Source organism: Oncorhynchus clarkii, chromosome 18 (genome assembly GCF_045791955.1).
Source record: "Oncorhynchus clarkii lewisi isolate Uvic-CL-2024 chromosome 18, UVic_Ocla_1.0, whole genome shotgun sequence".
In the NCBI taxonomy this organism is placed as follows: Eukaryota; Metazoa; Chordata; class Actinopteri; order Salmoniformes; family Salmonidae; genus Oncorhynchus; species Oncorhynchus clarkii.
Window position 1 is genome coordinate 12,301,040 of NC_092164.1, and position 72,089 is coordinate 12,373,128.

General features: G+C 43.4%; 1 protein-coding gene across 22 annotated transcripts; it reads left to right on the plus strand.

Annotated features, from left to right (window-relative positions):
- The first annotated feature begins 1,151 nt into the window (after positions 1–1,151).
- Positions 1,152–31,240, plus strand: LOC139373002 (target of Nesh-SH3-like). 22 transcript variants are annotated; one of them, XM_071112926.1, is made up of 25 exons: positions 1,153–1,481; positions 10,200–10,379; positions 12,283–12,351; positions 12,449–12,584; positions 13,528–13,718; positions 14,399–14,451; positions 15,364–15,403; positions 15,799–15,876; positions 16,076–16,150; positions 17,276–17,482; positions 17,835–17,912; positions 18,768–18,983; positions 20,638–20,829; positions 21,507–21,572; positions 22,384–22,470; positions 24,331–24,393; positions 24,689–24,811; positions 24,948–25,037; positions 25,160–25,369; positions 26,627–26,732; positions 27,538–27,617; positions 28,516–28,545; positions 28,974–29,132; positions 29,238–29,360; positions 29,519–31,240. In XM_071112926.1, the coding sequence occupies exons 1-25, from the start codon at positions 1,406–1,408 to the stop codon at positions 29,632–29,634; spliced, it is 2,844 nt and encodes a 947-aa protein (XP_070969027.1). In that variant the 5' UTR covers positions 1,153–1,405; the 3' UTR covers positions 29,635–31,240. The 22 variants fall into 22 exon arrangements, with proteins under 22 accessions (XP_070969048.1, XP_070969027.1, XP_070969029.1 ...); XM_071112928.1 differs by lacking the exon at positions 22,384–22,470; XM_071112930.1 differs by lacking the exon at positions 18,768–18,983.
- The last annotated feature ends 40,849 nt before the right edge of the window (positions 31,241–72,089 follow it).

Below are 72,089 nucleotides of genomic sequence, written 5' to 3' on the forward strand. Positions count from 1 at the left end.
CAAACCTTTTTTGCACAAAATGATCACAATCTGGCTAATAATGGTGGCCTCAAGGAAGAAATGGTCTGGTGTGGGGGCCACAAGGAAGAAAATGAGAAGTGTATTAGAAATGCCAGGGCTGATTTCCGGTCCCTGTCCGCCCCTCAGCTTGGGTGTTGACTTTGGTTACCTGCGTGTCAATGCTTGTTGGTCACTGTGTCTCTGGCAGGAACGGTCCAATGAGTATGAGGGGTTAACGTCTTTCCCAAGTTTCAACATTGCGTTTTTCCCTTAACAACCTTTCTTTTTTTTTAAAGTCAGAATATGTGTGCTTTGGTTTCTGTTATTCATACTTCTGGCGGTCAGTCAGTCACCCGTTAATTTGTCCATTGTGTAAAATCTGGATTTCGTGATTAAGTGGAGGGCAGCATGAATCATGAATACGCCTTTATTCAGTTCCTGTGGGATGGAGCAGAGGCAAGCGCTCTGTCTGGAACAACTGTCTCCACCAGTCGGTATCCTGTCGCATGTGATGGCACGTGTTGGTTGGATGGGGCTCCTAACATAATCAGCTTGAAGGAAGTGTGTGGATACCCCTCATTCCCTCCATCCCCTCCTCCTTCTCTCCTCTGTACTACCGCCCCTCATACCTCCTCTATGTCAGGGGCTGGACTTCTTGGCGGGAGAGCATGGTCACTGCCTCCCAAAGAGCTCCAGTGGAGGTTGGATTTGGATACCCGTTGGCGCTGCTCCACCCGTGTCATTTGTGCTCAGAGAGAATGTACTGTGATGTTGTGTAGTGCATTCCAAAAGAAAAGGGCTTAAAACATGGTACTGGTTAGTCTGCACAGTGTGCACATGTTGGGCAGAAGTGGGGATGGTAGTGTGCCATACAAACTACACTGCATGAGTTTAACTTTACCCCCAAGGCCATAGGTTAGGATGGAGCGAGGGTGCCACTCCTGTGCTCCTCCTGTGCCACCACCCTGTTTTGCCCACCACATTGGCACCTCCTGGAATCTACATTGCAATAGCACTTGAGTTGAACAAAGGATAAATAAATAATAAATAAAAAAAAAAATAACTCATAAGAGGAGGACGGCTGGAGGAGGAGGAAGGGGAGGGGAACACCGGGTGGGTGATACAAAAAAGGAGGGAGGGAAAAAAAATAGAGGGAAACATTTCAGTGAGATTCCACACATTTAGCCACCCACCTAGGAATAGGGTGTGTGGGGTTGGGTTGTGACATCACCAGTCCCCTCCCACCCCCACCCCTCTCCTATCCTGCTAGTATAGATGCTTCGTGGTCCGGTGGTCCTCTCTACTCCACAGTGTTTCCACGGAGCGCTGCACAAGTCCTAAATTGAGTTGCTACCTTAGTGAAGTTGTCCAGCATCCCTGACCAGAGAGCTCTATAGCAGGCACCATGCTCCTCAGAGTCTCTCTCCTGCTCCTCTCCGGATCCATTCTCCTCAACTGCATCCCTGCACAGAGGATTAGAGGCAAGTGCACAGATTGGCCGTTCTGTAAAGTCAGGTGTTTTGTGTTTCTGGATAGTATGGTTTTGTGTTACATGTTTTATGTATAGTTTTGAGCATGCATATTATGTTTTTGCCAATGCATGTGTGATGGAAAGTGTTTTGGTGTTGTTGATGCTTATCATTGTGCATTGTGGACAATGCAATGTTTTGCTGACTTTGCATGTATTCTCCTTATGCCATTCACGTTGTATAGAAAGAAATAGCTTGCCAAAACCAAATTGCAATGTGTACATGACTAGAGGTTTCATGGTCCAGTTGGTAAAGTCCCATGAAGTTATCGCAAAAGTATTGACCAAAATGTTTAGGACATTGCATAACGTCTAGAGTTGTGCAGACTTGACTGCAGCGAAACCACAGTGTGAATGGCAGACGCTTTCATCCAAGCGATTTACTGACCATAAATGCAAAGCATTTCGATTCAGGTGCAAAACCATTGTATATCTGTCTTGCAACCTGTAGCTGTGACTGTGCAAGATAAGAATGAGTTTGACACAAAAACGGAATTAAAAGCAGAAGTTTGGTTGTTACCGGTACGTAGATTATGTTTCCTTGAGTTTTGTTCTGATGCTTTTTGGTCTCACTGTAGAATTGTAATGTTTGTTTGGAGCTTGGATTGCCTCTTGTTAGAGATCATGTTCAGATGATTTGAGCTACAGGACGTTCAGCAGCGTACTGATTGTCCCATTAAACATACAGTAGTTATGCAATATGATGAATTTACTCTCCTAGAAATGAAAAGGGAAATGTCAGGCTATAACCAATGGATGATCGATACACTGTATTAGCTCACATGCAAACACTCGCCAATATCAAACATTTTTTTTAGCGGCAGTGTGTATGTGAATAGTAAAACAACAAAAAGTCATAGAAGTGAGGACGTTTAGCCTGTTCTCACTTGTAAAAAGACTATTTTAGGCTTAGGGGTTAGTTTTATTGTTAGAATTATGGTTAGACTTAGGGTTAGGTTTAGGGTTTAAGGTTAGGGTAAGGGTTTGGTTTAGGGTTAGGTAAAATAGGATTTTTAATGGGAATGAATTGTTGATGCCAAAAAAGTCCTCACAAGTATAGTAGGACATCGCTGTGTGTGTGTGTGTGTGTGTGTGTGTGTGTGTGTGTGTGTGTGTGTGTGTGTGTGTGTGTGTGTGTGTGTGTGTGTGTGTGTGTGTGTGTGTATATCTCTGCCTGTTGGTTGTCTTGGGGTGTTTCTTGGACAGGTTCCCATGATTAAAAAAGGTGAATCTATGTGAGCGCCACTGTTTGTTGACTAGAAATCTTATCCTAATGATAATTTTGCTGCTGTCCAGTGGACTTCCCAGAGGATGTAGCCTTGTGATTGCGGTGTCTATCAATGATACTCTAACACAGCTGGGAGGGGTTTGATTAGGTTTGGGATTGGGTTTGGGATTGGGCCAACATCTCCCCTCTGCACACTCCACAATCTCAGGCAGAGAAGCTTCTTGTTAAAAAATACATGTTGTTGAATTTTCAAGTGCCTGCTTTGCTTTCCGTGCGGCGGGTGTACATTGTAAACAGGTAACATGTGTGTACCTGAGTATCTGAGCTCGGAGTATGTTGAAGCTGTGGTTGTGCAGGCAGCTGGAGACGTGTTTGTGCCCCCAGCTCTTTACGCATGGTCAAACTTCATTAGAGGAGATGAAAGAGAGACGGCTCAGTCTCACACCAAGCCACTCATCAGTTGTGCTACAGTGCTCGGTGTAAATATACCCTGCCTTCACGTTAACTACCGTCTCTTTGGTGAGGATGAGGGCGGAGAGGCGGGGGCTGTTGTGCCCCACTACTGTAGCTGAATGAGGACTGATGCTCTACGAATGAAAGGGAGAAGTTGGACTCATGCCAGATGGACACAGTCAAAGAGAATACAGTAGGAGTGAACGTGTGTGTTTTTCAACATGTGTCCATGCATGTGCTGCCAGTGAAAGCCCCTGGAGTTATGGAATGAATCAACAGCTGTAGAGCGTTGAGATCAAGTCCACCTAAATGTGACTGGACAATATATGCTATATGAGCCCAGAGAAGCTATGAGGGACGATTATTATTATTTTTTGTTTACCTTTATTTAACTAGGCAAGTCAGTTAAGAACAAATTCTTATTTTCAATGACAGCCTAGGAACAGTGGGTTAACTGCCTGTTCAGGGGTAGAATGACAGATTTGTACCTTGTCAGCTCTGGGATTTGAACTTGCAACCTTTCGGTTACTAGTCCAACGCTTCAACGCTCTAACCAAAAGTAGTATCTGGAGATTTAGGGGACTTTTGTTACAGATGTGTCATTTTAATTAGAAGGTACAGGTATGCTCAATTTGGGAGAAATGAAAAGACCATGTTCCACAACAGAATGTACTGTAAGTGTTTCAAGGTTTGGTTTGAGTGAAGTTTGTTAGTTCCTTATTCAATATACAAAACAAACAAACAGAACGATTTGGGATATTGCTGGAAGATAAGTTGTTTCTGACTAACATATCTCAAAGTCTGCCAAAGGATTAGATGCTAGCTAGACTTTTTCCCTCAGCGCAATACCCTGAAGGCTGGCTGTTATTCACTTTAAGGGTCATGTAACCAAACCAACTGTTTTCACTTGTGATCAGCCTCACACTGAGTTCTGCTCTTGGGTCAATCAGCTGCAGTTGGAATGCCTTCAACTGTGAAACACCACATCCGTGCCAAGAAACCACCATGCATGATTACACATGTCTTAAGTGTCAAACTTCCATGCTTTCCCACCATTTGAGAAGGCAACAGGATGCCAATGCCAATCTGTAGAACAAACAACCCAAAGATCGCTTAAGAGACTGAAGACGGACACTGATGATCGCACACAATCTGTCTCCTGAAGACTCACAGTTGGCCAAATCAAACATGCCTGCTGCTAATGCTTAAAAATTATTGTTTTTTCTAGAGGACTTTGTTACTGGGAATTCTTAATCTTACGTCGACCCGACACGCAAGCGTCCCATCTAGACACCTGGAAATGCAAATGCGCTACGCTAAATGCTAAATGTACTCGTTAAAACTCAAACGTTCATTAAAACACACATGCAGGGTATTGAATTAAAGCTACACTCGTTGTGAATCTAGCCAACAAGTCATATTTTTAAAATGCTTTTCGGCGAAAGCATGAGAAGCTATTATCTGATAGCATGCAACACCCCGAAATACCTGAAGGCGACGTAAACAAAATAATTAGCGTAGCCGGCGCTACACAAATAGCAGAAATAAAATATAAAACATTCATTACCTTTGACGAGCTTCTTTGTTGGCACTCCTATATGCCCCATAAACATCACTATTGGGTATTTTTTTCGATTAAATCGGTCCATATATACCCAAAATATCCATCTATGGAAACTGTGTGATTCAGAAAAAAACACCGTTTCAAAACGCAGCGTCATTTTTTAAAATTAAAAAAGTCGACGATAAACTTTCACAAAACACTTCGAAATACTTTTGTAATCCAACTTTAGGTATTAGTAAACGTTAATAATCTATCAAATTGATCACGGGGCGATGTGTATTCAATAGCTCCACGTCTTCAAATCATGTTCGGGAAATCTCTCTTCCAAAACTTCCTGTCAGAGACCGGATGGAATGGGGTCTCCTTTGTTTGACCAAGAAATAACTCCCAGGAAATTGACAAGACTGGCGACATCGTGTGGAAGCTGTAGGAATTGCAATCTCAGCACCACTTAATTTGGTGTCCCTTAAACAATACATGCAAGTGGCGCATGGATATTTTTTCCAGTTTTCAGTGACCAGTTTTTCTTGCGCTTTTCGATGAAACACACGCTCTGTTATAGTCACAGCCGTGATTTAACCAGTTTTAGAAACGTGAGAGTGTTTTCTATCCACACATACTAATCATATACATATACTATATTCCTGGCATGAGTAGCAGGACGCTGAAATGTTGCGTGATTTTTAACAGAATGTTCGAAAAAGTAGGGGGTCGACTTAAGAGGTTTTAATATCAACGATGCCTCTCTATCATACGAACTCAATGCATTTTATGCACACTTGGACAACAACAACATCGTGCCGGGCGTGAGGGCCATCACCGTCTCAGAGGACTGGGGGATCTCGCTCTCTGAGGCCGACGTAAGAAAGGTCTTTAATCATATCAATACCCGTAAGGCCGCGGGCCCGACAGTATTACAGGGCGCGTTCTCAGAGCATGCGAAGAACAGGTCGCTGGCATATTCACTGTGATTTTCAACCTCTCCTTGTCCCTGGATGCTGGACTTCCTGACGGGCCGACCCCAGGTGGTGAGGGTAGGCAACATCACCTCCATCCTGCTGACCCTCAACACGAGCGCCCCACATGGGTGTGTGCTTAGTCCCCTCCTTTACTCCCTGTTCATCCACGACTGCGTGGCCACACACAACTCCAACACCATCATCAAGTTTGCAGCACCTCTTCCCCCTCAGGAGGTTAAAAAAGTTTGGCATAGGCACTCAAATGCTCAAAAGGTTCTACATCTGTACCGTTGAGAGCATCTTGACTGGCTGCATCACTGCCTGGTATGGCAGTAGCACCGCCCTCGATCGCATAGCTCTACAGAGGGTGGTGCGGGCAGCCCAGTACCTCACTGGGACCAAGCTCTCTGCCATACAGGACATCTATATCAGGTAGGCTAGAAAGGTAGGCCCGGAAAATCATTATAGACTCCAACCACCCCAGACATAGACTATCCTCTCTGCTTCCGCACGGCAAGCGGTACCAGTGCATTAAGTCTGACACCAACAGGATCTTGAACAGCTTCTATCCCCAAGCAATAAGACTGATAAATAGCCAACCAAATAGCTACAAGGACTAGTGACCTTTTATCTCTATGCATACTCACACACCCATTCACTCCATAATCTGTTCATTCATGCATAATATGCACATACATTTATACTGACTACACACACGCACAAGCTGTTGCTACTCTGTTTATTATATATCCTAATGCTTAGTCACCATACCCCTGTACATATCTACCTCCATCACACCAGTATCCCTGCACATTGTAAATACAGTACGGTACTGGAACTGACCCTGTATGTAAGTATGCTTACTTACTTATTGTGTTCTTCATATTTATTGTGTGCTTTTTCTAGTATTACATTGTTATTGATTATTGCATTTTTGTTTGCAAGCAAGGCATTTCACTGCTCTTGTGCATGTGACATTTAAAACGTAAAACTTGAAACATTCGTCAAGAGCAGGATAACTTCATTGACAACAGAACACAACATAGGTAACAAGCTTTCCAGCATGAGGAGGCTATTTTTTTATGCAGGAAGGCATTTATTGGTATGACTCATGTAATGGAGGCAGCTCTGCAGTGTGGTCACTACACTCACACTCTTAGAAAAAAAGGAGAACCCTTTTTGGTTCCAGATATATCCCTTTTGGGTATGTAGAACCCTCTGTAGAAAGGGTTCTACATAGAACCCAAAAGGGTCCTATCTGGAAGCAAAAATGGTTATTCAAAGGGTTCTCCTGTGGGTACAGCCGAAGAACCCTTAAGGTTCTAGATAGAAAAAAGGTGCTAAGAGTGTAGCTGGCATACTCACAAAGTCATAAAATCTGATTTGAAATCTTACTCTAACATGAACATGAACCCTAACCTTAACCACACTGCTACAGTGGTTGCTCAAGTAAAAGTTTTGAGATTATGCTGCGGGACATAGAGGTAATTTGTGGTTTAGTACGGTACCCTTACGCCTAACCCTAACCTTAAACTAAGACCCCCCAAAATAATCACATTTTTCCCCATTAATTTTTTACAATATAGCCAAAAAAAAGGTGCTATCTAGAACCCAAAAGGGTTCTTCGACTGTCACCATAGTAGAACCCTTGGAAGAGCCATTTTTTGGTTCCATGTAGAACCCTTTTGGTTCCATGTAGAACCATTTCCACAGAGGGTTCTACATGGAACCCAAAAGAGCTACATAGAACCAAAAAGGAATCTCCTATGGGGACAACCAAATAATCCTTTTGGAGCCATTTTTTCTAAGGGTGTGGCGGAAATCTCTCAGTTCTGCCTCCAGGGAAAGATGGATGACAATACACATCAACCTGCATTTTTGATGAGTAAGCCTTTCCATAAGCTTTAGTATTCATTTTTTGGTATTATGTAACATAATAATGTCTTCCTGTATAACATTCTCCTACTGTAGCAAGTATCATTCTTCATCTTCATCATTCTCCATTGTGTCTCCACAAGGGGTGAAGTAGTCATCTGGTCCTCTATAAACACAGGAAAACACATTACACTTCTTGTAAGTCTAGGGTCTCTTTAATAAAACCTTATGGATTTGCAGCTATAAAGCCAGAGACTGATAACATCCTTCTTGTTAAATTAAAGGGAGTCAGCAATAACATGACAAGAGTCTTGAGGTAAGCAGAGGTTATGTCATGTTGCCGGGGGAGATACGCTTATTAATGACAGTTAGAATCAAAGGCGCCACTAGAAATATGATCTTCGAAAGCAGAAACATGACAAGCAAAACATCCTTTCCCCCCTCCAATTATATTCCAAACAATTCAAGATTACTCTTTGGGGTTAAGGGAGAAGATAAATGATTTCAAGATTACTCTTTGGTGTTAAGCGGAGAAGAGAAATGAATTAAAGATTACTCTTTGGAGTTAAGCAGAGAAGAGAAATGAATTCAAGATTGCTCTTTGGAGTTAAGCAGAGAAGAGAAATTAATTCAAGATTACTTTTTGGGGTTAAGTGGAGAAGAGAAATGGACACAAGTATCCATGTAAACAGTTAATTCACCCACCACACAAATATGGTTGTTTGTTTGTTTTACACCTCCTCATGAGGTTCTACAGCTGCACCATCAAGAGCATCCTGACCGGTTGCATCACCGCCTGGTATGGCAACTGCTCGGCATCTGACCGCAAGGTGCTACAGAGGGTAGTGCGAACGGCCCAGTACATCACAGGGGCCAAGCTTCCTGCCATCCAGGACCTATATAATAGGTGGTGTCAGAGGAAAGCCCATGAAATTGTCAGAGACTCCAATCACCCATGTTATAGACTGTTTTCTCTGCTACTGCACGGCAAGCTGTACCAGAGCGCCAAGTCTAGGACCAAAAGGCTCCTCAACAGCTTCTACCCCCATGCCATAAGACTGCTGAACAATTCATAAAATCTCTACCAGACAATTTACATTGACACCCCCCCCCCCCCCCCCCCTTTTGTACACTGCTTCTACTCGCTCTTTATTACCTATGCATAGTCACTTCGCCCCCACTTACATGTGCAGATTACCTTAACTAGCCTCTACCCCTGCACACTGACTTGGTACCAGTGCCACCTGTTATTGTTATTCTTATTGTGTTACTTTTTATTATTACTTTTTATTTTAGTCTATCCCTGTAAATATGTTCTTCTTCTTGAACTACACTGTTGGTTAAGGGTTTGTAAGTCAGCATTTCACGGTAAAGTCTACACTGTTGGTTAAGGGTTTGTAAGTCAGCATTTCACGGTAAAGTCTACACTGTTGGTTAAGGGCTTGTAAGTCAGCATTTCACGGTAAAGTCTACACTGTTGGTTAAGGGCTTGTAAGTAAGCATTTCACGGTAAAGTCTACACTTGTTCTATTCGACGCATGTGACAAATAAAGTTTGATTTGATTGAAGAGGTTCATGGGTCATCGATAATGAAGGCTCCAATATTATATCCAAGGTTCGTCCCAAGTTTGCTCTGCGAATGGGAGTGATTAGGCTATCGTTAAAACCTAATTAATTCTCTGAGTGATGATTGGGGTTAGCTGGAGTGCCAGAACGCTCGCCTTGCCTGTTGCCTGCATGGGCATTAAAAGGGCTGGCTGTTTTCTGATGTGTGTGACGACAAAAAACTGCCACAACATCCTTTTCCGAACACCATCTTGATCCCCTTTATGTGGCATTTTAAGCCTGCTTTTCATTAGCATTTAACAGCCTCTTTAACCCAGCAGCTGAATCAGTCCAGTTCCTGCATGGTGGGAAATGGGAACATGGTGGACAACGGAAAGCCTTTTCCAAAGCTAAAGAGCCGTATTACCAGGTTCAAATGAGCTCCATTACTAATGTTTAGGACATTTCCCAGACAGCTATTTAGCCTCTGTTCTTTAATAATGACTTTTCTGAACTCTTTGGAGCTCAATCTTCAAGAGTTACATCCTCCATTGCATTTCACCTTCTAATTTGACATCTCCTGTGCTTACGCACTCCCTCAAGCCTGACGATATCAGTGGGTTTAAAGTCCTTTGGGTTTATCCTAATAGTCCAATGTTATGACTGATGGGGGAATCAAGTATCCCATCTCCTGTATGCGTTCAGGGTAATATTGGCTGCAGTTGAAGAGTACTGCAGTCTGTTTCCTGAAAACCACAAACACAATCCAGTTTGATTAATCCCTTGGGTACCTGGGGAGAGGCAGCTGTTTATCTTGCAATTACCCCTAAATTAATCTGTGTCCAGAAGTTTCTTAAATGCAGCACTTATCAATGCAATTCACAAATGCTCTGCACAGTATTTGCAATCTGCTCATGTTCATGTGAGGTGCTGAAGGTTAGCTGTGATGGAATGCACTAGCATCTTTAGGTGCAATGCACCACAGTTCAACTAATCATATCCACAATGCAATTCAACTGTATTATTCTACTTGTTGGCCTTTAACAGTGAGAAGACAGAACATGAAGGTTCGCATCAACGCTACGGGCGACACCATCGTGATGAAGTTTGTCCGGCCCAACCCTGACACCAAGCTGGAGGGCTACATCCTGGGCTACGGCAGCAGCATGTTCTCTAAACAGTTCATCCAGCTGCCTGAGAATGGAGAGCCCTACGAGACTGAGATAGGTAAGACCAGTCTATGCTAAGACCATGCACACACACACACACTAACCTATTGACTCTCAGGGATTCATCAGATAGTCATAACATAACAGTGTATATTGTATCTCCAACATACGTCAGTATGGGTGAGAAACCGTTCCTCTGAGAAACCTAGCAACCTGTCTTTGTAGAGCACAGAGATTCTCCAAACAGGGTGAAAAGGGCAGGAGTTACACTAAGCATTCCACAGTGTTTACTTTCCTCTTTAAAGTCCTTTCCTGCAGCTCAATGGGTTCCATTCATCATCAACCACAGCCTCTCATGAGATACATCCCAGCATCCCAGCCCACTACGGCACCTTAGCAGGGCAGCACAGGGCCAGTGGAAGATTACTTTACAGCTTGTGTAGATCATCTATTGAGCGTGAAACCACATGCTTATGTTAGAATTCGAATGATACGCTGTTGCTTATTTTTCTTGATACACCCACTCACTAAAATCACTTGAGTTAAAGTAAACATCGGAGTGTTTTCATAATTAAATCAAACAAATATGGTTCCTTTATTGCTGTTTTGTGTTGATGTGTTCGGATTTATGATAGGCACGAAATGAGAGCAGGTCAGGAACAGGTTTCCTCTTGTTGTATGAAAAGTTCTCAATGGCCATTGGCTATGAAGTGTGAGAGTAGAAAGGAACCAGAGACTAAAGAGAATGGAACAACTCCCTTGGCTGGCTCCCCAATCAGTGAAAGGAGCGCTCTTTGTTCAATGCAGAACAGCTTTTTAGTCACTTTTCCTTGAGCCCTTTCACCTGTGTGAGAGGCAACAGAAGTGATCAAACATAATTTCTCACTGGTACAAGCTGTGACCTTCCACGTACAAAAACAAAGACGACAAAGAGCCGAGTTAAATTGGTCTCAGGTGCCCCTCCAGAATTCCTGATGGAAGTACCTCATCACAAGAGAGCCCAGGGGGATCCAACGAGAGAGCAGAGGGTAGACAGAACCTTCTCAGCAATAATGACACACGTAGTAGTCCAATAGGATATGGTTGTGTTACTGTGACTCTCTGGGATCCTCTTCTGTGCTGACTCTTAACTTATTTAAAGTGTTTCCCCACACCCAACAGTTTGCTTTATTTTAAGCAACCAAGTGACTATTATTTGTCCAATGCCCCACCCATAACATTGTGCCAGCTTCGATCCATGCCAGCCTGCTCCTGCTCCTGGCATGCCAGCTCAGGTGCTCTGGCTTTATGTTAATCCATTGAACACCAGGACCTAGACAGGCCCTTAGTGCTCCACCCTTCACATCCTGTCTATTTTGTTCTGTATAGTTATTCATTAATGAGCTCGCCATTCTCATGCAATAGAAAACCAATATTTTTGGATCACTGTTTTTATAGCACATTGAATCCAAGCGGCCAGATGTGTCTTAACTGTGTTCCAGATCCATACCCATATTTCACCCCTCCTAGCTAGCCTCAGACAATGTTTGCATTTGGGCAAGTATTATAACAATAGACAACTGTTAGATTGTGGGTGGATAATATAAACCCCTTAGAGAATTGACTGTATGTATTAAAGTCTCTGCAGGTTGGACAACGTTCCATTGTTCCGAGGAGTTCAAGCAACTCTGCATTTCAATTTACCATCTGAACGACTGTTTGTTTTCATCTGTTGTGCTTAAAGTCAAGCTCTTTCATCTGTGTATCTGCTCTGTTTCTGTTTACAGCGGATTTGAATAGTTTCAGCCCATCTCCTTAACACCAGAGACCTGGCTGGGTAGTGACTCACCAGGCGTCAGCAGGACTCTTTCTTCCCAAACCCTTCTTTCACTGCCCAGGACAATATTTCCCCCCTTCTGGTATATTCCTTTTTCCATGACAGAGAAATCAATGTGACAGCGTTTAATTTTTTAACCTTTCAGACGCTGAACCCAAGTATCTTGTAGCTGTCCAGCCAATCCCGAGCAACGACGTAAAGAAACAATGCACAGGTACCTGCAGCAGTCTGTCTACGCATCTAAAAGGTTAAATCAGGTCATCAAATCTGTTGCAAATATAGTGTATGACCCTTGACCTTTGTCCTCACAGGAAAGGTCAACCTGGAGAAGCCACTCCACCTGGTTATTGGCTCCGTCACCCCAACCTCTGTGCTGCTGTCCTGGGGAACCTTCCTGAAGACGCCCTACGAAGCAGGCAACATCATGAACGACTGTTTGGAAGACGGGTGAGTTATACCCTACCGCACCGCCAGCCAGGCATCTGGTTCCAGTTCCATGTTGCATTTCTCAGGCCAAAGCTTCCACAGAAACAGCCTCACTCAGCTCAAAATGGATGACAGGTGAATGCAGTTACACACTGTTAAGGCATTCAGACTATCTGCTTTTCACAAAAGAGAAGTATCTAGTTGAAATCAGGTGCACACACTGAGATCTGAATACCAGGCTGTTATTGCTAGCTATGTATAAAGATGACATACTGTATGGAGGCTTGACTAGATTTAAACGCATACCGTGCATTCAATGTACTGTGCCGTCGAACCTTGGAGGATTTATGACGCATAACAGTTCTGTAGAGAAACGTTGAGGAAGTGTGCCATTTATTTTCTATGGAAAATGGAGCATGGGAATGGGCCGAGGTCTTTTCCAACACAGGTGTGTGCAGGAGTTGACTGAGAATACATGGACTGTACTGCTGGGACACAAACACACTTTTCCATCACTCGATTTATGCTCCACCTTAAATACATTCTACAATTCCCCCACTCCGTAAGTTGGAGGAGTCGTTGGAAATCTCGACCTAAATATCAGTTCCTTCTGTTTACTGCTTGGCTACTGCCGGCAGCGCTACCCAGAAAGACAATCCCTGAGGGCATGAAAAGGGATCGGTTGACACTGACGAGATGACCTGAGATATCGGAGCCAGAATTAACAATAGCTAACGGAGGAAGCTTGTTTAACATAGTAGTCACTATGGTTCATCAGACCACAGCCGTAGAGCTGGAATAGCCACCCATACTGTATGATGTGGAGCACGCCTGCTGTGCTTTGCTGGTCGATGAGAAAAGAAGGCAGAATTTTCCAAAGGTTCGAGTTTGCCATAAAGATGCAAAGCCACTGTACAAGAATCAGCATGTTGTTTACTGTGCCTTGTTTGTCCCTCCCATGCAGACACTACACCGTCCGCTACAGGGAGAGGAACAGGAAGTGGATCTACCAGACCTGCCCCACCAGCGACACTGTGGTTGACAACCTGAAGCCCGACACCCCATATGAGTTTGGGGTCCGCTCCAACAAAGACGAACGCAGCGGAATCTGGAGCAAGCCTGTCATTCACAAAACCAACATGGGCGCAGGGTTGGGTAGGTTACTTTCTACATGTAATAGTTACTAGTTACCTGTCCAAAATTGTAATCAGTAATGATTACTTTTGAATTACCCAAACTCAGTAACGTAATCTGATTACTTTCAGTTACTTTTGGATTACTTTCCCCTTAAGAGGCATTAGAAGAAGACAAAAAGGATCCATCAAACACATTTGTTGTGTCATCAAAGTGGTCTCAAGTGGAACAAACGTAAACTTACCGGCTTCTTTTCAATGATGAATTGAATGCCATTGAGAAAACAGAAAGGTGTCATAATGTATTTATTTTTTGAGCAAACATAATTTCCGAATTTAAAAGTAATCCAAAAAGTAGTCATCTAGTTTTTAAAACGTATCTGTAATCTGATTACAATATTTCAGATGGAAATGTAACTGATTACATTGACAGTTTTTTGTGGGGGTAATCAGATGACATTACAGATTACAGTAATCAGTTACTTAGGAAAATGAAAATCAGAGAGTTCAGGCAGTACCTCCTTGTTTTATTTTTGAAGAAGTCTGTAAGAAATATTTGTGGCTCAAGAACAAAGAATAAAACCATTTTTAAAGCCATTTTGTGTTTTATTGTTCCTACTTGCCAGACTTTCAAAAGATGACCTACCGACACTCTCTTCTCAGAATAGCACTTGTTTACATCTTCTTCTCCATGTTTTGCAGACAAAAGCGTCCAGAAACCCTACAAGCACCGGACCCCTATTGTGAAGCCAATGGTACAGTATGTGCTGTGTTTGTTGGCCATACAGCATAAGAACCTATGACCTACGGGACTCTCAGTCTCTGTATTAAATCGCTTCCACAGGCATACGTATTCTCACACTACAACTTTACCCTACCACTCATTTTTATTTCTTCAAGAAAATATTTTTCTATTTCCTGCTGTCACTGTGGAGGGAGAATATACAAAGGGGGTGAGAGGGTGAGAAGCAGAGCTGAGATGAGCTGTATTAGACCAGAGTAGAGTCGATAAACTGCTGTCTGCTTCCCCTGTCTGACCCCAGCACCCGGCCTGAGAGACTCTTTAAGTGGGTTTAAGAGGGTCACCCTCACAGACCTGCATCGCAAATCAACACATGACACACTCGCGCTGACGTAGTCTTTCTGCCTACTCACAATCAATCAATCAGATGTATTTATTTATAAAGCCCTTTTTACATCAGCAGATGTCACAAAGAGCTATATAGAAACCCAGCCTAATCCTTTTTCCAATCTCTTTCATGGTGGCTATTTTGATTTTGCAGCTTATATGCAAGTGTGACTGTCATATGGCCCTTGTGCGTGCGTGCGTGTGTCAGTTAGGCTAAGTCAGGTACCAGTAAGTGAAGTGTAGACAGCAGACCATAAATGTTTTCTGGTGAAATGTCTTTTCCAGGCAGAAGTCAGGAGTGATGTATGTGCCGTTAAGGGAGGCTGAAGGGCACGTTAGGTACGCTAGATGTCTCAAGGGAGACTCCCAGTGATGTAGCACTCAAGGGGAGACAGCACAAAGCACAACGCTATCCTCACCATGAAACGAAAACATGACTTTAGCACGGGTAGCGTATTAGCGTTGACATATGAACTGTGGCTGTGGATCTGGTGGCAATAAAACCGTCCACCAACTGTAGATTGTTTTTGTTTCCCAGAAACCACCCATGTCCCGTGCACTTTTCCCACCTCGTCCAGGTAAGCCATTTCAGTGTAATCACTTGAAACCAGAACTTTTATATTGCATCCAAATGAAACAGAGAGGAACACTACATGTCCATATGCATGTCCAGGCATCACCGTTACCTAAGCTTTATTCCAATGTATAGGAATGTAGAGTATGTCATGATATTGTTCCAGGTGTATAAGTCCAGACAGCTAAATGCTACTTACCCTTGTTACACCTGTTTTCTGAGGATATAGATGCATATTACACTGTTTTAATATGGTAATGCATTTACACTGTTTTAGGAATTTAATATGCCTATGTAATGTAAAGTGTTGGTTTACAGCATCACTACTTTAGACATAGGGAGTATGTTGTAGCTACTTGAAATCCTGCCTATCTCCTCTTGATTCCCTTTCTCTCCCAGCTATTCACAATAAGACTCAGCCTAGACTCCCTCTGACCAAAAACCAAGGTTTCCCAGGAGCTCCCAAGACATCTTTTGGTGATTACTCTCTCTCTCATTCTAAAGCACTTCACTTTTCACATTGTTTTTTAATGTATTATTGTTGCCAAAAACACTACTATTTCCACTGTCTTTAAAGACCTTCTGTGGTCAAACACATTTCCTGCCCAACACCTTCGGCTACCTTTGCACTTCGTTCCTATTCACACTTTATGAAAAGTGATATTATTTTCTACAGCACCACCAGAGAGACACCTGGAATCTAGACCTGACCCCCGCTCCAATGAGCCTCAATGGCCACAGTTCCCACTGGGTAAACAGAGACTGACATTTTGAATCATATCAAGCTTTATTCGCAGTCAGTCATCGCTTGGCTATGTCCACTACGCTGCTGCGAGGGGAGGGGTGGGCTGGGGTGGGGGGTGAGAACCGCAGCTGTTCGTTGTGATTGGCTGCATGCTGGCATGCCTTGAGTCCACTGAGAGGTAGAAAGTCCCTGGATCGTGGAGATGGTGGTGGCACAGGACGGTGCCGCCACAGAGTTGGAAGTATGCGCGTAAGTTCCTGCCAGAGCAAATGCGAAGGGCACGCATGACGGTGATTTTGTTTTGCTTAGACCTCAGGCGCTGTGAGAGGATTGGCTGCTTGTTTTGCTCAGTTTCCCTCCATACTGTATCAGTCCAAATCTGCACTTTACCTTTACCCCTCTCTATTTTCCACTCTTTTTTTTCTCTCTCTCTCTCTCTCTCTCTCTCTCTCTCTCTCATCCATTGATCTATTCATCCATTCTTTTTCAATTGTTCTGCTGTTTGTTCTTCCCATGTCTATCCCCACAACCTCTGTGACTCTCTCTCTCTACAGCAGTGTCCATCAAAATCCATAATTTTATATGTTTGTGTCCACACACCATGACGTCTTTCTTGACATCAGTCATCTCAATCGTCTCTCTCCATGTTTCATCCCTGTCATCTCATTGGTTTACAGAGTTGTTGCACTTAAAGCCAGTGGCAATGCTGGGTTTAAACAGTCTGCATGACAACACTGCATGCAAAAAACGTGCTTGAATTTCCCATTAGGGAAAGGCAGCACAAAGTTGCCCTGTACCCCTTCTGTCCCTCTAAATACTCCTTCCAATTATATTTTCAAGACTTTCTGTGTGTATTTCAATGAGGTACAACTACATTATGTGACAAAGTTAAATCAACCTGCATCCACTATTTAAAAAAGATAAATAACTACAATCTTATACAGACAATGAAAGGCATTCAGAGACATTCATCTCAGAGCCAAAGAGATGGATTTGAATGCCTGTCTATGAACTGTTGATATTGACTTCAAATATTGGGCATCAAAATGTTCCATAAAGTACGTCCTTATGTGACTCCATAGATTCCAGTCCCCATAATCAAAGTTGACCTCCCTCTTCTCTCTCACCCAGACGGAGGAAACAGTATTAGAAATGCTTCCTCTCATCTCGTGGACCTCCCTCCTGCCCCCCCCCAACTCCTGCCCACCAAAACCCCCAGTACCTCCTCTGCCACCCATGTCCTTAACAACCCCTCTCCACACGGTGAAAAGCAACAGGGAAAGACCCAACCCAGGGGACCTACTAGCGCCACAGTGAAGCCACATAACCCTTCCTCTGGTAATTTCCACCTTTCAACTCTCTTTTACCTTCCCATTCTTTTACAGTCTGTAATGTCATGTTAAGGGCATCAGAGTATACTCTGGTACATCTAAAATGCCTAACTCTCTTCGGAGAAAACGCCTAGATGTTTACTGAAACCGAAAGATGTACTGGTATCTAAAGCTATTAGGGACATTTTAACTTTTTATGAAGTGAGGCAGGAATCCTTTGCTTTCCTTTACTCAATGGGTAGTCTTTGAGAGTGCTGCCCGAGTAACAGATAGGCAAGGAAGCTCTAACTTGAATTTCTCTACAAACCACTGTAACCCAACCCTTCAGAAACAGATAAAACCATTTTTTCCCCACACAGCTCTCAGCGAAACACAGAAAGGAGCATCACTGCTAACCCCCGCCCTGGGCAGTGAGAAAGCCAATAATAACAACTTGGGTAACGATGACCTCATCGTATGAATGCCCTCACTGTCTTTTGCCTCAGCTGGTCTACGTACACTCCGCTGTCTGTCTGCTGTCCACTGTGTCACCATCATCTCAGACCACAGCTTCTGTGTTGTTGTCCAGCTTTAATGTACACTCATTGGTCCACAGCTTCAGTGTTGTTGTCCAGCTTTAATGCATACTCATTGGTCCACAGCTTCAGTGTTGTTGTTCATCTTTAATGCACACTCATTGGTCCACAGCTTCAGTGTTGTTGTTCATCTTTAATACACACTCATTGGTCCACAGCTTCAGTGTTGTTGTCCAGCTTTAATGCACACTCATTGGTCCACAGGTCATGATCAGGAGTTGGACTGAATGCCCATTATTGCACCATCCACCACATTATCAACCACATTACTGCATTATCCATATCTGCATGGCATACACAATCTGACAGTCATGGTTACGCTGCACTGCTTAGCCCCAGCAGCATCTATGACTCTATTCCTCAAGATTGTGGAAGTTTTAGGATGAAAAATGCTTGGAAAATCCTATAGTAAATATTGTTTGCGTCACTAAATGAATTAAAAGTACACACAAAAAAACATGCAACACTTATAACAACAAGGCTAACATGAGTTAAGAGCTCATGTTAGGGAACTACAGTAGATATCTTCAATCAAACTACACTATTGAATGCTGCAGATCATTTGAGAGATCATTGATTGAATCATCCTCACTAACCCCACTGTTCCACTCCTAAGGGCCGTGGCTCCCAGCACACCTGAATGGCACAACAGCATTGTCTTTAACATTGAGACTACACATTGTAACAGGTTCTACAATTGTTTTTGTGGTTTTCTAGGTCAAGGCAGCCAGAGAAATTTGAAACCCCATGGCCCGGCCATCACACTGATAGCCAGGACCATGAAGTCTCCTGCTGCCACAAACCCTCTCTTTCCCTTCACTGATGGCTCAAGACAACATACCCCATCCTCCTCCTCCTCTTCTTCCTCATCCTCCTCCTCATCCCTTCTTCACAGGTCTAATAACTCATCACAGACCTCCGGAACACCAAGGGGTAATGGAATCTCTCTCCCTCCCCTTTTCCTTCCGTCCTCTCCTCATCCTCTTCTTCTTCCTGCTCCTCCTCTTCTTCCTCCTACTATGTAATCTCCTTTTGGTTTTCTTGAAATCTCCCCTACCCCCACAAACCCTGTGTAACCAGTGTGCATGCAGTACTTCCTCCAAACCAACCACACATGTTGTCATATCTGGGCAAGATTGAGATTAGGCAAAGATTGCAGAGTTGGTTTGGCATCAAGTGCCTAATTTCACCCTGCACAACATGTAGAGAGCGTGATCAGTCATGCTTCAACGTAGCTTGTCATCTTCGCGGTCAAGATCTGTCATGGCTGTCCAATCTATCCATCTCTCGACTCTCGCACCATCTGAAGAAGTCACTGCTACTTTTAGAAAGATCTGTCAGATACGGTCAGCATGTCGTAGATTCTGGTTGCAGCACGGGTCAGCCATGTTAAGACAGAGCTTTCCCCTGTCTTTGGGGAAACACGTTGTTCACTTGAGGCTGAAGCTCTGACAGGACTCTCCGCTGGTCCATCACATACTGTATAACACGCTACCTTTCCAGACAAAATCACATCTGTTTTTGTCCTGTCTTTTTTTCTTCTATTTATTTTCCTCCTCACAAGGCCAGTTGGGAGATTCATCTCAAATCTGTTTATTTCCTGAAGAATGAAGTCTCAGCTAACAATACTAGCCGATTCAGTGTTGTTGTGCAGCTTTAATGCACACTCATTGGTCCACAGCTTCAGTGTTGTTGTCCAGCTTTAATGCACACTCATTGGTTCACAGCTTCAGTGTTTTTGTCCAGCTTAAATGCACACTCATTGGTCCACAGCTTCAGTGTTGTTGTCCAGCTTTAATGCACACTCATTGGTCCACAGCTTCAGTGTTGTTGTCCAGCTTTAATGCACACTCATTGGTTCACAGCTTCAGTGTTGTTGTCCAGCTTTAATGCACATTCATTGGTCCACAGCTTCAGTGTTGTTGTCCAGCTTTAATGCACAGTCATTGGTCCACAGCTTCAGTGTTGTTGTCCAGCTTTAATGCACACTCATTGGTCCACAGCTTCAGTATTGTTGTCCAGCTTTAATGCACACTCATTGGTCCACAGCTTCAGTATTGTTGTCCAGCTTTAATGCACACTCATTGGTCCACAGGTCATGATCAGGAGTTGGACTGAATGCCCGTTATTGCACCATCCACCACATTATCAACCACATTACTGCATTATCCATATCTGCATGGCATACACAATCTGACAGTCATGGTTACGCTGCACTGCTTAGCCCCAGCAGCATCTATGACTCTATTCCTCAAGATTGTGGAAGCTTTAGGATGAAAAATGCTTGAAAGATCCTACAGTAAATATTGTTTACGTCACAAAATGAATTAAAAGTACACACAAAAAAACATGCAACACTTATAACAACAAGGCTAACATGAGTTAAGAGCTCATGTTAGGGAACTACAGTAGATGCCTTCAATCAAACTACACTATTGAATGCTGCAGATTTATTTGAGAGATCATTGATTGAATCATCCTCACGAACCCCACTATTCCACTCCTAAGGGCACAACAAATGTGTCTTTAACAGACATTGAAACTACACATTGTAACAGGTTCTACAATTGTTTTTGTGGTTTTCTAGGTCAAGGCAGCCAGAGAAATTTGAAACCCCATGGCCCGGCCATCACACTGATAGGCAGGACCATGAAGTCTCCTGCTGCCACCAACCCTCTCTTTCCCTTCACTGATGGCTCAAGACAAGATTCCCCTTCCTCTTCCTCATCCCTTCTTCATAGGGCTAATAACTCATCACAGACCTCCAGGACACCAGGGGGTAATGGAATCTCTCTGTCCCCTTTTCTTCTCCTCCACTTCCTCCTCCTCTTCCTCATCTCCTCCTCCTCCTCCTCTTCCTCCTACTCTGTCATCTCCTTGTGGTTTTCTTGAAATCCTCTCTAGCCCCACAAACCCTGTGTAACAAGTGTGCAGGACTTCCTCCAAAGCAACTACAAACGTTGTCATATCATATCTGAGATTGAGATTAGGCAAAGATTGCAAAATTGGTTTGGCATCAAGTGCCTAATTTCACCCTGCACAACATGTGGAGAGCGTGATCAGTCATGCTTCAACGTAGCTTGTCATCTTCGCGGTCAAGATCTGTCATGGCTGTCCAATCTATCCATCTCTCGACTCTCGCACCATCTGAAGAAGTCACTGCTACTTTTAGAAAGATCTGTCAGATACGGTCAGCATGTCGTAGATTCTGGTTGCAGCACGGGTCAGCCATGTTAAGACAGAGCTTTCCCCTGTCTTTGGGGAAACACGTTGTTCACTTGAGGCTGAAGCTCTGACAGGACTCTCCGCTGGTCCATCACCTCCTTTTCCTATTTATTTTCCTCCTCACAAGGCCTGTTGGGAGATTCATCTTTAATCTGTTTTTTCCTGAAGAATTAAGTCTGAGCTAACAATACTAGCTGCTTTATCCATAACAGTCACTCTTCTTCTCCACAGCCAATGGTAAGCATCACAAAGGAACCGGCCTCCCCAAACCAGTCGTTTGGAACAGACTGAGAATGGGTAAAAAGAGCTGATATTTCTCCTCTGTGTCTCTCATCCATTAACCCATTCAGTTTGTTGGCGTTGTGGCAGCATCATCAACCAATATCGGTGTCCTTCACCCATTCATTTTGCTTGTCAATAATGTGTCTGTCTAACCATCCATCCATTCATCAGCCCATCAGTCTGTCTGTCCATACGTTGCCATCTGTCCAAGGGTCTTGGTGTTCTTGGTTTTAATGCAAGCTTCTGCAGATTCAATGCTGTTGCAGGCTTCAAAGCTTATGACAACGAGCAATCAAATGGGTATTAAGTAATCACTACTCTTTTTAGGGAGGTAAGCCTGTGTTAGTACCCATTTGTGGTGGTGGGGAAACTCAGTTCATGTTTTCCAGGCAGAAACTGAAGCTGTTTCAGAGGTCTTCAAAGATCAGGCTCTTTGTATGCCGAGCTACGTAACCGATGCTGTATCTCTGTCACAAACTGGCAAACTGGAAGTCAAATCAATGTTGCGCTGCTTATGGTTGGGTTTCACCCTGCGCATGATTGTATGCATGTCAGTCCTGTACTGTCCTCATTGAGCATGAGATGTGGTTGGGTTGTCTATCATCATCATTCACTGTATGTTTGTGCTCTGTTTTATGTTATGGTCAATTGGTTGTGTCTTTACTGATAATGCAAGACAGTGGATTACTCAAGGATGATTCTTCGAAAGATCTTAATTGATATGTTCAGATATCATCGATGTCTTCAAGTGTCTGGACCCGCCACATTTCCCTCAAAGCCACAATAGGTTTGGGAATAGGTTTTAATCTTAGTACTTTTCCTGCAGCAAACACAAACAACTCGCTGTTGGAGGACATAAACCCTGATGTTTTGGGCCGTTCAGGCTTCTCTTCCATTGAGGACCAGTTCTATGGTAAAATGGCATGAATCCAGTCTTATCTGCACCCAGCGCAAAGCTAGCCCTGCCCACGCTGACACACGCTAGCTTCCATCGCCATCATTTCCGCCCAGACTGCATGAGTCGGCCATGTTGGATGTAAAAATACGTCTTGTTTTGATCAAAACACTGGACGACCATCACTAAGAATTCGACCAAAGGCTTCAGTTCAGCCAGGCCTTTGGAGAATACTTTCCTTTTTTGGAAAGTATGACGTCTGAGGGTCATTAGCTTATTTTTAAGAACCTTATTTTGGCGTGTTTCTCACCAAGCTTTGCACTTTCTCTTACCACATGTTAAGAAATAAAGTGTTCTATAATAGCCCTGCCGCCGTGTAATGAACTTGACGTTTTGTTTGGAGGGCGGCTCAAATGTTATTTTCATCTATTTTCCTGGGTAGGTTCCACATGCTTCTGGCCTGATTGCAAGTATTGACTTAAGAAGAACAATAATCTTCACAGGCTAGTGCATCACTGTGGAGGTGCCAGTGTTTAGAGTACCCATCATGCAATCAGGAGAGCATGGCATCAGCTTTTCATCAGCTACAGGAATTCAATGATTGCATTTGGTTACAGATTTGTGTTTGTATGAACTAGACTTAGTGGACTAATATTTTTGCATGAGTAGACTGGTCACAGTGCAAAGGCAGAAAAAGTCAGCAGTCAATAATGATTGTGTTTGGTGGCTTGTCACTTGATCATGCAGTCCCCTATGAGCAAGCTTCACTGCATGTTCTGTACCCTGTGAAACATTTGTAATCTTGATCTATGCTGGTTCCATGTGGCTAGAAAAATGCAATGTTTAAAGATTACATAGAACACTGTCATTGCAGGGAAATATCTATTTTTACTCCAATTTCAGTAGACTCACAGTTTTATAAATGTATAACATATGCTATCCTGAATGACAGCATGAAAAAAGTTCGGGAAAGCTTTTCTTTTTAAGTAGAACCATGTTTTCTAGAAACTGTAGAGTTGGATAAAGCAGTGCTAACTGCAAACTGGCAGTATTTCAAACATGGATATTTTACATGTAATTGATGGAAAGTAATGGACCCATATTGTTTTATATTACCAGCTAAAATGATTCAGAGCTACACCAGCTTTTATGTACTGGGGCTTTGCATTTAGCATATTTTCTTATGGATTAGGAACAATTCCTTGATTGTGAAGAATTTGGCCTCAATGCAACAGAGCGCTAATTGGCAACAGGTTAAGCATTTCGTTCTGGGTAACTTTCAGAACATGTGTAAAACCTCAAGGAATTACAAAGGATTGTTCATGTTTTAAGGTTCATTGGGCGTAGGGTATGGGGTTTTACCATCTGTTTATTTATACAGTCCATATAGAGTTCCTTCCAATAATTTTCCACAGCTTATGGTCATCAGTATGATGTGCTATCTAGAACCTAAAAGGGTTCTTCTGCTGTCCTCCATACCCTTTTTGGTTCCAGGTGTAACCCTATTAGGTTCCATGTACAAGCCTTTACACAAAGAGTTCTACCTGGAAGCAAAAAGGGTTCTCCTATGGGGACAGCAGAAGAACCCTTTTTGGAAAGCTTTTCTCTAACAGTGTATGACAGATGTTGCATGTCAGATACGTGATGAAATCCTGATGTAGGATTTTCTCTAGATACTGCCGATTGTGTCAACAATGGTCAAGGAATTTGGGTTATTCTACAAGTGGCGGTGAAAGAGTGTTCCACTGTTTTTCATTTAAGATGACCTCTTCAAGGCAAATAATGCCATCAGAGAGACAAAGGAATGGTTCTCGCAGAAATTGTAATGTTTAGTGGTTATGTGATTGACTGTTGTTTCCTTTGATTTCTATTTTTCAGGATCTCGTCCGTCCATTCCTGTCAACAAAAAGACCAACCTGGTTGGCAAACCTGGTGATATGAGTAAGGTTTAGTTGGTTGTAATAATTACACATAATTGAACATTGAGCAGTTTTCTATACATCATCCACTGCCTGAAATGGGGGTATACACACCAGTTCCGAAACTCCATTATAAACCAGCTGTTAGTGAAAGAGTATTTTGTCATCATGAAGTTTGTCATTTGGCTGAGCTTATGTTTACAACCTCGAAAGGCACTTTTCCTCTAAGCAAATATAGAAATATTGAGAAGGCCAAGAAAAACAACAAACTTTTTTTTTTGTAAACACTGTGCTTTGCCAAACTCTGTTCTCTACAGACAAGCTGAATGTCTTGAAGCAAACAGACAAGGCCTCCATTTTGAAGAAGTTTCCATCAGTGACGACTAAACCTGCCAAGCAAGACCGCAGACACACAACAACGACTGCACCATCAGTCAACGGTATAACCGATCACAATTCAGAGATAAATTATGTCCTAAGTAGACCTACATTATTGGTGCCCCATGTGAGGACAATCCTTAAATGTGTTTTGTGGAGCTCTAAAGCATATCCTTGTCCTTTCTCATCCTCTCACAGACATCTGGTTTGAAACCTGGGAGAACTCCTCATTATTCAGCTCCCTACCAGCCTCTGACGTGGACGCATTGGGAAAGAAACGTTTCGTTGGTAAGTAAAAAACCCTTCTTGTAACTATCATGTACTTCTATTGTCCCGGACAGAAAATGACTAAATGGTTGTTTTGAACCAGCAGTGCAGGGATCCTTTAAATGTGATCTCTCTTCCCTAAGCACCCCATGTAGTCTACAAGACGGACAAGAAACCAGACGAGCCTTGTTCCATCACCACCTCTCTCAGCTACTTCCCAGAGGAGGAGGGCGGGGAGACAAACGTGACAGCCCCGCCCAAGTCTCCGCCCTACAACCTCACCGTGGTAACGGTGGAGGGATGCCCCTCCTTCATCATTCTAGACTGGGAAAAGACAGACAACGACACCACAGGTAGGGAGAGTGGGACACTGTACCTGTCTATGTACTCCAACTACAATGCAAATGCATAGCAACATACACCACCGTTCAAAAGTTTGGGGAAATGTAGAAATGTAATTGTTTTTCAAAGAAAAGCCCCCCCAAAAAGTCCATTAATAAAATAACATCAAATTGATTGGAACAGTGTACAATAGACATTGTTAATGTTATAAATGACTATTGTATCTGGAAACGGCAGACGTTTTTTGGGAATATCTACATAGGCGTACAGAGGCCCATTATCACCAACCATCACTCCTGTGTTCCAATGGCATGTTGTGTTAGCTAATCCAAGTTTATCATTTTAAAAGGCTAATTGATCATTAGAAAACCCTTTTGCAATTATGTTAGCACAGCTGAAAACTGTTGTCCTGATACATAAAGCAAGAGCAAGAGGACAAGTACATTAGAGTGTCTAGTTTGAGAAGGCCAGCATCCTGGAGTCGCCTCTTCACTGTTAACGTTGAGACTGGTGCTTTGAAGGCACTATTTAATGAAGCTGCCAGTTGAGGACTTCATTTCATCTGTTTCTCAAACTAGACACTCTAATGTACTCAGTTGTGCACCGGGGCCTCCCACTCTCTTTCTATTCTGGTTAGATCCAGTTTGCTCTGTTCCGTGAAGGGAGAAGTACACAGCATTGTACGAGATCTTCCGTTTCTTGGCAATTTCTCGCATGGAATAGCCTTCATTTCGCAGAACAAGAATAGACTGACGAGTTTCAGAAGAAAGTTATTTGTTTCTGGCCATTTTGAGCCTGTAATCGAATCTAGAAATGCTGATGCTCCAGATACTCAACTAGTCTAAAGAAGGCCAGTTTTATTGCTTCTTTAATCAGTACAACAGTTTTCAGCTGTGCTAACATAATTGCAAAAGGGTTTTCTTATGATCAATAAGCTAATCTAAGTTTATAATTTTACAAGGCTAACACAACGTGCCATTGGAACACAGGAGTGACGGTTGCTGACAATGGGCCTCTGTATGCTTATGTAGATATTCTATAAAAAAATCTGCCATTTCCAGCTACAATAGTCAGTTACAACATTTAACAATGTCTACACTGTATTTCTGATCAATTTGATGTTATTTTGATGGACAAAAAATTATCTTTGAAAAACAAGGATGTGACCACAAACTTTTTAACGATAGTGTACATTGGAAAGTGTGACTGAATATTGGGACACTTGGTGAATTCTTGAATTCAACATTGATTTCCTGGTTGTTGTGTAGAATATGAGGTCATCTCCACGACGAAGGGACCAGATGGTACTCAGGTCTCCATCCTGACCACCAACCAGACTCACACTGCAGTAGAGAACCTCAAACCCGAGAGCAGGTATATAATATAACATCTTTGTGCCTGTGTTTCAGATTGATACAACACATTGTATTCTCTCGGTATGCTCTCAGTCCTCAGACGGTAGCTTTTTTCAGAGCTTTGAAAAAAGTATGAAAATGCATGCACTCGCTACCGTAAGTCTGCTAAATAACTCAAATGTAAATGTTTGTGAAACTTATACTTTCTGAAAGGCTTTCGTTCATGGAAATAATACAACATTTTTATTTTATTATTACTACTTTTGTCAGAAGGATAAGCTAGCTAGCTATGTCTGGTTAAGATCAGGACCTGCACTTCTCTCTGGCGTAGTTGGAGAAGGTTCTTCACGTGTGGAGAGCAGAGGAGGGCCGCCACGCTCCCTAGGTTTTTAATGAAGCCTGAATATGGGAGTATTTGACATTAAAGAAGTGATAGAATATAAACCAGGGCTTCCTGTGAGCTGAGCCTGCTGAGGCTACTGGCACGTGGTGGACCAATCGCTGTGTCTGAACATCTCATATGGAGGAGACATTAGCGGGAGGGACTCTGGCTCTCTGGACTGCACTGTCTGGAGAAGAGATAAATAGGGAGGCAATACTAGAGCCTTTCCTTGCTGTAACAACAAGGCCGAACAAGAATACACTACGTTTCCATCAAAATACCGTGTCCACTTTAAACGCTGTGAGGATTAGAGGAAAATGTGATTCTGTGGAAATGATTGCTTGCAATTGGAAATGGAGCGGAAATTGGAATCTGGAGCGAGTCGGTAGGATAATCGCTGTGAGACCTTCTGATAGTGACACTTCCTGCTCTTACCTCACAGCTACGAGTTCAAGGTGAAACCCAAGAACGAGCTTGGAGAGGGGCCACCCAGTGAGCCTGTGTCCTTCAACACTGAATCAGGTACAGTATGGGCCACGTTGTTTTCTAGGCCAGCACTAATACGCCTCATTAAACGACACTTGGTGATTGGTGATTGGTTGTTTCGCTGAATCGCTGACTTACACCATTACCTATTCAGGAGTCAGTTAAAAGTTCAAGAGCCACATCTGGCCTTTTGCGTAGGCCATCTGTTGACAAGGTCAGGCATTTGGCATTAAACAAACAAACAAGCATCCACTAAAATACGCACGTACAAACGTACTAACGCACAGCCTCGTCAGCCAGCTCCAGTCATGTCTGGCGGTCCACCACTTACCGGTGTAGGGGTCTGTAATTAACTAGCTGTTGTTAACCTAATGATTTCAGCATGGCCCCTCCATTTCCATAACATTGGCTTCTGCCTCTCCATGTAAACTGCCTCCAACCCCAGGAGTGCTGTCGGCTGCCAGCTCTCCCTCATCCTGCATAGCAGCTCACAACACACTCAATCAAACTCACTAATACAACAGCGTATCATAAATGAATGGCATGTAGGGAATCAGGTCATTTTTATGTTTCTGGGAGGACCTCACCGCTGGGCCGCATTGGCTCACAGAGGCTTACCCTCTATGTGAGAGATGATGAGGAGTTTGAAAGCAAATGATTTGTCCTGGAGTCTCCTGGAGTCCCACACTACCATATCAGACTGGCTCTTCAGTGCCAGAGTGGACTAAATTACTTTCCGTAGATTTTGTATGGCTTTGCTACAAGACGTGAGGTTTTGTGGTCTTTTATTTAGGAGAATCACCAACTTATTTCAAAATCGTTTCGGAACCATTTCTACAGTCTATTTTGAGAAGAAGACATTTGAAAGCACCTACTAACTCACATTTCTCTCTCTGCCTCTTTTTCTTCATCTCTCAATCCCTCCGTCCTGCAGCGGACCCACGTGTGAGTGAGAATGTCTCAGGTAAGCCCCGCAGTCTGTGGTCTGTCCTGAGCACCGGTCCCAGGTGACACATTCCACCAGGCTGAATGAATGGATGATCTAAGGAAGGTCTGGCCTGGCACAGTGAGAGTCTGTGGAGACTCAGGCCACAGTGCCCCAGTGCAGCAGTACACTGCTCTCCATCCAATATCTATGAGCTCACTTCTTCCACGCCCAACTCACAGCCAGACCAAACATTTACACAGCTAAATGAATGGAGACATTTTTATTTTCCCTTTCATTTCATCAGTACTAAAAGGCTGTGATACACTAAAAAGACACCTCTGATTGGGAATGCAAATATACATTTGGGCTTCTACACATCTCTATTTTCTTAATTATTATCTTTGTTTCATGATTCATGCCTTTGATATTCCACGTTCTAATATTTTGTTAACTATTTCCTGTAGGAAAAGATGCCATCTGGACCCAGTTCCCCTTCAAGACAGACTCATACTCAGAGTGCAATGGCAAGCAGTATGTAAAAAGGACCTGGTACCGCAAGTTTGTGGGCATCCAGCTCTGCAACTCCCTCCGATACAAGATATATCTGAGTGATTCTCTCAATGGTCAGTTCTGCTTCCGACACTCAGTGTCTATAGTAGAGAACAGTACTGTAGCTCAGTTTAAATTGCCATCCCTTTCGACAACTTTTTCCCCTAATAACTTTACAGGTAAATTTTACAACATTGGGGACCAGACTGGCCATGGTGAGGACCACTGTCAGTTTGTAGACTCGTTCCTGGATGGAAGGACAGGAAACCAAGTCAGGGCTGACCAGCTGCCAGCAAGAGAAGGTACAAGCTACAGCACTGACACATCTATCTTTCAATTGTTGGATTGAGAACCTGTTAAGAAAATGCTTAATATCCATGCCTGAAAACAACTACATTTTCACAATGTCTAAAACGACTCAAAGTTCAGCCCCTCACTTAATTTTGTCTGTTACATACAGGGTATTACAGGGCTATGAGACAAGAGCCGGTCAACTTTGGTCAGATAGGAGGGAACTCTCACGTCACCTACGTGTCATGGTATGAGTGTGGAACGGCCATTCCTGGCAAATGGTAGGACCCCCCCAAAGCTGTCTGTGGAGAAGCCCGAAGGATATACAGTACATATCAAACCGTCTGGGAAGGTGGCAGGAAGGGTCCTTCTACACATCCAATCAGTCTCTGGATGCTACATATCCCCATCCATCCGCCTCCGAACCCCAGCCATGTAAAAACCTGTACAGGATCTCCGGGTCAGGTTAATATAATGTCCATATGTAATAGCCTTATCTTATTTATCAAACATGACAAAAAGGCAAACGGATAAAAAGAACATAGTATGAGATAGATGGAGAAACTTCTAACTAACAGTGTGAGGTAACAAACATACAGTAGGTATCTTTTTTTGTTTTAATAATGGGAAGCTGGCTCCCTGAAACTTATTTTGATAATGTGTATAATATTATTTATCAAAGTGTTTGATGCCATGTTCCGAGTTCTAGGAAATGGGTTATAATGCAACGCTTTTGCTGTACAGTACGAGTTGTAGAGTTTCAGACAACCTGCCGGAATTTCATGGTTTCATTCAGTGACCGATTCATGGTGCAAGAATTGTTCCATCATTTGGTCAGTCTTAGGGCTCTATTCAATCCGTATCGCTGAAGCTCAGCGTTGCGGCGCAATTGAAATTTAAAGGCAATTTTCCCGAGTTAGCGGAGACTGCATTCATGGTAAACGCTGCATATGTCGGCTCAATAGGAAATGACCTTTACATTTCCATCACGCAATCTGTAACGCTTCAGCGAAACACATTGAACCCAGCCCTAGTTCAATATACACCTTCAGAGAAGATAATGCTGTAAATATTAACATGAAGTCCACTCTCACACATATCCACTAACCAGTGGAGGCTGCTGAGGGGAGGACGGCTCATAATAATGGCTGGAACGGAGTGAATGGAATGGCATTAAACATATGGAAACCATGTATTTGCTGTATTTGAAAACATTCCACTAATTCCCCTCCAGTCATTACCACGAGCCCGTCCTCCCCAATTAAAGTGCCACCAACCTCCTGTGCCAATAGTTCACTGTATGAATGTTGACCGAGCAATGGCACATGGCACACCTGCATCTTCCCCTCGCAGTCACCTAAAACCAAAAAGGAAAATAAGCACACATGCAGAGGACGTCTCATATCAAACCAATATTTCTCCTTCATTTGCCCTGATCTATGGGGTGGCTATGCATGGGAGGTCTTTACACTTGCAATTTGCACAGCATAAATGTATTTATATGTATATGGAGAGAAAGTATTTTTTTCAACTAACTTTTTCAAAAGACACGTAAAGCGAACGCTCATACTTCACAGTGTTCCACTGGCAACATTTTACAACCTCTGATGCAACACGTTGTATATATATCATGTTGGAAAATAAGAGGGATATCTTATCTTCTTAGTAGCCTTGATAAATGGTACAGAGAGGAGTCCTGTTGAATGATTTCTTAGTTTTGTACAAAAATACACTTTTGGCTCAATGCGCTTGCAGATCAGTGTTTTCATACTTTTTTTTATGGAGAATGTTTGTCATATGGAACTGTACTCTTGTTTTTTTTAAACATACTTTCATTTCTGTATCTATTTTCAATAATAAAAACAGAAGTTCTGTTACTTTTTTATTAAAATATGTCCTTGCCATTTTTCACTTTGGGTAACTAGAGTGATAGTGTTTTCCAGTTGAAGGAGCGTACAGGTGGAACTTGAAAAATAAACTGCCTTCCTTAACTGGGCTGCTCTGTTTCATCCATAGAATTTCTATTAGGTCTAAAAGAAAATGTAGTGGTTTTTATGGTCTGTCTATGTTGACATGAGATGTTGACCACCACTGAGCCGATCCCCTTACAGCTCATACATCCTGGTGTACTTTCCCCATGTCAGAGTAGAACCACATCGCCAATTAGAAAGATCAACAGACATCCATGGATTACCACGCTTTTCCAGAGAGAGCCCAACGAACGCCAAATTCAACACAGGGACATTCTTCCAAATCGCAGGGGCAAGGGGAAAAAAGGCTCTCAATGTCTGTATTAGCTTTCCAAGAGAAAGTTATAGTCTGGGCATAACAGCTAATGTCACATCAAGGTGGAGCGTTCCCTCAAATAGGACAGTAGTCTGATCCCAGGAACCTGACTGCATCTCCCACAGCTGACCTACATACACTTTTAGAAGCAGTCTTTCAAAAGGAAGTTCAAATTATGTCACTCTCATACAAAACCAGCAGGCTAAATACTGCTAAAATAACCACTTCATACAAAACCAGCAGGCTAAATACTGCTAAAATAACCACTCTCATACAAAACCAGCAGGCTAAATACTGCTAAAATAACCACGCTCATACAAAACCAGCAGGCTAAATACTGCTAAAATAACCACTCTCATACAAAACCAGCAGGCTAAATACTGCTAAAATAACCACTTCATACAAAACCAACAGGTTAAATACTGCTAAAATAAACACTTTATACAAAACCAACAGGCTAAATACTGCTAAAATAAACACCTTATGCAACACCAACAGGCCAAATACTGCTAAACTAACCCATTTATACAAAACCAACAGGCTAAATACAGCTAAACTAACTAGAGGTCAACCGATTATGATCTTTCAATGCCGATACCGATCATTGGAGGACCAAAAAAAGCTGATACCGATTAATCGGACGCTTTTTAAAATGTATTTGTAATAATGACAATTACAACAATACTGAATGAACACTTATTTGAACTTAATATAATACATAAATAAAATCAATTTAGCCTCAAATAAGTAATGAAACATGTTCAATTTGGTTTAAATAATGCAAAAACAAAGTGTTGGAGAAGAAAGTAAAAGTGCAATATGTGCCATGTAAGAAAGCTAACGTTTAAGTTCCTTGCTCAGAACATGAGAACATATGAAAGCTGGTGGTTCCTTTTAACACGAGTCTTCAATATTCCCAGGTAAGAAGTTTTAGGTTGTAGTTGTTATAGGAATTATAGGACTATTTCTCTCTATACCATTTGTATTTCATTAACCTTTGACTATTGGATGTTCTTATAGGCACTTTAGTATTGCCAGTGTAACAGTATAGATTCCGTCCCTCTCCTCGCTCCTACCTAGGCTCGAACCAGGAACACAACGACAACAGCCACCCTCGAAGCAGCGTTACCCATGCAGACCAAGGGGAACAACCACTCCAAGTCTCAGAACGAGTGACGTTTGAAACGCTATTAGCGCGCACCCCGCTAACTAGCTAGCCAATTCACATCGGTTACACCAGCCTAATCTCGGGAGTTGATAGGCTTGAAGTCATAAACAGCTGCTGGCAAACGCACGAAAGTGCTGTTTGAATGAATGCTTACGAGCCTGCTGCGGCCTACCGGCGCCGACAGAGATGGCCGCCTCACTTCGCGTTCCTAGGAAACTATGCAGTTTTTTGTTTTTTTCAAGTGTTATTTCTTACATTGGTACCCCAGGTCATCTTAGGTTTCATTACATACAGTCGAGAAGAACTACTGAATATAAGAGCAGCGTCAACTCACCATCAGTACGACCAAGAATATGACTTTCGCGAAGCGGATCCTGTGTTCTGCCTTTCACCCAGGACAACGGAATGGATCCCAGCCGGCGAACCAAAAAAACGACTTCGTAAAAGGGGGAAATGAAGCGGTCTTCTGGTCAGACTCCGGAGACGGGCACATTGTGCACCACTCCCTAGCATACTTCTCGCCAATGTCCAGTCTCTTGACAACAAGGTTGATGAAATCCGAGCAAGGGTAGCATTCCAGAGGGACATCAGAGACTGTAACATTCTTTGCTTCACGGAAACATGGCTCACTGGAGAGCCGCTATCGGAGTCGGTGCAGCCAGCTGGTTTCTCCACGCATCGCGCCGACAGAAACAAACATCTTTCTGGTAAGAGGAGGGGCGGGGGCGTATGCTTCATGGTTAACGAGACGTGGTGTGGTCACAACAACATACAGGAACTCAAGTCCTTCTGTTCACCTGATTTAGAATTCCTCACAATCAAATGTCGACCGCATTATCTACCAAGGGAATTCTCTTCGATTATAATCACAGCCGTATATATTCCCCCCCAAGCAGACACATAGATGGCTCTGAACGAACTTTATTTGACTCTTTGCAAACTAGAATCCATATATCCTGAGGCTGCATTCATTGTAGCTGGGGATTTTAACAAGGCTAATCTGAAAACAAGACTCCCTAAATTGTATCAGCATATCGATTGCGCAACCAGGGCTGGAAAAACCTTGGATCATTGCTATTCTAACTTCCGCGACGCATATAAGGCCCTTCCCCGCTCTCCTTTCGGAAAAGCTGACCACGACTCCATTTTGTTGATCCCTGCCTACAGACAGAAACTAAAACAAGAAGCTCCCACGCTGAGGTCTGTTCAACGCTGGTCCGACCAATCTGATTCCACACTCCAAGACTGCTTCCATCACGTGGACTGGGATATGTTTCGTATTGCATCAAACAACAACATTGACGAATACGCTGATTCGGTGAGCGAGTTCATTAGAACGTGTGTTGAAGATGTCGTTCCCATAGCAATGATTAAAACATTCCCAAACCAGAAACCGTGGATTGAAGGCAGCATTCGCGTGAAACTGAAAGCACGAACCACTGCTTTTAATCAGGGCAAGGTGACTGGAAACATGACCAAATACAAACAGTGTAGCTATTCCCTCTGCAAGGCAATCAAACAAGCTAAGCGTCAGTATAGAGACAAAGTAGAATCTCAATTCAACGGCTCAGACACAAGAGGTATGTGGCAGGGTCTACAGTCAATCACGGATTACAAAAAGAAAACCAGCCCCGTCACGGACCAGGATTTCTTGCTCCCAGGCAGACTAAATAACTTTTTTGCCAGCTTTGAGGACAATACAGTGCCACTGACACGGCCAGCAACCAAAACATGAGGACTCTCCTTCACTGCAGCAGACGTGCGGAAAACATTTAAACGTGTTAACCCTCGCAAGGCTGCAGGCCCAGACGGAATCCCCAGCCGCGCCCTCAGAGCATGCGCAGACCAGCTGGCTGGTGTGTTTACGGACATATTCAATCAATCCCTATCCCAGTCTGTTGTTCCCACATGCTTCAAGAGGGCCACCATTGTTCCTGTTCCCAAGAAAGCTAAGGTAACTGAGCTAAACGACTACCGCCCCGTAGCACTCACTTCCGTCATCATGAAGTACTTTGAGAGACTAGTCAAGGACCATATCACCTCCACCCTACCTGACACCCTAGACCCACTCCAATTTGCTTACCGCCCAAATAGATCCACAGACGATGCAATCTCAACCACACTGCACACTGCCCTAACCAATCTGGACAAGAGGAATACCTATGTGAGAATGCTGTTCATCGACTACAGCTCGGCATTTAACACCATAGTGCCCTCCAAGTTCGTCACCAAGCCTGAGACCCTGAGTCTCGACCCCGCCCTGTGCAACTGGGTACTGGACTTCCTGACGGGCCGCCCCCAGGTGGTGAGGGTAGGCAACAACATCTCCACCCCGCTGATCCTCAACACTGGGGCCCCACAAGGGTGCGTTCTGAGCCCTCTCCTGTACTCCCTGTTCACCCACGACCGCACGCCTCCAACTCAATCATCAAGTTTGCGGACGACACTACAGGGTGGAGGTGAGGGCCCTCGGAGTGTGGTGTCAGGAAAATAACCTCACACTCAACGTCAACAAAACTAAGGAGATGATTGTGGACTTCAGGATACAGCAGAGGGAACACCCCCTATCCACATCGATGGAACAGTAGTGGAGAGGGTAGTAAGTTTTAAGTTCCTCGGCGTACACATCACAGACAAACTGTATTGGTCCACCCACACAGACAGCATCGCGAAGAAGGCGCAGCAGCGCCTCTTCAACCTCAGGAGGCTGAAGAAATTCGGCTTGTCACCAAAAGCACTCACAAACTTCTACAGATGCACAATCGAGAGCATCCTGTTGGGCTGTATCACCGCCTGGTACGGCAACTGCTCCGCCCACAACCGTAAGGCTCTCCAGAGGGTAGTGAGGTCTGCACAACGCATCACCAGGGGCAAACTACTTGCCCTCCAGGACACCTACACCACCCGATGTCACAGGAAGGCCATAAAGATCATCAAGGACAACAACCACCCGAGCCACTGCCTGTTCACCCCGCTATCATCCAGAAGGCGAGGTCAGTACAGGTGCATCAAAGCTGGGACCGAGAGACTGAAAAACAGCTTCTATCTCAAGGCCATCAGACTGTTAAACAGCCACCACTAACATTGAGTGGCTGCTGCCAACACACTGACTCAACTCCAGCCACTTTAATAATGGGAATTGATGGGAAATGATGTAAAATATATCACTAGCCACTTTAAACAATGCTACCTAATATAATGTTTACATACCCTACATTATTCATCTCATATGTATACGTATATACTGTACTCTATATCATCTACTGCATCTTTATGTAATACATGTATCACTAGCCACTTTAACTATGCCACTTTGTGTACATACTCATCTCATATGTATATACTGTACTCAATACCATCTACTGTAACTTGCCTATGCCGCTCTGTACCATCACTCATTCATATATCTTTATGTACATATTCTTTATCCCGTTACACTTGTGTCTATAAGGTAGTAGTTTTGGAATTGTTAGCTAGATTACTTGTTGGTTATTACTGCATTGTCGGAACTAGAAGCACAAGCATTTCGCTACACTCGCATTAACATCTGCTAACCATGTGTATGTGACAAATAAAATTTGATTTGATTTGATTTGATTCAATCAGACTGCTCTATCAAATCATAGACTTAGTTATGACATAACACACAGAAATACAAACCTTAGGTCATTAATATGGCCGAATCCGGAAACTATCATCTCGAAAACAAGACGTTTATTCTTTCAGTGAAACACGGAACCGTTCCGTATTTTATCTAATGGGTGGCATCGATAAGTCTAAATATTCCTGTTACATTGCACAACCTTCAATGCTATGGAATAATTACGTAAAATTCTGGCAAATCAGGCGGGCCAAACTGTTGCATATACACTGACTCTGCGTGCAATGAACGCAAGAGAAGTGACACAATTTCACCTGGTTAATATTGCCTGCTAACCTGGATTTCTTTTAGCTAAATATGCAGGTTTAAAAATATATACTTCTGTCTATTGATTTTAAGAAAGGCATTGATGTTTATGGTTAGGTACACATTGGAGCAACGATACGCACCGCATCAATTATATGCAACGCAGGACACACTAGATAAACTAGTAATCTCATCAACCTTGTGTAGTTAACTAGTGATTATGATTGATTGACTGATTGTTTTTTATAAGATAAGTTTAATGCTAGCTAGCAACTTACCTTGGCTTACTGCATTCTCGTAACAGGCAGTCTCCTCGTGGAGTGCAATGTAATCAGGTGGTTAGAGCATTGGACTAGTTAACAGTAAGGTTGCAAGATTGAATCCCCCGAGTTGACAAGGTAAAAATCTGTCGTTCTGCCCCTGTACGAGGCAGTTAACCCACCGTTCCTAGGCCATCATTGAAAATAGGAATGTGTTCTTAACTAACTTGCCTAGTTAAATAAAGATTAAATAAAGGTGACAAAAAAAAAAAAATATCACATTTACATAAGTATTCAGACCCTTTACTCAGTACTTTGTTGAAGCACCTTTGGCAGCGATTACAGCCTCAAGTCTTCTTGGGTATGACGTTACAAGCTTGGCACACCTGTATTTGGGGAGTTTATCTGAATCTTCTCTGCAGATCCTCTTAAGCTCTGTCAGGTTGGATGGGGAGCATTGCTGCACAGCTATTTTCAGGTTAGATCGGGTTCAAGTCTGAGCGCTGGCTTGGCCACTCAAGGACATTCAGAGACTTGCCCTGAAATCACTCCTGTGTTGTCTTGGCTGTGTGCTTAGTGTTGTTGTCCTGTTGGAAGGTGAACCTTTGCCCCAGTCTGAGGTCCTGAGCGCTCTGTAGCAGGTTTTCATCAAGCATATCTCTGTACTTCGCTCTGTTTATTTCCCCCTCAATTCTGACTAGTCTCCCAGTCCCTATCTCTGAAAAACAACCCCACAGCGTGATGCTGCCACCACCATGCTTCACCGTAGGCATGGTGCCAGGTTTCTGCCAGATGTGACACTTGGCATTCAGGCCAAAGAATTCAATCTTGGTTCCATCAGACCAGATAATCTTGTTTCTCATGGTCTGAGTCCTTTAGGTGCCCAAGCAGGCCGTCATGTGCCTTTTATTGAGGAGTGGCTTCCATCTGGCCACTCTACCATAAAGGCCTGATTGGTGAAGTGCTGCAGAGATGGTAGTCCTTCTGGAAGGTTCTCTCATCTTCACAGAGGAACTCTGGAGCTCTGCCAGAGTGACCATCGGGTTCTTGGTCACCTCCCTGACTAAGGTCCTTCTCCCCCGATTGCTCAGTTTGGCGGGGTGGCCAGTTCTTGGTGGTTCCAAACTTCTTTCATTTAAGAATGATTGGAGGCCACTGTGTTCTTGGGGAACTTCAATGCTGCAGACATTTTTTGGTACTCTTCCCCAGATCTATACCTGGACACAATCCTGTCTCGGAACTCTCTGACAATTCCTTTGACCTCATGGCTTGGTTTTAGCTGTGACAAGCACTGTCAACTGTTGGACCTTATATAGACAGGTGTGTGCCTTTCCAAATCATGTCCAATCAATTGAATTTACCACAGGTGGACTCCAATCAAGTGATAGAAACATCACAAGGAGGATCTATGGAAACCAGATGCACCTGAGCTCAATTTCGAGTCTCATAGCAGGGTCTGAATACCTATGCAAATATGGTATTTCAAAAAAAAATTAGAAACTGTTTTCGCTTTGTCATTATGGGGTATTGTTTGTAGATTGATGATGATTTTTAAAAATGTAATACATTTTAGAATAAGACTGTAACTTAACAATGTGTAAAAGGTCAAGGGGTCTGAATACTTTTCGAATGCATTGTAACAGTACATAGAGGCTTCTGTTCAAGTATGCTGGCTAGACAGACTACATACAACAATGTCAGCAGAGAGTATAGTGTAAGTGGCCATGTCTCACTACACCACTACACCGCCCACCCACGCCGCTTTACACAAGGGAACCACAAATCCCACGCAGCTGTTTCAACAGCAGGGCATTCACTGTATATAGGAACAGTTTCACAGTATGGCCTTTATAGCTCACTGATTTCTCATGTTAACAGGGGGAGAACTACAGGGCTCGGCTGTTAATCAAATATACTGTACTAATTAATGATCACAAGCAGAATTCAGCCTCAACAGTTGATAAATAAGCTCTGTGGAGTGTAAGGTCAAAATGCCAGTGGTGGAATCATTATGCAGGGACATTACATCATTGGGTGGTGATTCCTCATCATTTCAGGCATTAGACAATGCATGTGTTAAAAAAACTGTAGGGATTCTGTTAAGTTTAGGAGTTAGACTTAAGTCTAAGACGGAAGGTATAAGGGCAAGTCATTTGGGGTTGAATCCTAACTAAAATATTGATAAAGCCTCTTTCACACAACATTGTGAAGCCCAAAGTGTATACAGAGACAGAAATATAGGAGCATGTCAAAACAACGGAGTGTCGGAGAAAAACAACAGAGCCCGATAACAGAAGTCTGTATGTGTTGTACTGAAATCAGTTCTCAAAACATGGAAATGTGCACCAGACACCAGATCTCCATTCAACGGTCAGTCAACCACTGTCTGACACTGTTATCAAACAAATGTCTCGATCGACAAACCAAGAAAATCGAAGCGTCCCGTTTATATTTGAATTGTATTGAATTGAGTTCAATGTGTCATAAACCGTCTGGAAACCCGTAACAAAAAGGGAGATGACATGGAGATAAGGAAAAACTAAATATATTTATTAACTAAAGTAAACTAAATACAATTAGCAATTGTGTGTGTAGTCAGTAATCAGTAGTGTAAGTGAGTGGTTGCATGCATAAATGTGATAATGAGGGGTGTTGAAAGGTGCCAACGCAAACAAACAAAAACAGCCACAAAAATGCCACAACCAAAATCAATCAGCGTCTGCATGGAGAGAGTCTCCTCAATGAATGGGGAAGAGGTGCATTTTTCCTGGGACACAACTGAGCCCAGGTGTGTCCCATTTCGCTGACGACCCTCCCGGCTCCACCCACTGACATCCTATTAAGGAAAACAAGAGCAAAGAGGAAGAATTCGGCAGACAGAGTGGGAGGGTCGTCACAATGTCTATGGGATATTCCAACTCACAAGCCCTGTATGTAATGTACACAGTCAGTATTGATGAGCCTTATGCAGCAAGCTTTTACTATGATGAAACATGAGCACCGGAGAAGAATGTGTCTGCAGTCTCAGAATTAATCAGCATTATAAACACACACACAACACAACACAAAGCATAAAAACGTGCAAAGCTAATCCATCTGTGGTCTGACTAGACACAATGGAATGACTGTCATTTTTGGTGTGTGCGCGAGTACGTGAGTGCCGACATGCTCGTGTGTGCTCAGATCTCTGTCAACCCTAACAAAAAGAAAGAAAGAATTGGGGACCACATGAAAAGTCACTCATCAGCCTTGGGAACGTATTTTCATGTGATTATTGGTAGCCTAGTGGTTGGAGTGTTGGGCCAGTAACCTACAGGTTGCTAGATTGAATCCTGAACAAGGCAGTTAACCCACTGTTCCTAGGCTGTCATTGTAAATAAGAATTTGTTCTTAACTGACTTGCCTAGTTAAATAAAGGTTAAATGAAAGAAGAAATGTGTCTGTGAGAAAATAAAATGAGCTAATCAATGACTTGGACTTGAATGGGATCTGACTGTCAGTAACCAGGAAGTGTTCAGCACTCTGTGAACAGCACATGCTGGTACTGTAACCAATCCTCTAGTTTTCAGGGGATGTGATAAAAGTCCACTTCCTGGTTACTGACAGTAAGACAATGGCCCTGGGGAGTTTAGACAGGCCTCTGGGAGGGTCTGTTCTGCAGCCAGCTGGAAACGTTCAGTTTCTTTCTCTAGGGGCGCATCCAAAATGGCACCCTATTCACTATATAGGCCTAGCGCACTACTTTTGGCCAGGGTCCATAGGTGGTTCGACCAGAGCCCATAGGTAGTGTACTATATAGGGAGTAGGGTGCCATTTCAGATACAACCGTAGTGTGTTCTGCAGCCAGCTGGAAGTTCTCTCTCTCTCTCTCTGAGAAGGCGTGTGTGTACTGGGGTCCCTCATCACATCCACATCCAGCTGTATCCCCATCACATCTCTAGAGCAGGGTTTCTTCAACTATGGGTTGGGACTCGAAGCAGGCCCTGGGCATGTGAGTGGTGGGTCACAAGTTATGATAATACATCTATAATCACATACTATTTCTTCTTCATTTGGGTCTCGAACTGAAAAAGTTGAAGAACCCCTGCTGTAGAGGACTGCTAGCAAAAATACCATTTGATTGAAGCTGACTTTAGGGGCTTCTCTTCTCTGTGATTTGTCTCAGTAGCAATCACTGTGACTATTGTGAAATAAAACAGGGATAGTGCAGGGTTAAACTCAGTACTGACTGTCGTACTCCTCACCCCAGTCACTCAGCCACAAAGTACATTGTGTGAAGGAGGTTCTGATAAGTAAACAGTAAGTAAACATTTTGGGACAATGCTCTTGTCTAGCAATTAAACAGCATGGATGACATTTACAGAGGAGTTGTGAAGAATGACCGTTCCCTTTCAAGGACATACATAGCAGAATACACTGAAATTATGAAAAAAGAGAGCTGTCCAGGCACTCAGTATTTGGTCAACCGAAAACACATGTTGAATGTGTTTGCTTTCTGTTGTCAACTTCTCTCAATGCAAAGGTGAGACGCTTTGTACCAGATGTATAAAGCATATCCCCAGTGTCCCCCTATAATCACTACCAACATGGGTAGTGTTAAAACAAAAGCACTCCTAAAATGAAAAGACGTAAAACTGTTTTACTATCATTACAAATACGGGTTAAAGCTTGTGTGGTCCATTTTCTGTTTTTATGTTATGAGCTATAACGCTTCACGTCAGTACTAAATAGACAAAGGCCCATAACCAACCTGAATCACGGAGAAACATGTTAGCACAGTCCTGCAGTGGACAGACGAGGGCTGTGAAAACAATCACAACACTAATCTCTATGCAGGGATCCCATGCTTGTATGAGGTAGTCATCACAGAGCAATACCACATTAATCTCCATGCCCCTCTTCACTGTCATCCACCTACCCCGGAGCCAAGCACCCTTCATCCTCCGCTCTCCTTCCATCCTCCTTCCATCTCTCCATTCATCCCTCAAAAAAAACATTTTTCCTTCTACAGGGAATCCCTGCCCAGATAGGATTAGGGAATTTCCCTTGGACCACAACTCATCTATCAAGGAAGCCCTTGAGAGAAACATGACAGGGAGAAAGAAAAACGGAGGGTTGAGAGTCCTAATCCGACGCAGTGTTTTCCTTCTACACACGCCATTCCCCTCAGCTGGGATGCTCTCTCACACACACACACGCACGCGCACGCACGCACGCACGCACGCACGCACGCACGCACACACGCACACGCACACACGCACGCACGCACGCGCACACACACGCACGCACGCACGCACACACGCACACGCACACGCACGCACACACGCACACGCACACACACACGCACACACTTTCAACACGGTTTTCCTGGAAACAAGCCAGCCTGTCACGTTCTGACCTTTATTTCCTTCGTTTTGTATTTATTTAGTATGGTCATCGCGTGAGTTGGGTGGGCAGTCTATGTTTGTTTTTCTATGTTTTTGGGGATTTCTATGTTTAGGCCTTGTATGGTTCTCAATCAGAGGCAGATGTCATTAGTTGTCTCTGATTGAGAATCATACTTAGGCAGCCTGGGTTTCACTGTGTGTTTGTGGGTGTTTGTTTCCGTGTCTGTGTTTTTCACCACACGGTACTGTTTTGGGTTTCGTTCATTCCACGTTTATTGTTTTTGTATTCAGTTGTTCATGTGTACTATTTCTTAATAAAAGAACCATGGACACTTACCACGCCGCATATTGGTCCTCCGATCCTTTTGGTATTGGTCCTCCGAAACCCCTTACACAGCCTGTGAAGTTCAGAGAACAAAAGCTCAGGCGTCTTAATGGAGAATTGATGTTGAAAAAATATGGCACATTCCAACTGTACTGACTAATGACCACAAGTTTATAGTCCTGAACCTCTTTAATGACCACCATTAATTAAAGAGGATTAGAAAGTGTGAGGAAAACAGAGGGGAGGGCTGAAACGACAGGGAATCGATGGAGAGAGAGCAAACACCATTGTAAATACAACCTATATTCATGTTTATTTATTTTCCATTTTGTACTTTAACTATTTGCACGTCGTTACAACACTGTAAATAGATTTAATGACATTTGAAATGTCTCTATTCTTTTGGAACTTGAGTGTAATATTTACAGTTCACTTTTATTGTTTATTTCAATTTTGTTTATCCATTTCACTTGATTTGGCAATGTAAACATATGTTTCCCATGCCAATAAAGCCCATTGAATTGAACTGAGAGAGAGAAACAGACAGAGAGAGAGAGAGAAAAACAGACAGAGAGAGAGAGAGCGCGAGAGACAGCGAGAGAGACAGAGAAACAGAGAGCAAGAGAGAGAAACAGAGAGAGCGAGCAAGAGAGAAAGAAAGACAGAGAGACAGAGACAGAGCAACAAGGGGCAATTCTAGAGAAAGTGAGAGAAGAGGGTGTTGCTGAGACAGACGCGCACAGAGAAGCCATAGTCTCCATGATGATAAATGAGAGAGTGTGTTATGCCAGAGGTGGGCAGAGCATTACTACATCACAGAGAGTGTGTTATGCCAGAGGTGGGCAGAGCATTACTACATCACAGAGAGTGTGTTATGCCAGAGGTGGGCAGGGCATCACTACATCACAGAGAGTGTGTTATGCCAGAGGTTGGCAGAGCATCACTACATCACAGAGAGTGTGTTATGCCAGAGGTGGGCAGAGCATTACTACATCACAGAGAGTGTGTTATGCCAGAGGTTGGCAGAGCATTACTACATCACAGAGAGTGTGTTATGCCAGAGGTGGGCAGAGCATTACTACATCACAGAGAGTGTGTTATGCCAGAGGTGGGCAGAGCATTACTACATCACAGAGAGTGTGTTATGCCAGAGGTGGGCAGAGCATTACTACATCACAGAGAGTGTGTTATGCCAGAGGTGGGCAGAGCATTACTACATCACAGAGAGTGTGTTATGCCAGAGGTGGGCAGAGCATTACTACATCACAGAGAGTGTGTTTATGCCAGAGGTGGGCAGAGCATTACTACATCACAGAGAGTGTGTTATGCCAGAGGTTGGCAGAGCATTACTGCATCACAGAGAGTGTGTTATACCAGAGGTTGGCAGAGCATCACTACATCACAGAGAGTGTGTTATGCCAGAGGTGGGCAGAGCATCACTACATCACAGAGAGTGTGTTATGCCAGAGGTGGGCAGAGCATCACTACATCATAGAGAGTGTGTTATGCCAGAGGTGGGCAGAGCATCACTACATCACAGAGAGTGTGTTATGCCAGAGGTGGGCAGAGCATTACTACATCACAGAGAGTGTGTTATGCCAGAGGTGGGCAGAGCATCACTACATCACAGAGAGTGTGTTATGCCAGAGGTTGGCAGAGCATTACTACATCACAGAGAGTGTGAGCAAATTCCAGACAACATGGAAACTGTTGGGCAACCAGGACTCAAATGTTTTGGCCGAGTTTTGCCATTTTAAGCTCCTAATGCGCACATCAAATCACTGGCATGTCAAAGTAGGGCATAAACCTAAAAATAAAACCACAGTAAAACAATGAACAAACGCAGTAGAAACGGTTAACAAATGTTTTATTTACCATAAAAAATAAATGGTCTTTCCATGCTTTGAGCGACTGTGGATGCATGCAATGGTTTTCCTGACTGAGCGAGGCTCTGTTCTCATTTTCTCACGGGGAGTTGAGTTGACTCATATTATAGGTCTAAATAGAGAGACAAAGTGGATTATGGGTGTTTGGCGATAGTGTTACAGTGGCTGAAGTTCAGACTAACATTCTGTTGGTGTTGAGATGATGATTTAGGGCTGAGAAGGTTATTTTGGGCCATAAATAAAATAACAAATTCAGATTAGGATTAGTCCCAAATGGCACCCTATTCCCTACATAGTGCACTACTTTTGCTACTGCATGATATATGGCACTATAGGGATTACGTTGCCATTTGGGACGTAGCCTTAGCCCTAAATCCTCTTGAACCTACCCATAAGGCCTTGGTTAGTTAGTAGCAGATAGTAGTGAAAAAGTGGTGACACTCTGCTGTCTCAACATCTCTTATATCATGAGGTTAGGATTGGTTGGGTGTTCTGATACAATAAGGTTAGGGTTGGTTGGGTGTTCTGATACAATAAGGTTAGGGTTGGTTGGGTGTTCTGATACAATGCGTTTAGGGTTGGTTGGGCGTTCTGATACAATGAGTTTAGGGTTGGTTGGGCGTTCTGATACAATGAGTTTAGGGTTGGTTGGGCGTTCTGATACAATGAGTTTAGGGTTGGTTTGGCGTTCTGATACAATGAATTTAGGGTTGGTTGGGCATCTGATTTGAGGAGGTTATGGTTGATTGGTGATCTGTATAATGAAGTTAGGGTTGGGTGGGTGTTCTGATACAATGACCAAAGGTTAGGGCTAGTTGGGGATTGGGCATCAGAAACAGATGGAAAGTCAAAACGACATAATATAAATACGGTTCTGCCGGGGAGTATCCATTGCAACTAAAACCAAATGCAATAGACTCAAGTGTCAAAACACAACAACCATTGGGCTGTTTCATCCAATGACATTCCTAACCTCTTTGAGAGACTCTGAAGGCACCATGACCATGCCAACGACCGGACGGTTGAGAAAAAAACCTGTAAGTGCGGTTGGCGTGGTCGGCGCACCTCAACGTGATACATGTCAAAGGACTCGTAGCCTTGAACTCTGAGTACCTGTAAGGGATCCTCTCTGTGTGTGTGTGTGTGTGTGTGTGTGTGTGTGTGTTTAAATCCACTTGGCTGACTCTACTGCTCTGTGGCCTGTTATCCATCAACTCTGTTATATAACTCAAGACAGGAGTCCAGTCTCCCCAGTCACTCTTGTCAAGGCTCATTGCAATAAGAAGTTCATGTCTTTTCAACAGAAGGACGATAGAGGAGGAATGACAAGGGAGTTTTTCCTTCAATCACTCCTATTATCTATCTACCCTTATTAGGTGACTGTACATTCTCCAGCTGCTGATTGAGTTGTGACTAGAGGTTTTGACAGTACCGAGGACAGACACTCCAGAATACATTCCTTGGGTAATTGTCTGTATGGCCTCAGTCATGAGTGTAAACCCACATCATTCAAAGGACCTGTTCTCCAGACGTCTCCATTGAAGACACTGTATCTCATCTATTTCGAAAAACATACATTCTCAAATTTGCCACTGCTGTCATGAGGGACCTCTTTTCAAAGAGGCCCAGAGACAAAACAGCTGCCATTTCTTTCATTTCTTCTCTTCCTCCAAAAAAACATGTAAAAACTATGAAATACAGTCTGACACAATCAACTAATTTGTTCCTGAGAGGAATTTCCTGATCGACTCCAGCAACTCTTTCTTCATCCAGTTTTGATCAGAACATTTCCAGAGTTGGTCTTCCACAGCTGGCTTTCAAATCAGATTGAAATGTATTGTATCAAATTCCTTCCTCACCTGTCCTCCATCCTACTTTAGTCCCTTAGAACAATCAAACCTCTCAACAACTCTGAAAAGTCACCGCGTGGCTTAAAGGTTGAATTACAGATCTGCTATCTTAGTTTGATCACTCTGTTGTCGCAGGAAATGCACATTGTAGTCTATTAAAGGTTTATAAAAGCTTCTAAAGTTTGTACTTTCCACTTTAACATTTCTGCCTTTATTTGTCCTAATGAAAAATGTATCAACACTTACAAAAATATCCATTAGTTATAATCCACATAATAATTCACATTTCCTGTTTCCATTTCCTGAGAAGCAGAGTCAAATTAAGATAGACCATCTGTACCTGTGCAAGAGATGAGACCAATAATATGCATATAATGTATTCCCATAGTAATGATGCTTTACTGTGAGAAACATTTAAACTATTTAACCTGTAGACTCTAGCGTATGGACTAATGTTGCCCAAAGGCTGCACAAATGATCAATCAATCCTACGACCCAGAAACAATCTACCCTCATTAGACGACTAAATTCTCCAGCTGTTGATTGAGTTGTGACAAGAGGCTTTGACAGTACTGAGGTCAGACGGAGACATTCCAGAATACATTCCTTGGGTAGTAATCTGCATGGCCTTGTCAGTGAATGAGCTTGACCTCATTTATTACTGTAAACCCCACATCATTCTAAACACCTGTTCGCCAAACGTCTCCATTGAAGATAACTCATTTCTTTTGAAAACATACATTCGCAAATTTGCCACTGCTGTCATGAGTGGACTCATTTCTTTAATTCATTCTCTTCTCTTCCTCCAAAAATACATTTCTTCATCCGGTTTTGATCAGAACCTCTCTTCAACTTTAATTTATTTCATCATTAATTTATTTCATCTTACAAAGCTGGCTTTAAAAAAATAATATATACAGTATATTAACATCCTTCTCCACCTGTCCTCCATCCTACAGTAGGTTAGATTCTTAGAAGAATCAAACCTCTCAACAACTCTGAAAAGTCACTGAGCGGCTTAAAGTTTGAATTACCTGTACAATTGTTCCAAAAGGGTTCTTCGGCTGTCCTCATAGGATAACCCTTTTTGGCTTTAGGTAGAACCCTTTCTGGTTTCAGGTATAACCCTTTTGGGTTCCATGTAGAACCCTCTGTGGAAAGGGTTCTACATGGAACCGAAAAGTGTTCAACCTGGAACGGAAAATGGTGATTTAAACGGATCTCCTATGGGAACAGCCAAAGAAGCTTTTAGGTTCTAGTTAGCACCTTTTTTTCCAAAGAGCGTACAAGAGTTGGGTCCAATAATGTTCATAGGATGTATTCCCTTAGTAGATATTCTTTACTGTGAGAAACATCTAAACCAGTGTTCACCAACCCTGTTCTTAGAGAGCTACCCTCCAGTAGGTATTCACTTCAAACCCAGTTGTAACTAACTTGATGCAGCTGATCAACCAGCTAATTATTAGAATGAGGTGAGCTAGGTAGGGTTGGAGTGAAAACCTACAGGACAGTAGCCCTCCAGGAACATGGTTGGAGAGCCCTGATCCAAACCATTTAACCTGTAGACTCTAGCGGATGGACTCCAACTGATCCGCCAGCAGCCGCTGACTAATAGCTGTTAAATCAGGCGTGGTGTTTAATATGTCACTAGAAAAAAAAGACAAGGGAAGCAGCACATCCCAGAATGTATTTATTTACATTACATGCTCTAGTAGTGCATGGTCTATCAGTCACCTTATGGAGATCTGAATAGCATACCATCCCTGTGTTCGATTTGGGGAGGGGAGAACGTGTCGTTACTCTGCCTGCGCACCATCTGTGCTCTCGTGGAGATTTTCCTTGGAGTTTCAAACAAAAGAAATAACTAAACTAGTGGAGCTTCCAAAAGACATCAGTTAATCAACGCTGGACCCAGATCTTCCACCCCCAGAGACTCTCTGTGCCTGCACTGCCTGAGGTGGACCGCCAACTCACTGTCATGTCCAGGACTTGATTGTTCAAACAGACGAAAAGATCGAGGCGGACAAAATCGTCCAAATATCTGATTGTTTCTACAGAAATGAGGGAGAGAGAGAGAGGAGGCTCTGCACACCGTGCCAATGGAGAGGCTGGCTGTCAGGAACGAGGGGGATGAATTCCCAGAAGAATGATTATAATCTGAAACGTTTGGCAGAGCCAGAGACACTAGATTTAAGTTTGAAATTACGATTGGACATCCACACAGAGAGTGGGAATGGTTTGTAGAATATTTTGTCTGGTGTAGGTTCCACAGGAAGTTGGTGGCATATTCATTGTGGAGGTAGGTCGGGTTCATGGTAATGACTGGAGCGGATTCAGTGGAATGGTATCAACAAATCCAACACATGGTTTCCAGGTGTTTGATACCATTCCATGAGCTCCGTTCCAGACATTATTATGAGCAGTTCTCCCCTCAGCCGCCTGTTTCACTGCAGCATGCAATCCAGAGCGTCTCACATTCCACGAACAATCCCTGCTTGTCTTTATTACCCATTTCTGAGAACTGGTATTTATTGAGGTCTATTTAAAAAGAGTTTATTTCCAAAAACACTATCTACCAATTTTTCACATTTGCATTTGTTTCATCAAAAATGAATGGTTATAGGTATCTTCATTTGTGCGAAACATATTACTGATCTAATTTCTTCGATGTGTATTAAAATGGGTATTTAAAGTAACCATTGTTTAGCTGAAATGGAATGTTGGAATCCTGTGTATTTAACATGAATTGAACATCATAAATCTAGCCGCATGCTATAGTGTTTGGTTAGAGTAAGACCTCGTACCAAATGGCACGCTATTCCTTACCCTTCACCTCCACTGTGACTGTAGTGTCAATGGCTATTCCTCACCCTTCAGCTCCACTATCAGCTTGGTGTCAATGGCTATTCCTTACCCTTCAGCTCCACTACAGTATGTCAATGGCTAAGGAATAGCCTTCATCTCCACTATCAGCGTAGTGTCAATGGCTATTCTTTACCCTTCAGCTCAACTATCAGCTTGGTGTCAATGGCTCCCTTCAGCTCCACTGTCAGCATAGTGTCAATGTCTATTCCTTACCCTTCAGTGCCACTAGCAGCTTGGTGTCAATGGCTATTCCTTACCCTTCAGCTCCACTATCAGCTTGGTGTCAATGGCTATTCCTTACCCTTCAGTTCCACTACAGTATGTCAATGGCTAAGGAATAGCCTTCATCTCCACTATCAGCTTAGTGTCAATGCCTATTCTTTACCCTCCAGCTCCACTATGTAATGGTTTTCTTCCTGGGAAGGAGAGAAGGACCAAAATGCAGCGTGGTTATTTATAAACATCTTTAATGAAAGATGAAACGTGAACACTATACAAAATAAGAAAACGTGGAAAAACTGAAACAGTCCTAACTGGTGCAAAACACAGAGACAGGAACAATCACCCACAAGATACCTAAAGAATATGGCTGCCTAAATATGGTTCCCAATCAGAGACAACGATAAACACCTGCCTCTGATTGAGAACCACTCCAGGCAACCATAGACTTACCTAGAACACTCAACTGAACACAACCCCATAGACTACAAAACCCCTAGACAAAACAAGACACATAAATCTCCCATGTCACACCCTGGCCTAACCATCAAAATAAAGAAAACACAGAATACTAAGGCCAGGGCGTGACACACTATCAGCGTAGTGTCAATGACTATTCCTTGCTATTCAGCTGCACTATCAGCATAGTGTCAATGGCTATTCCTAACCATTCAGCTCCACAATCAGCTTGGTGTCAATGTCTATTCCTTACCCTTCAGCTCCACTATCATCATATTGTCAATGACTAAAGAACAGCCTTCAGCTCCACTATCAGCTTGGTGTCAATGGCTATTCCTTACCCTTCAGCTCCACTATCAGCTTGGTGTCAATGTCTATTCCTTACCCTTCAGCTCCACTATCATCATACTGTCAATGACTAAAGAACAGCCTTCAGCTCCACTATCAGCTTGGTGTCAATGGCTATTCCTTACCCCTCAGCTCTGCTATCAGATTGGTGTCAATGGCTATTCCTTACCCTTCAGCTCCACTATCAGAGTAGTGTCAATGGCTATTCCTTACCCTTCAGCTCCACTATCAGCTTGGTGTCAATGGCTATTCCTTACCCCTCAGCTCTGCTATCAGCTTGGTGTCAATGGCTATTCCTTACCCTTCAGCTCCACGATCAGAGTAGTGTCAATGGCTATTCCTTACCCTTCAGCTCCACTATCAGCTTGGTGTCAATGGCTATTCCTCACCCTTCAGCATCACTATCAGAGTAGTGTCAATGGCTATTCCTTACCCTTCAGCTCCACTATCAGCTTGGTGTCAATGGCTATTCCTCACCCTTCAGCATCACTATCAGAGTAGTGTCAATGGCTATTCCTCACCCTTCAGCTCCACTATCAGCGTAGTGTCAATGGCTATTCCATACCCTTCAGCTCCACTATCAGCTTGGTGTCAATGGCTATTCCTTACCCCTCAGCTCTGCTATCAGCTTGGTGTCAATGGCTATTCCTTACCCTTCAGCATCACTATCAGAGTAGTGTCAATGGCTATTCCTCACCCTTCAGCTCCACTATCAGAGTAGTGTCAATGGCTATTCCTCACCCTTCAGCTCCACTATCAGCATACTGTCAATGGCTATTCCTTACCCTTCAGCTCCACTATCAGCGTAATGTCAATGGCTATTCCTTACCCTTCAGCTCCACTATCAGCTTGGTGTCAATGGCTATTCCTTACCCTTCAGCTCCACTATCAGAGTAGTGTCAATGGCTATTCCTTATCCTTCAGCTCCACTATCAGCTTGGTGTCATTAACTATTCCTTGCTATTCAGCTGCACTATCAGCATAGTGTCAATGGCTATTCCTAACCCTTCAGCTCCACTATCAGCTTGGTGTCAATGGCTATTCCTTACCCTTCAGCTCCACTATCAGCTTGGTGTCAATGGCTATTCCTTACCCTTCAGCTCCACTATCAGAGTAGTGTCAATGGCTATTCCTTACCCTTCAGCTCCACTATCAGAGTAGTGTCAATGGCTATTCCTTACCCTTCAGCTCCACGATCAGCTTGGTGTCAATGGCTATTCCTCACCCTTCAGCATCACTATCAGAGTAGTGTCAATGGCTATTCCTCACCCTTCAGCTCCACTATCAGCGTAATGTCAATGTCTATTCCATACCCTTCAGCTCCACTATCAGCATACATTCAATGGCTATTCCTTACCCTTCAGCTCCACTATCAGCGTAATGTCAATGTCTATTCCATACCCTTCAGCTCCACTATCAGCATACTGTCAATGTCTATTCCTTACCCTTCAGCTCCACTATCAGCTTGGTGTCAATGGCTTTTCCTTACCCTTCAGCTCCACTATCAGCTTGGTGTCAATGGCTATTCCTTACCATTCAGCTCCACTATCAGAGTAGTGTCAATGGCTATTCCTTACCCTTCAGCTCAAATATCAGCTTGGTGTCATTAACTATTCCTTGCTATTCAGCTGCACTATCAGCATAGTGTCAATGGCTATTCCTAACCCTTCAGCTCCACTATCAGCTTGGTGTCAATGTCTATTCCATACCCTTCAGCTCCACTATCAGCATACTGTCAATGGCTATTCCTTACCCTCCAGCTCCACTATCAGCTTGGTGTCAATGGCTATTCCTTACCCTTCAGCTCCACTATCAGAGTAGTATCAATGGCTAAGGAATATGCTTGTGCTAAAGGATCCTCTAATTACACACGTTTCTTTTGTTTACATTGTGAACATAGTCAATGTAGCTAGCTAGAGTTAGAAGCTTCTTGACTTCATACTGTAAGGACCGACGCCGGAGATGAGAAGCCGGTACGGGGAGTCAACATTTAATCAGGAAACAGACAATGACCAAGACAACAGCTTTCTTTGTCTGTTTCCGGATTAAATGCACACGGGTACAAAACGACAAACAACAATTAATGCTGTAGCAGGGAACAGAGCTGGGAACCAGACAGATATAGAGGAGGCAATGACAGAGGTGATTGAGTCCAGGTGAGTCCAATAATTGCTGATGCGCGTGACGGGGGAAGGCAGGTGTGTGTAATGATGGTGGCATGAGTGCGTAATGTTTGGGAATCTGGCGCCTTTGAGCGTGAGCAGGAGCAGGTGTGACACATACAACTTAGTTAAATAACCAGTGGTGTCTAGTCCAGGCCATATGCAACCAAAAATGGACTTTATTTCTCATTATTTTAAGTCACAAGATAAAATTAACAGGTGCGTCAGCCATCATTGAACCTTGGCAATTCTTGAGCTTAGACGCTGCCATTGGAGGTGACGCAGTGCGTGTGCAACACGGGCAGTATAGCAACTTTCATTTATTTTAAAGGAAACATTCCATCAATGGCAGATGGCTGATGCCCGATGGCTGTAGGGCGGTTATATAGTGCCCTGCTTTTGATCAGAGCCCATATTACTGTGTCGATACATTTTTTTACATGTATTTAAAAAAATATATATTGTCACAAATGTATCATTCGTACCGTTTTTAAAAATTAAAAACATTATTATTTTTCACACCCTGCAGTGCTAGTTTCTTCTCTGAGTGATGCAGATATATCTAGTTTTGCAACAAAATTTGATTGTTCGTCCCTCTGAAATGAAACTACCTAGTGATAGTATTCAAACAAATACGTCTGTCATTTACCAACCCTATGCCATGATTAGATTGGGAAAAAAACACACCAATCTCTTACATCATTTATTTAAACAAAAAAAGTGAATTTACCCATATTTTTGAAAATGTATATACTGTATAGCGTTTTGGAATTAAACTTAATTTCTACATACAGGGAGATGCAGGATATGTGAGGTTGTAAATGTGCTGTGTTGATCATATCTGCTTGAATAAGAGTCATTAACATGGAAGGAGGATGATGTCAAAGATGGCAGGTTATGGTTCTAAGACAGACCGTGAGTTCAACAAAATACAAAGCATTTTAGAAACGTGAATTACTTAAAAAGGCCAACGGATGGGGTAGAAAGAGATAGTCAAATTAAAAATGCCCTGGAAGAACATACTGTATATTTGGCCTTTTATAAGCAGGGGGCAAGGTTTCAATTAGGAGCATATTAGCCTGTCCTCCCTGAGACCAGCCGGCTAGTGTCAGTTGATGTTTAATGGCGACTTCTATGGCTTTATGACATCCAGAGGCATGACACACTGCACAACACTGCAATCAATGCATGTTTCTCATTTTGGAGGGAAAAAACTATCTTGGAGAAAGAGGGTTACATAACAAAGAGATGCAAGAAGGCTATCAGCAACTAATGATAACTTATGAACTGTCTTGTCTACAATCCTTCAACATCGGGACGAGGTCATTCCCACATTCTTCTTCTTATTATTATTTTTTTACAGTAGTTAGTTATACTCCTGCTTGTAATAATCTGGCATAACGTGTTTGTACTTAGCTGTGCTGATGACAACTGTGAATGATTTATCCGACTTTGGGAAAACATGTGATTGCTAATGTCCGTTCACTGTTATTGCAGGCCCCAAACGTATCACTTTATGACCAGTCGAATGAGAATGTTTTCATATGTCCGCCTTCATCTGAATGGAAGAATTGTCTCTGAAATGGGGAAGCTAAGAATTATACTGTATGACATATTTCCATCACATCTTGGCTTAAATGAGAATGTACTCAGTACAGTACAAGAACTTGTAATTGCTCAAATGTTCCACATAGGGGCCAATATAATAATGGTAACCAGTGACGTTCACCCATGGCAAAGCTCAAAAGCTTTTTGCAGGTTTTTTTTATGTCATCGTCAAAGCGAAGCAGGGGGACACAATGCTGACATAACGAGATCCCCGTTCATCTAGCATTATAAAAACACAACATCAAATGTCAGTCAATTCTAAACCATATCAATAGCTGGCACCAGGGACTTACTAATAACAGACTCAAGTCATACTTTACCAGACGAAAGGCAACAAAAGTCTCCCAGTCAAACTATGTCCGTTTACAGTCCATACAACAGGCCCACAAAGTTTAAATGCAGAGTACAATTAGTCACGCATCGTCTGCTCTGGCACAGAAACCATACTGTAGAAACAGACTGTAAACAACATCAAGTTTCACAGCACTTGTGGTTATGGTTTAAGATCTGAAGACTCCTATACAGCTAGCCAGTTACAGCTATTCTGTGGCTGCAGCTGACCTTAAGGTCAGGCCTACTGTACACTCCACGTGTGACAGACACGTCCCGCTTCCAGCTGACATGACACATTTGGCTGGCGGTGGCGACGTTGTGCCATTGTCACTCAGGAAACCTCTGGCTGGGGACAAATGACCTCGTCCACCTAATAAAAGACAGCTGTAAGCGCCGACATCATGTCAAGACTGGAGCAAAAATAAATGGCGAAATCAAGAGAGAAATATCACTGGAGTCAGCATGAGCTTTTTAAATCATCCCATGATTAGCAGCTGAAGACAGGTGTTAAGTGAATGTGTATGTAGGGTTGTGTTGGCTTCGACAAAAGCTACCTGTCACTATGGCCGGATTTATGTTCAGTGCTCCTAAGTTGCGCAATACATGATTTAAACAAAAGTTTTAAGTTAGGATGCTAATGGAATTATGATCATCTTTTGTAACGCAACCTGCTTTATCCACCTCCTAGTGGAAAGGTGTAGGAGTACCAATATCACATGGCAGACCTCGCCAGACCAATCCTCGCCAAAGATCAGTTTAGAGCTCACGATCAATAAATCTCACCGCAGCCTAGAACTGCAGGGCCAAACACCAGGGGGATCGGTGTCTTCTGAACCTCTCCATTAGGAAATACTTGGATTTCTCTCCCTCTAAAATCAGTCATTCTCACAGTCATGGATCTGGGTCAGTTTCCTTCACCCCGTAGATAGCATCTCCATTTCACCACCTCATCTCTGTTTACCTGGCTGTTCATAACTGCTCTTACCTAACCTGCACTTTAAGGTTATGAAAACATAACAGCTAAAAGAAGGCAGAGAAGTGCGTCATACTGTAAGTTCCCCGTTTATAGCCCTGTCATCACACTAGGGGCTCTGGACCGGGAAGTGCCGCCTGCGCGGAGGAGAGCTGGGGTGTTTTTCCACCTGAGAGGGACTGGGGTCTATTTTAAAAACACTAGTTTCCCACACGGCTCTGTAAATGAAAGGTGAAGTGCAGTGGGTTGGAGAGCGTAGATAGAAGAAAGCACTGGAAGGTGTCCATGGAGAAGGTTTCATCTGTGAACCTTTGCCATAGTAAACTCTCCAGGTGACTGACTGGGTTTAAGTCTCAGAGAGTGAACCAAAGGCCTGTAGAGTGAAGCAAAAGCCTGAAGGTTAGCAGTCTGCTAACACCGACTTTGTCAAAATGGAGTGACTGATAGAGGGCGAATAGGGCCTGTATTCAATCAACATGGACAACCTGCTCAAACGTCTGGGTGTCCAAAAAACATACATATTCACATGGTATCGACATAGCAACAGTGTTATTACAGTGCAGGTACGCAATGTTACATAATACTTGCTGTACAGTACTGTTATACCTCTTTGTGCCAAGCACAATAAACAGATCACTTCCTCCTACAGTGCCTGAGGTGACATAAAACCATCAGGTAGGTGATTAGCAGCCATTTTAACAGTAACTACGTCCGGGCACTTAGTCTGCTGAGTAATTTACAAGGAGTAAATATTGAGAGCTCATTTTAGTACATTGTCCCCTCTGGGCTCATCAGTAGCTCTGACTGCTCCTGTCGTTCTTGTTCATTACCTTTCATGCACCATTTCTTCTGATTTAACTACCATTTAGGTGCATAGTTACCAACTATTTACATGGTTGAAAAAGGTATTGCAAAAGGGTGCAATACCAAAAAAAACTTTGACTTTAACAGGCTTTTCAATGTCCTTTCAGCAATGATGATGTTGCCTAGCTCTAGCTTATTCTGCAATGAAGCTTTTACATAATTCCCTCATAAGTGGAAGATATGTTTGCAGCAAGCTGAATCGTCTGCTTCTGATGAGCAATTTGTCATGTTTAAATGTGCTTTTTATACATGATACAGGGCACTTGAGAAAGTCCCTTTTTCTAATCTAAAACAGTCCTCCTAAGGGAGTATTAGACTAGACAAAGCCAGCCCATGGCCTCACTACATTTTCCTCTCCTCATTCCCACTTTACTCCAGCTACCAAGCCCTCCTCTTCCTTCTCTTCTTCAAGTCTTCGGCGAAGAGGAGACAGTACACGTAACCAATCTGTGACTTTCAGTAAATGGATTAAAGTCAGAGACAGACATGGTGTCTTCAATCTGACACACGTTGTTGATAGATGTCCATTTAAGATGATTGGTTAATGATTTTTGTGATGTTTCCTTTTTTGTGGTTTGCATGTTGCAACACAATACATCTGTTTGTCACGCCCTGATTTGTTTCACCTGTTCCTGTGATTGTCTCCACCTCCTCCAGGTGTGGCTCATTTTCCCCAGTGTATTTATCGCTGTGTTTCCTGTCTCTCTATGCCAGTTTGTCTTGTATGTTTAGTCAAGTCAACCAGTGTGTTTTTTCCGTACTCCTTTTGCTATTCTCCTTTTTCTAGTCCTCCCAGTTTTGACCCTTGCCTGTTTCTGGACTTTGTACCCGCCTGCCTGACCATTCTGCCTGCCTTGATCACGAGCCTGTCTGCCTTGACCACGAGCCTGTCTGCCACTCTGTACCTCCTGGACTCTGATCTGGTTTTGACCTTTTGCCACGACCATTCTCTTGCCTACCCCTTTGGATTAATAAACATTTTAAGACTCCAACCATCTGCCTCCTGTGTCTGCATCTGGGTCTCGCCTCGTGCCATGGTACTGTTCTCTTACTGTGGAGTAAATCTACGTCAAATCCTTCAGCAAAGGGGCCTCACCGTCTGGATTTGAACTTTTTTTTCTAAGAAAAAGAGCAGAAAATCTACCTAAGGATTTGAAGACATCTGCCACGTCTACTCCCGCTCTCCCTCCCCGGTGCTTGACGTTGCCGGGCTACTAACCATCGGTCCTGGCAACCCATCTTTACAAACACCTGGCAACCTTCATTACGCACACCCGCGCCTCATCATTAGGCACACCTGGACTCATAATTTCCCTGATTACTCCCTCTTTATTTAGCCCTCCCTTGTCATCCATACTTAAGTGTTATTGGTTTTTCTCTCACGTGCAGTACGCGTCCCAGGTTTGTTCTTTTGTATCTGTTCAGTGTTAAAACTCACCTTCTGCACCTGCTTTCTGACTCCCTGCATATAAGTTACAGAATAACACCTCGCAATATGGAAGCAGCAGAAGATTCAACTCTCTTCCAGATGGTTAATGAACAAGGGCATCTACTCCATCAACACCATGACCAGCTGGCGAAACTGGGTATGGCAATGGAGAGGTCCTCTGTGGTCTCCACTGCCTTGACACCACCAGCGAGGTTCTCCATACCCCTATCAGAGGGCCTCTTACCACGGGTCGTAGAAGTGAGCCAGTCCCCCATCCTACCCAGCCGTCCCCCCAGGTCAGAGCGGCCCAACTGTCCCTTCCGGAGAAATATGATGGTACACCATCAAAATGCCGTGGCTTACTACTCCAGTGCTCCCTCTAGTTTGTCTATCAGATGGGAGCTCCCATCACCAAGAGGTCCAAGGTTGCCACGGTCATTTCCTTGCTGACCAGATGGGTGTTGGTGTGGGATACGACCATCTGGGAGGGAGGAGAGGAGGAGCTGGATTCGTAAGAGGTTCATGGCCTTGTTCAGGGCAGTCTTCGACTATCCTCCAGAGGACAAGAGGGAGGTGAGCGACTTTTCCAGCTCTGGCAAGGTGCCTAGACCGGCAGGATGCCAAGAGCCTCACCTTTCACCTGTGGCAGCTTCCAGCAGATGGAATGAGCCGGCGCTCCGCATCTCTATTCTGTAGTGGTCTGCGTGAGGAGGTCCAGACAGACTTGGCATGTCAGGATGACAACATATCCTTGGACACTCACCTCGATGGCCATCCATCTGGATAACTTTGTTCGGGTGCCCAGATGTCCACCTCGCCACTCACCTCCATCCTTTGCCTGTCCTGAGGCAGAGGCTGAACCCAAGGAGTTAGGGGCCACACATCTCTCCGTGGCAGAGCGGCGTTGCCAGAGACAGCTTGGGCTTTGTCCCTATTGCGGCCAGGAGGGGAACCCGCTAGAGCAGAGGGGGGGCCCCATGATCTTCCGTCTCCCAGGGTTGACGTGAATATTCCATTATTATCGTTATCCTGCCAAACCCTTTCTGGTTCCTAATTCACTGGCTGGCTGTCCCTCAAGTGCTATCTATACAGCTCTAGTGGACTCCAGTGTTGCTGGGAACTTCATCAACCAGGCCCTCGCCTCCTCCTTGAACTTAAACTCATAACCGCTCTCCTCTTCTCCTTTTCCTGTCCAAGCCCTAGATACACGACCATTGGGATCCGGCACAATTATGCACATCACTGCACCACTCATCCTCACCGTGGGACCCACGCACCAGGAAAGCCTTCCCTTATTCATCACCACCGCACCCGTACACAAGTGTCGTGTCTTTGGATATGCCGGATTAAGTGATATAACATGCTATTCTATCAAATCATTTCTCCGTAATTAATATCACCTGATTGAGCTACTCATGTAAATGTAATTACCTAGAGAGTCGGGCACCACTAAATAATATTTATAGAGCTGTTATCTTCCGAATAAACTCTTAAAGACCTAGTAAAATTTTACATCAGTAGCAGTCAATATTCATCCTCATCTTAATTCAGTCTCATCTGAAAGTTGTAAATTCCTGGTTATCTGCACGAACCCTTGCTAACAATTTGGATCAGCAATACAAAATTGGGTTTAATTATTTATTTACTAAATATCTAACTAATCACACAGAACTACACATAATTAAATCATAACTTGATTACAAATTACGTCATAAAGGAAAACATCCCAAGCGGGCGGTACAGATATGACAGCTTGTTACACAAAGGAAAAGGGCTGGGTTTGAGTGAAAGTGTGGGAAGACTGAGGGACACAGGGAGAAGCTGTGCTATCGTAAATACAGTATCTGATGCATTCTAAATTACCGCCCATTTGGAAAAGGAAAATGCAATAAATATTTACTCTGAGCTGCGCTTCGGTAGGTTGGTAGTAGATGGAAGGTTGTGTTGCCAAACCGAGTCCTTTGAAGAATGTCTCTGGTTGTCAGTTGAATACGTTGTAGTAACGTCGTTGGGTGATAGACGGGATACTCTGTCTGTTCCTTCCTAACCCTCGTTGCATCTGCTGTTGCTAACTCAACGGCTAGGAGGTATCACTTCTGTAGTGAATAAGAGTTCAAAGTTCATACCATTCGCAACCAAGCTCACGCTGATGTTGGCTTCGTTCTGTAGTTATTATCTGAACCATTCTGACATTGGACCGTCGTCCTCACATCATTGGAACAGGAGGTTCTATTGTCATCAAGGGATATATAGGAAGGGAGAGGAGGGCGTGTTTGAAAAGTTTTATAGCCCATGTCCCTTCACAGGGGCGGGCCTCAGATTGAGCAGAGCCCTTGTCTTATGAAAACCCAAATCTCACATTTTAGAAGCTAAAATCACATTTCATCCCATCAGGAATAATTTCATATTCAAACATTTACATTGAACAACAATTCCATGTGAATCCGATAGCTCTGATGTGTAGACTTTCCACTGTAGAGTTTATGTCATTGATGAGAATGTCTCAGATGACAACCGATCTGACATCATATTCATTAAGTACCACCGCATATGTTCCATTGGTCGGATTACCAGAATAGAGTTAATTTCCCCCCACCTTTTGACGTTCCCAGAATCTCTATGTTAACCAAGGGTTTTGCAAATGTAACCTCAGTAGGGTAGAGAGAGGAAAAAGGAGGGGAAGAGGTATTTATGACTGTCATAAACCTACCCCCTAGGCCAACGTCATGGCACAAGGTAATCCTTGGCCTTCTGTGGACCCAACGTCACAACCCCACCATCTCATGGTCGAGGATGAAAATAACCACCTGGGGACCGGAATGTTGGCGGACCTGCTTCCCTCTTCCATGCCAGTTGAGAGTCCTGTATGTGCCCATCAATCGGACCTCCTGTATCGTTGGAACGTAGATGTGGACATCTGTCAGGCTCTGCAGAGGGAACCTGCTCCTGCCACCTGCCCTCTAGAATGCGTCTACGTCCAACGGGGGTGAGAGAGTGGTTGTTGACCTGGGCACATATATCTTTCGCCACTGGACATCCAGGTATCACCCGCACCATCCTTCTCTGAGAAGTACTGGTGGCCCACCATGCCACTAGGTCTCTCCAGAAATGTTTGTTGTTGTTGAACGCTGTCGAACGCCGAAAGCTGAACTAAAGACGGTTTAAAAGCAGTGTTGAAAAAATTATATTTGATGGGCGGTTTAAAAGCAGCGTTTTTATATACTTTTATTTTATTTTGAATCCTGCGGCTCTGTTGGGCTAAATTGTTGTGAGCGCTGCTATCGTTCCCTGGATCAGGCCAGATTCCGCATAGGGTGAGAGAAGGCGAAAGCCCAGCTAGCCTAGCTGGCTCGGCGGCCTCAGGTGGAGGCCGCTATTGAACATTTCCAGCGTTGCAGGAGCTGTGTTTACTATGCTTCGGGACAAACTGGAACACGCTTACTTTCAATGTTGCAACCTACATATGCTACTGGGGAACCCAAGCCCACCTACTTTTCTTATCTTCCACCCCAGTAGCTGGACGCCGCTCTGGTCTGGTGGAGGTTTCGCCGCTGTGTCGGCTCTCCACAGCCGACTGGCCGGTGCTAGGCAGGGTTTTATCCCCGAAGGGGTCTCCCCCTTCCCTGGAGAACATAGCTGTTCTCGACCCAACCAACCAGCCATGGGGCCGCCGTGGAAGTTGAAGAAGGTGTCCTCTGGAAACGGGGGTCTCCATGGAGATGTTGAGCCCGGAACTCACACAGACCAGAAACAGCTTTGCCTCCCTGGATCCAGAGGTTCCGGCGCCTAGGTCCTTGGTGACTTCCCAATCAAGATCGGATCCAGAGGTACCTGCATCTTCGTTCCCGGTTCTCGGTAAATCTAGAATCGGCTTCCTACTTCGCAACAAAGCATCCTTCACTCATGCTGCTAAACATACCCTCGTAAAACTGACCATCCTACCGATCCTCGACTTTGGCGATGTCATTTACAAAATAGCCCCCAACACTCAACAAACTTGGATGCAGTCTATCACAGTGCCATCCGTTTTGTAACCAAAGCCCCATATACTACCCACCACTGTGACCTGTAAACGCTCGTTGGCTGGCCCTCGCTTCATACTTGTCGCCAAACCCACTGGCTTCAGGTCATCTACAAGTCTCTGATAGGTAAGGCCCCGCCTTATCTCAGCTCACTGGTCACCATAGCAGCACCCACCAGTAGCACGCGCTCCAGCAGGTATATCTCTCTAGACACCCCCAAAGCCAATTCCTCCTTTGGCCGCCTGTCCTTCCATTTCTCTGCTGCCAATGACTGGAATGAATTGCAAAAATCACTGAAGCTGGAGACTCATATTTCCCTCACTAGCTTTAAGCACCAGCTGTCTGAGCAGCTCACAGATCACTTGTCGTGGAAATTTCCTGTATTTACCAAATCATGAGAGCAAACCACACACAAGTCAGAGTCAGTTATCACAAAGTCCATCTTTAATTATATGAGCTCCATCACAACCCTGTGACTCTCAGATCAATTCAGTGTCTATAAATGAATTCTCTGAGAGTCCCTTACACATTGCAACTGAGATCCTTTATAGCAAAGACACACACAGCCAGACAGCATTGGCATAATTTATCGTTCAGCTTTGTCTCCTAAACTATGCTATTTTCTCAAACTCAGAACCATAAACAAATCCTTATATCAACAGGCATATATCAAATCCACCTCCTTGACAAGATCACAGAGACACATTGACTGGCACACAGACCAAATAACTTAGTCTTGACAGAGACCAGATAACTGCAAACCCCGCCACAGTATTATACAAAAATAAACATTCTGATGAGAAGTAACTTACAAACATATGATGAATATAAAACATCTTACCTATGTTACCAACTAATTCTGATTATTCCCCAACACACTGCACCTGTACATAGTCCATCTGTAAATAGCCCATCCAACTACCTCATCCCCATACTGTATTTATTTATTTATCTTGCTCCTTTGCACTGGCTAAATAAAGGTGAAATAAAATAATAATAATAATAATAAGCACGCACCCGTTAAGATAAAAACTGTTAAATCCCCCCTTGGATTGATGAGGAATTTAAACATTGTATTGTGGAAAGGGATGAGGCAAAAGGTATGGTAATTATGAAATCATGTGACTAAACTAAATAAAAAATAAACTACACTATGAAACAAAGATAACAGATGAAGAATGATAGTAAAAAGCTTTGGGGGAACTTAAATTACATTTTGGCTCCTTCATTCATTGAATCAGATGGCTCATTCATCACAAAGCTCACTGATATTGCTAACAACTTTAATGACTTTTTCATTGGCAAGATAAGCAAACTTAGGGATGACATGCCAGCAACAAACGCTGACACTACAAATCCAAGTATATTGGACCAAATTATGAAAGACAAGAATTGTACTTTTGAATTCCGTAAAGTCAGTGTAGAAGAGGTGAAATAATGATTGTTGTCTATCAACAATGACAAGCCACCCGTGTCTGGCAATCTGAATGGAAAATGTCTGAGGATAATAGTAGACGATATGGCCACACCTATTTCACATCTTCAATTTAAGCCTACTAGAGAGTGCCCTCAGGCATAGAGGGAAGCTAAAGTCATTCCGCTACCCAAGAATAGCAAATCCCCCTTTACTGGCTCAAATAGCCGACCAATCAGTCTGTTACCAACCCTTAGTAAACTTCTGGAAAAAAATGTGTTTGAGCAGATACAATGCTAATTCACAGTAAACAAATTGACAACAGAATTTCAGCATGCTTATAGGGAAGGACACTCAACAAGCACAGCATTTACACAAATGACTGATGATAGGCTGAGAGAAATTGATGATAAAATGATTGTGGATTATAATGAATGGACATTTTTGTAGGGGTTGAAATATTTTTGTAACAGAAAAAAAATCAAACATGAAATTTCAACGTGGAAATTACAAACGTCAGAAACCTTTCTAAACCTCAAATAAACTACAAGTTCTCCTGCGAAAGAGTGATCAAATTAAGATCCTACATCTGTATAAAACAGTAGGCCCCAGACTACAGGGGGATGCCGGCTGCTGTAACCGTTGTGGACACACTTTGGTGAAACCACTGTTCCTAAACGATTACAGTAGAACCAAACAGAGGGCAGAGAGAACTTTGCTGAGGAAAGAAAAGGTCTGGCTTCTATCAGTCAACAAGTGAAAATACTTTATCGCGCAATTAACATCTCCTGGTTTATTCATTCACTCCCTGAGCCAGGAACAGAAAAGGCCTAAACAGCATCAAAGTAGTCACAACCTCCCTCTAATCTGATTGAGTCATTGATCAACGTGAGGGGATTGTTACCCTTGGAAAAACCTTCACTGGGGCCTCCCGGGTCGCGCAGTGGTTAAGGGCGCTGTACTGCAGCGCCAGCTGTGCCATCAGGGACTCTGGGTTCGCGCCCAGGCTCTGTCATAACCGGCCGCCACGCACAATTGGCCTAGCGTCGTCCGGGTTAGGGAGGGTTTGGCAGGTAGGGATGTCCTTGTCTCATCGCGCACCAGCAACTCCTGTGGCGGGCCGGGCGCAGTGCGCGCTAACCAAGGTTGCCAGGTGCACAGTGTTTCCTCCGACACATTGGTGCGGCTGGCTTCCGGGTTGGATGCGCGCTGTGTTAAGAAGCAGTGCGGCTTGGTTGGGTTGTGTATCGGAGGACGCATGACTTTCAACCTTCGTCTCTCCCGAGCCCGTACGGGAGTTGTAGCGATGAGACAAGATAGTAGCTACTAAAACAATTGGAAACCACGAAATTGGGCAGAAAAAGGGGTAAAATTCAACAAAAAAAACAATACTTTCACTGACCATCTGGCCCCTGATATTTTTCCTCAGAAAAGACCCAAGTCCTTCACCTGTCATCTGAAAGGATCTGCATAGAGGAAGGTGGTACATCTGTTCCAGAACCTTGACAGAATGCTCCATCATCTTGACTTGTAAAGTAGCTACATGTACAGTGGGCCATAAGAGAGACCTTACCACGTTCTGCTCCTAGTTAAAGCTGCAATTTGTAACTTTTGGGGCGACCTGACCAAATTCACATAGAAATGTGAGTTATAGATATGTCCTTCTCATTAAAAGCAAGTCTAAGAAGTGGTAGATCTGCTCTATGTGCGTTATTTATATTCTTCCCATTCTTGTTTTGTCACATAAACTGAAGTTAGGCGATCTAATAGAATTTTAGAAACCAGGAAATGGCAGAGAGCGATTTCTGCAGAGTGCATCTTTAACATTTCAGAATATGGATTAATGATGAAAATAACTGACTGAACCAACGTTGTTTCCACGCCATTTCAACAAAAAAATGAAATGTGATGACGTTGAATCAATGTGGAACACTGATTGGATTTGAAAAAAGTTATTTAATATTTTTTGCACCCAACCTTTAACCTTAATCCAATGACATGGCTAAATGTATTGATTTCACATCAGTTGACAACTCAACCAAATGTAAATCAAAGCTAGACGTTGAACTGACGTTTGTGCCTAGTAGGAAGGGTTCCAATCACAAGTGAAAACATTTATATGAAAGTACACACTGGTACGACATAATTTATTTAAATGCCAGACGAAACTGTAAATAAAGTGTGGTAGCCCTAACCCTAACCATAATATAACCATTGTCTCATAACTGTCTGAAGATGACAACAAACCAAGACAAATTACCGCCGTCCCAGGAGTTCCTTGGCTAGGACAGTCCCTCCTCCAGGGTTAGGGTTAGGAGAGACAGACTCAGTCCTGGTGCCAAACCACAGGTCCCCGGCACACCGTCTCGCCAGGGAGCCTGGTGATTGATCCTGGAAGGGATGAGCTAGCATTCTAATTGGTGGATAGTACCGCGCCAGGCCAGACAGCAGCAACGATGGGGGACGGACACACATGGAGTATTTAGGACCACACGGTGACAAACAGACTGGAAAGTAATAATGCTAGCAGCACAACACCTTGGAGATGCAGCCCAGTGCGGACAGTGGAAAGATGACTTCAGAGGGCTGAGTTCCACTAAGCCAGCCAGCACTGGAAGTGCTGGCTGGCTTAGTGGAACTCAGCTAAGTACTTCTATATGAGGATAGCTCTCCCTGAAAAGTCATCAGGATTACACCTCCAACTGGGTGTCATTGGCATAGTCTCTGCTACAGTTCTGCTCTCTCATCCTTAGAAAATACTGTAGATCAGGCCTGGGCAATTATTTTCCATGGAGGGCCACATTAGAATATGTTTTTGCCATCGCGGGACAGAATCATATTACAGGATTGTACATCATGTGTATGACTGTTGACAGATATATCTACTGTAAATGACATCCAGATATGCTACTGATTTTACTGTTTTAACATGCACAGAAATAAACCACGTCCATGTTCTCCTTTGGTAGGTATTTTCATTATTTAACATGCAATGAACTACATGGAGGGAAAAGTACACTGTGCATTCAGCACCACGGACAGAACTCTTGTTAACGGGTATGCACAAAAACACAAGAAAAGAGAGAGAGCTCAACATTACATTTAAATTACTCAAATAAGTGTGAGGAGTGAAGTCTCTGAGGGGCATTGACTAGAGCAGTGAAGTCAGGTATAGTTTCTGACTTCGCTATGCGCAGGATTGCTGAGAGGTGAGAGTCAGTAAGAGATGATCTGTGCATTGACTTGTTATATTTCATCACTGAAAATGTCTGTTCACATACATAGGCTGACCCAAACAGTACAAACATCTTCTGAGCAGAACTCCTAATCTTTGAAAAGTTTTGTTAATCGAGAGATGCATAGAACCTTGTCAGTGACATTGTTTTCCAATCACTGCCTCAGACTGAAGATCGATAAGCTCAAGTTGCAGGTCAGTGGGAGAGTTATCCACATTGAAGGTGAAAGGAGAGGAAACCAACAGCATGTCATTTTCCAACACTTTGAAATCCTCAAAACGATGAGAAAACTCACTATTCAAAGCACGCAGCAGCGATGTATACTTCTCCCGCTGGTCATCTGATAGGGAACAGACTAGTAGTGTCAGAAGGTGGGTCAGATTGTTGTCATCTGATAGGGAACAGACTGGTAGTGTTGGAAGGTGGGTGAGATTGTTGTCATCTGATAGGGAACAGACTGGTAGTGTAGGAAGGTGGGTGAGATTGTTGTCATCTGATAGGGAACAGACTAGTAGTGTAGGAAGGTGGGTGAGATTGTTGTCATCTGATAGGGGACAGACTAGTAGTGTCGGAAGGTGGGTGAGATTGTTGTCATCTGATAGGGAACAGACTAGTAGTGTAGGAAGGTGGGTGAGATTGTTGTCATCTGATAGGGAACAGACTGGTAGTGTCGGAAGGTGGGTGAGATTGTTGTCATCTGATAGGGAACAGACTAGTAGTGTAGGAAGGTGGGTGAGATTGTTGTCATCTGATAGGGAACAGACTGGTAGTGTTGGAAGGTGGGTGAGATTGTTGTCATCTGATAGGGAACAGACTAGTAGTGTTGGAAGGTGGGTGAGATTGTTGTCATCTGATAGGGAACAGACTGGTAGTGTTGGAAGGTGGGTGAGATTGTTGTCATCTGATAGGGGACAGACTGGTAGTGTTGGAAGGTGGGTGAGATTGTTGTCATCTGATAGGGAACAGACTAGTAGTGTTGGAAGGTGGGTGAGATTGTTGTCATCTGATAGGGAACAGACTAGTAGTGTTGGAAGGTGGGTGAGATTGTTGTCAACTGATAGGGAACAGACTAGTAGTGTCATCTGATAGGGAACAGACTGGTAGTGTCGGAAGGTGGGTGAGATTGTTGTCATCTGATAGGGAACAGACTAGTAGTGTTGGAAGGTGGGTGAGATTGTTGTCATCTGATAGGGAACAGACTAGTAGTGTCGGAAGGTGGGTGAGATTGTTGTCATCTGATAGGGAACAGACTGGTAGTGTAGGAAGGTGGGTGAGATTGTTGTCATCTGATAGGGAACAGACTGGTAGTGTTGGAAGGTGGGTGAGATTGTTGTCATCTGATAGGGGACAACTGGTAGTGTTGGAAGGAGGGTGAGATTGTTGTCATCTGATAGGGAACAGACTAGTAGTGTTGGAAGGTGGGTGAGATTGTTGTCATCTGATAGGGAACAGACTAGTAGTGTTGGAAGGTGGGTGAGATTGTTGTCATCTGATAGGGAACAGACTAGTAGTGTTGGAAGGTGGGTGAGATTGTTGTCATCTGATAGGGAACAGACTAGTAGTGTAGGAAGGTGGGTGAGATTGTTGTCATCTGATAGGGAACAGACTAGTAGTGTAGGAAGGTGGGTGAGATTGTTGTCATCTGATAGGGAACAGACTAGTAGTGTAGGAAGGTGGGTGAGATTGTTGTCATCTGATAGGGAACAGACTGGTAGTGTTGGAAGGTGGGTGAGATTGTTGTCATCTGATAGGGAACAGACTGGTAGTGTTGGAAGGTGGGTGAGATTGTTGTCATCTGATAGGGAACAGACTAGTAGTGTTGGAAGGTGGGTGAGATTGTTGTCATCTGATAGAGGACAACTGGTAGTGTTGGAAGGTGGGTGAGATTGTTGTCATCTGATAAGGAACAGACTAGTAGTGTAGGAAGGTGGGTGAGATTGTTGTCATCTGATAGGGGACAGACTGGTAGTGTAGGAAGGTGGGTGAGATTGTTGTCATCTGATAGGGAACAGACTAGTAGTGTAGGAAGGTGGGTGAGATTGTTGTCATCTGATAGGGAACAGACTAGTAGTGTAGGAAGGTGGGTGAGATTGTTGTCATCTGATAGGGAACAGACTGGTAGTGTTGGAAGGTGGGTGAGATTGTTGTCATCTGATAGGGAACAGACTGGTAGTGTTGGAAGGTGGGTGAGATTGTTGTCATCTGATAGGGAACAGACTAGTAGTGTTGGAAGGTGGGTGAGATTGTTGGCTTCTACTTGGCGGGTCAGGAGGAGTAAGTTTCTCTTGAAGGCTTTGACAAAGCTGTACATCTGATGTGCAAAAAGGCCCTTCCCTTGTAGTTTGGAATGATGTCCACGTTGAAGGCACAAACAGCCAACCATTCTTTATCTTGCAGTTGAGGGAAACCCACAAATTGTCTATTAATTTGCAAAAAATCTCCAACTCCATGTCCCACACCTTTTTAAGCATCTTCCCCAAACTCAGCCATCTCACGTTTTTGTGGTAGGGGAGATCTGCATGACCCGACTCTGTCTCTTCCAACAGTGAGACAAACTGGTTTAAAGATATTGCTCTTATGAAGTTTACCACTTTAGTGACTGTATCCACAACATGGCTCATTTTCAGAACACATTTACAGAGCACCTCCTGGTGAATAATGCAATGCAGGAAAATTATTTTCTGATCTGGGTTCAGCTCAGCTACTTGATTTTGTCTCCTTTTCAAAAGGGGGGCACCCGTCAGCAGTCACACTGGATAACTTTCAAAACTCAGTCCCAGCTTTGCCACACACTTATTAACCTCCTCCATTAAATCTTTCCCTGTGGTTGTGCTCTTCATTGACTGCACTGAAGCAAGTTCCTCTGTAATTTCAAAGTCTGGGGTTTTGCCTCGTAAGAATATCAACAACTGCGCCGTGTCACATGCATCACTGCTCTCATCCAGGGCCAAGGAGAATTAGGTGAATCCTGTACCTTGTCTTTCAACTGTTGTTCCATATTTTCTGCGATGTCCTCAACACGCCGTGTCACTGTTCGTCTTGACAGGGAAACATTTTCAAACAGCTCTTTCTTGTCGGGGCAAAGTATTGCTGCAGAGTCAATTAAACATTCTTTAATGAATTCACCCTCAGCGAATGGGGTGAGTACATAGCAATTTAGCAATTTTGTGGGACAGTAAATAGCTATCTCTTGCAATCTCGTTGTTTGCTGAATGCAGTTTTGTGAAAAGTCCTTGCTGCTTTTGCAACTAAGAAAGCAACTCTTTCGATGCACTTGCCCTCTGCTCAGAAGACATATTCCTATATTTCTCTGCATGCTTCATCTAGAGTGTAGGGACAAGTTGTAGTCTTTCAAGACAGCGATGCTCTCTTTGCACACTAAACACACAGCTTTCCCTGATACCTCAATAAAGAAACATTTCAATGTCCACTCTTGCTGGAACACTCTACATTCATTATCTACTTTCCTTTTCTTAGAAATCTTTGAAGAACTAATTTTTGCGCAATTTCTAGCTAGCTACTATTTGTAACTGTGACGTGTGTGTCAGTCACTGTCTGTCCTCCTGCAGTTGTTATTTACATGTACCTTCAAAATGAATGTCCAAACAAGCAGTGGGAGTAAAATCATTACACAAAGGCGAGTACTCATTGGGCTTTTCATTTGTGTAACAAATACGATTTTCAAAACTTTACTATCACAAAATATGTATGTGATCTGAGCATGATTCTGCTAGCCGTATTGAATCAGGTCGTGGGCTGCATACGGCCCCCGGGACAGCCTTTGCCCAGGGCTGCTGTATATCATACCTTATTTGCACTCTGTCGCCAATAAGACTTAAATACATTACGACAACGCTGCATGGCAAATAATTGTGCAGAAGTACCAGAGATAGCCCAAAATAGAAATGACAGAAAGAAATGACAGAAATATTGCTATACAGTGGGGCAAAAAAGTCAGCCACCAATTGTGCAAGTTCTCCCACTTAAAAAGATGAGAGAGGCCTGTAATTTTCATCATAGGTACACTTCAACTATGACAGACAAAATGAGAAAAAAAATCAGAAAATCACATTGTAGGATTTTTTATTTATTTATTTGCAAATTATGGCGGAAAATAAGTATTTGGTCACCTACAAACAAGCACGATTTCTGGCTCTCACAGACCTGTAACTTCTTCTTTAAGAGGCTCCTCTGTCCTCCACTCGTTATCTGTATTAATGGCACCTGTTTGAACTTGTTATCAGTATAAAAGACACCTGTCCACAACCTCAAACAGTCACACTCCAAACTCCACTATGGCCAAGACCAAAGAGCTGTCAAAGGACACCAGAAACAAAATTGTAGACCTGCACCAGGCTGGGAAGACTGAATCTGCAATAGGTAAGCAGCTTGGTTTGAAGAAATCAACTGTGGGAGCAATTATTAGGAAATGGAAGACATACAAGACCACTGATAATCTCCCTCGATCTGGGGCTCCACGCAAGATCTCACCCCGTGGGGTCAAAATGATCACAAGAACGGTGAGCAAAAATCCCAGAACCACACGGGGGAACCTAGTGAATGACCTGCAGAGAGCTGGGACCAAAGTAACAAAGCCTACCATCAGTAACACACTACGCCGCCAGGGACTCAAATCCTGCAGTGCCAGACGTGTCCCCCTGCTTAAGCCAGTACATGTCCAGGCCCGTCTGAAGTTTGCTAGATGGCATTTGGATGATCCAGAAGAAGATTGTGAGAATGTCATATGGTCAGATGAAACCAAAATATAACTTTTTGGTAAAAACTCAACTCGTCATGTTTGGAGGACAAAGAATGCTGAGTTGCATCCAAAGAACACCATACCTACTGTGAAGCATGGGGGTGGAAACATCATGCTTTGAGGCTGTTTTTCTGCAAAGGGACCAGGACGACTGATCCGTGTAAAGGAAATAATGAATGGGGCCATGTATGGTGAGATTTTGAGTGAAAACCACCTTCCATCAGCAAGGGCATTGAAGATGAAACGTGGCTGGGTCTTTCAGCATGACAATGATCATAAACACACCGCCCGGGCAACGAAGGAGTGGCTTCGTAAGAAGCATTTCAAGGTCCTGGAGTGGCCTAGCCAGTCTCCAGATCTCAACCCCATAGAAAATCTTTGGAGGGAGTTGAAAGTCTGTGTTGCAACAACAGCCCCAAAACATCACTGCTCTAGAGGAGATCTGCATGGAGGAATGGGCCAAAATAGCAGCAACAGTGTGTGAAAACCTTGTGAAGACTTACAGAAAACATTTGACCTCTGTCATTGCCAACAAAGGGTATAAAACAAAGTATTGAGATAAACTTTTGTTATTGACCAAATACTTATTTTCCACCATAATTTGCAAATAAATTCATTAAAGATCCTACAATGTGATTTTCTGGATTTTTTTTCTAATTTTGTCTGTCATAGTTGAAGTGTAATTATGATGAAAATTATAGGCCTCTCTCATCTTTTTAAGTGGGAGAACTTGCACAATTGGTGGCTGACTAAATACTTTTTTGCCCCACTGTATGTCATTGATACGGTTGATAATTCTGCCTCAGACTGGAAACAAACCAAGTGGACAAGTCAATAGTATCTTCATTTGTGGGAAAAGGGACATTTGGTGTATTCTCTTCCCCTGTATGGTGAGTTCACCCATTTCACCATCAGTAAGGGCTAACTGCCTCTACCACAAGGATGTCTGGCTTACCACAGCAACCCATCTTTGGGATAAC

Bases quoted from the DNA above. Each gene is read 5' to 3' on its own strand.
- LOC139373002 (XM_071112926.1), top strand. From the start codon at position 1,406: ATGCTCCTCAGAGTCTCTCTCCTGCTCCTCTCCGGATCCATTCTCCTC. The intron at 1,482-10,199 runs GCAAGTGCACAG...GGCCTTTAACAG, and splicing joins CCCTGCACAGAGGATTAGAG to TGAGAAGACAGAACATGAAG. The intron at 20,830-21,506 runs GTAATGGAATCT...TCTTCTCCACAG, and splicing joins GACCTCCAGGACACCAGGGG to CCAATGGTAAGCATCACAAA.